This window comes from Mus musculus, chromosome 15 (genome assembly GCF_000001635.26).
Source record: "Mus musculus strain C57BL/6J chromosome 15, GRCm38.p6 C57BL/6J".
Taxonomy (NCBI): Eukaryota; Metazoa; Chordata; class Mammalia; order Rodentia; family Muridae; genus Mus; species Mus musculus.
The window spans coordinates 28820524-28892612 of NC_000081.6; the positions used below are offsets into that span (position 1 = coordinate 28820524).

Consider the following 72089-nt stretch of genomic DNA (forward strand, 5'->3'; position numbering starts at 1 on the left):
GTACTGCCTATTGCAAATAACAGGAAATCCAAATGAATATTCATTAATCAAGGAAGAGTTTGTTTCACTCACACTAAATTTGGATAGAGTTTTGCAGATGATTCGAATACGTAGTGGTTCAGCGAATCAATACAACTCTTGCTGTTGGTTTCAACAACTGTTCTTCACTCACTGACTTTTACCGATACCCTTGTCACCTTATATGTGTGTTATGTTTATGCATAGCTGAATATTGCAGGGCAATATGTGGGCAAAAAAATAGTGAACAAAGGCATCTTAGAAGAGTCTTTTTATGAAGGATGGGATGTTTTGAGAGACAATTCTCCATGAATGTTTCACGTTCACAACGTTGTGTTTTCTGAGGAAAAGTTAAACTTTCTTGGCTAAGATATTGCAAGAGACTCACAGAAACCATATCATTTTCTTGTTTGTCTGAGCATATTGGCTTATATTATAAATTCTGAGGAATTGGTCTAAAGAACATTTCTACCTATACAATACTGTGAGCTATATTCCATCACTAGCGTTAAGATAATATTCAATCTCTTCTCCTTCCCCATGAACAGCAGGTTACCAACTGTCCTATATAAATGTTAACTATCTTAATTATTCTTATAACTAATAGAAAGCATTCAGATAGCTTTCTAGATAGGTACAACTCTCTGTATTTTTAGTTACATGGTAACTGATCCACTGATGTTACACAATAAGTTCATCTACTGATTATCTCTATCTCTATCTCTATCTCTATCTATAGCTATGTCTATGTCTATGTCTATGTCTATGTCTATGTCTATGTCTATGTCTATGTCTATATCTACACACATACACACACGTATGTGTATATGTATACATATAAACATCAGTGTGTGTGTGCGCACACACGGGTGTGTATAAACATCTGGGCCTCACCACGCTGTACTGGGTCAACCTGAAGTTGGTATAAAGTTTTTATCTGGCTGCATCATTTGGACTTGGAGTACTGAATAGTGGAGTATTTGTTCAACCCAAAGGTCATATGTTTTCTTATCAGAATATATGGAAAATGTGGAAGGATATCTAGGTATCATGAAACTAAAGTTTCAATGTTTTCATGGCTTATGATTTAACAGGAGCAGTGGAACTTTAGCAGATTTTTCTCTTTCATTTTGTTAGTTAGAAAAGAAACATATCAACCTCCTCTGTGACAAAACTCAAAAGATGTCAACCAAGAATGATATCATACAACTAGATTTGACCAATGAATTTGTTTATTTGTCTTGAGACAGCAACTTCTCTCCTGATCAAGGTAACCCTCTTTCTTGAACTAATTCTCTTGAACTTCTTTTCTTTAAAGGAAGAAAATGTCAAGACCCAACAGCTTTTATCTAGTTCATTTTTGAATGTTTTTAAAAGTCTGAAATAGAGTCTTTCATGTAATTGGTGAATATAGATTATTTTGTTCAATGGATTTATATTAGCAATTAAATCTGATTTCTAAAAATAAAGCATTGCTAATTAGCTGAAATGAATCCACCATGTATGGAAGAGAAGCATACATGTGGATCTGAGTCCTTGGCTGACAATGAACTCAGTGTTCCGATATTGACTATGAGCATCTCCCACAGTACACACAGCTTTCCTGGAATTAGGAAAATGCAAACTTAGGCAACAAAATTATTTCTGTAGTTTCAAGGATTGTCTGGATGTTATGCTCCTTTTGCATACTGCACAAGTACTTTAATAATGTCACTCTGCCAACTTCCTATATGATTTATAACTTGATACTAAAGCATCAAGGATGTTGCCAAGGAAAATGTTCTATATTGTTTTTAAAAATGTATTTGTAGGCAGGAAAACTATGAGAGCATACATTTATTATTGGTGATGTCCTTGTCAAGATATATCGGGATTACTTGTCAGATGAGACATAATCATAGTCTCTGTTCTATAAAATCAGCTTGTCATTAGTAAAGCTGTGTTCTTATATTCATTATATAATTTGAGTAGTACATAATTTGAGATGTAAAATTATGGATCGTTTTCTTAATTAACTGAATAATTCAGTGTAAGGCAATTAAGCTACAATACCTCCTTCTGTAAGATGGATCTACTTAGATCGTGGAATAAATTAATACTAACAGCCATTGTAACGGAAACACAATGCAGAAAGAAGAACATTCTAATGAGTTATTTTCATTAATAATTACAAATATTTAGATGGTTTAAAGATAGAAACCGTCCTCTATATTAGTTTTTCACAAAGCATATTAAATACAATTTTGTTAAATAGTCCATTGAGGCCAAGTGTTAGGACAGTTCCACCTTTGGTCCTGGGAAGTAAGCAAGTATCTACATGTAGCCTGCCCTACCTGCTACATAAAGATGTTTCCATTTGTCCTTTTAGTTGTTGCTAAAGTGAGTGAAATGTATGTGCTTATTGTGCTTGTCATTCATTCCAATGAAAACACTGATAAACTGATTAAAAATAAAGAACTACTCCCACAGAGTTACAGTGTGTGTCTTATTCAACTTATATTTTGTGTTAAGAGAGGAGATGATTCTATTACTTTATGTGCTAATAGAATCTATCATGTAAAAACAAATGATATTTTACAAATATCATGTAAAAATCCCCAGGCCAAGTGATAATTAGTAACATATTTAATTGGATTAATGAATGATCAAGACTCAAGATAAACATTTAATTTTTATTTTAATCTACTAATGAAAGATTAGGAGATTTGCTTTTTGTTTTCTGAAAAAAAAAACTACACTTACCCTTTATACTTGAGATTTAAATAGTTATAAGGAGTGGATAGATGATCACATGGCTGGTGTATTAAAGCAAATCAACATCTTGCTCATCTCCTAAAGCTACTGATTCATGATGAGGGCAATCTTTTGTGGATATTATTTTATTTGCTGACAACAATCCTTTAAACTGACGTTTTCATGACGACATGTAAAAGAAAACAATTTGGAGAAGTTGTGGCAACTTACCTAAGTTTGGCCTTCTAGATAGCAGCTGCTAAGCAGACATTAAAACCGAAATATACCTGTCAGGTTTGCTCTGAAATTTAAAGTTACACTCCCTATTGCTGTGGCCAGACAACCAACAGAGCAGCTTAAGGTACGGCAGTTTTCTTTTGTCTCACCTCTTCAGATGGTAGAGTCCCTTATGATTTAGAAGTCCAGACAAAGCAAGAGGCTCTGTCCATGGTGCTGAGATCATGACATTTCATGTTTTTTCATATTACAGTGGGCAGAAACACAGAACAAGCATTCAGGAAAAGAGGCACAATCCTCAAAGCCAAATTTGTAGAGCATTTAGGACAGGGGAGGTAGCTCATCATGAGCCCCATTAGCTACCTCCCCTGTCCTGAATGCTCTACAAATTCCCAAAATACTGCCACCAACTGGTGATCAAGTATTCAAACACAGGAGTAGCCAGTTGAGGAACTTCAGATCCAACCTGTGACAATGCCTTGCCACCAAGATGTTTCCACGTGAAGGGGACCTCTATTTTACATTTTGTTGCTTAAGATACCTCTGTCTAGAAGTGATGGTTGCTCAAACACTAAAACAGCATGCATCTTATAAATATATGTGGAGGCCAACGTGAGAGAAACAAACCCCCACTGTTCTTCCCATAAAAAAAAAAAAAATGACTCAGGGAGGAAGAGTTACATCTGGTAGTGAGAGTGTTTAAAACTGAACACACTCCATACAGTATTTGAAAAATGTGGACAATGAGGGGTTTTGTTATGCAACTTAACATCTGGTATTATAAAAAAAATAAGAGATAGCATAAAATATTTAATAGCAATGCCATCGTTAAACAGACTGATTTATTTTACCTGTTTCTGGATTATAAACACTTGATCATTCTGCATGGTTCCACACTTCATTTGCAGCATAAAATTATATGTACTATGTTTACTGTGACCATGACTGCTGGCCTCTACTGATGAAGTGAAGCTTCTTCACTATATTGGCTGAATGTGGTTTCAGTTCTGAGGCTGTCCTTTGTGGAGATGCTTTTCTGACATAAACCTTCTGCTCAGCAGAAAAATGCAAAACAAACCTCTGAGAGGCTGAACACCTTTGAGCACTGCTGGCTTGATGTATCTTAGAACTAGTGACCTGGAGCTAAGAGATTTGGTCTTCCCTGACCAATTATTCTCCTAGCTATCTACTGTCCTATATACTCATGATTCCCAGCCTCCCTTTACCTGACAGGGGTCTCACTCTAAAGGAAGGTTAAAGAGTTTGTTCTCAAACTATACCCTGGGACTTAATGTCGCTCTATAAAATGCTTCATGCATGAAGGGCAACCAAGTTCCACTTACTTGTAAAATAAACAGACACTGTGTCCCTTGACAGACAGACCCAAAAACACACATAGACACATACAAACATAAACACTAACAAACACATACATACACACACATACACAACATTACATGCATATACATACTGACACGCACACAAACATGCACACACACACACACACACACACACACACACACACACACACACACAAACTGATTGTTGCATTTTGAGAGAAGAATTACACTCAGCCTCTACTGTCAGAGCTCCCACCACAAAACTTCAAGCATATTTACACACTATTGCATGTGTCTGTTAATTGGCTGGACAGTGAAAATTACACACACCCAGGAAAATGCCAACCTCAATCTTACCAGGACTGTTTCAGAAGAGAAATAAATAGAAAGCAATTTCTATGAGAATTAAGGTGATGGTATAGGCTTAAAATAGAGAAAACCAACAAACAAGTTGAGGTGACAGGAGAAGGAGGCAGACGAACCCAGTCACCACTGATGTGCCATGTTCTAAAGAATCATATTTAATTGTTATAGGAAATCTATTTACTTCATTGTTATTAAAAGCAATTTGAATCATCTATTGTTTTCACCTCACACATGAGGAAAATGAGTCTCAGAATAATCAAATGTGTTTCCATTCCACAAGTACATGGCCTAGCTTTTTATTTTTTAAAATTTGGAAGTCGATCGGCAGCAGACATCTTAGTTCCGGACCCAGCTGAGAGTATTCTGCATCAGGTCACTTTCCCGGCCAGAGAAAAGGCGTCTGCCCGGCCAGAGAGAGCATTGCCTGAGTATCTGCAGCAGACATCTTGGTTCCAGGACCCCACCAAGTGTATTCTGTACAGCTCCAGAGATTACCAGTTGGCAAAAGGCAAAGGTAAGAATCCTACTAACAGAAATCAAGACCACTCACCATCATCAGAGCACCCTAACACAACCAAAAAGCTAGACCAGGATTTAAAAGCATATCTCATGATCATGGTAGAGGACATCAAGAAGGACTTTAATAACTCACTTAAAGAAATACAGGAGAACACTGCTAAAGAGTTACAAATCCTTAAAGAAAGAGAGGAAAACACATCCAAACAGGTGATAGAAATGAACAAGACCATACTAGACCTAAAAAGGGAAGTAGACACAATAAAGAAAACCCAAAGTGAGGCAACGCTGGAGATAGAAACCCTAGGAAAGAAATCTGGAACCATAGATGCAAGCATCAGCAACAGAATACAAGAGATGGAAAAGAGAATCTCAGGTGCGGAAGATTCCATAGAGAACATCGGCACAACAATCAAAGAAAATACAAAACACAAAAGGATCCTAACTCAAAACATCCAGGAAATACAGGACACAATAAGAAGACCAAACCTACAGATAATAGGAGTGGATGAGAATGAAGATTTTAAACTTAAAGGGCCAGCAAACATCTTCAATGAAATTATAGAAGAAAACTTCCCAAACCTAAAGAAAGAGATACCCATGAACATACAAGAAGCCTACAGAACTCCAAATAGACTGGACTAGAAAAGAAATTCCTCCCGACACATAGTAATCAGAACAACAAATGCACTAAATAAAGATAGAATATTAAAAGCAGTAAGGGAGAAAGGTCAAGTAACATATAAAGGCAGGCCTATCAGAATTACACCAGACTTTTCACCAGAGACTATGAAAGCCAGAAGAGCCTGGACAGATATTATACAGACACTAAGAGAACACAAATGCCAGCCGAGGCTACTATACCCGGCCAAACTCTCAATTACCATAGATGGAGAAACCAAAGTATTCCACGACAAAACCAAATTCACACATTATCTCTCCATGAATCCAGCCCTTCAAAGGATAATAACAGAAAAAAAAAACCAATGCAAGGACGGAAATCATGCCCTAGAAAAAGCAAGAAAGTAATCCCTCAAAAAACCAAAAAGAAGACAGCCACAAGAACAGAATGCCAACTCTAACAACAAAAATAAAAGGAAGCAACAATTACTTTTCCTTAATATCTCTTAATATTAATGGACTCAATTCACCAATAAAAAGACATAGACTAACAGACAGGCTACACAAACAGAACCCAACATTCTGCTGCTTACAGGAAACCCATCTCTGGGAAAAAGACAGAAACTACCTCAGAGTGAAAGGCTGGAAAACAATTTTCCAAGCAAATGGTCTGAAGAAACAAGCTGGAGTAGCCATTCTAATATCGGATAAAATCGACTTCCAACCCAAAGTTATCAAAAAAGACAAGGAGGGACACTCCATACGCATCAAAGTTAAAATCCTCCAAGAGGAACTCTCAATTCTGAATATCTATGCTCCAAATGCAAGGGCAGCCACATTCATTAAAGACACTTTATTAAAGCTCAAAGCACACATTGCACCTCACACAATAATAGTGGGAGACTTCAACACACCACTTTCATCAATGGACAGATCGTGGAAACAGAAACTAAACAGGGACACAGTGAAACTAACAGAAGTGATGAAACAAATGGACCTGACAGATATCTACAGAACATTTTATCCTAAAACAAAAGGATATACCTTCTTCTCAGAACCTCATGGTACCTTCTCCAAAATTGACTATATAATTGGACACAAAACAGGCCTCAACAGATACAAAAATATTGAAATTGTCCCATGCATCCTATCAGACCACCATGGCCTAAGGCTGATCTTCAATAACAATATAAATAATGGAAAGCCAACATTCACGTGGAAACTGAACAACACTCTTCTCAATGATACCTTGGTCAAGGAAGGAATAAAGAAAGAAATTAAAGACTTTTTAGAGATTAATGAAAATGAAGCCACAACATACCCAAACCTATGGGACACAATGAAAGCATTTCTAAAAGGGAAACTCACAGCTCTGAGTGCCTCCAAGAAGAAACTGGAAAGAACACACACTAGCAGCTTCACAACACATCTAAAAGCTCTAGAAAAAAAGGAAGAAAATTCACCCAAGAGTAGTAGAAGGCAGGAAATAATCAAACTCAGGGGTGAAATCAACCAAGTGGAAACAAGAAGAACTATTCAAAGAATTAACCAAACGAGGAGTTGGTTCTTTTAGAAAATCAACAAGATAGACAAACCCTTAGCTAGACTCACTAGAGGGCACAGGGACAACATCCTAATTAACAAAATCAGAAATGAAAAGGGAGTCATAACAACAGATCCTGAAGAAATCCAAAACACCATCAGATCCTTCTACAAAAGTCTATACTCAACAAAACTGGAAAACCTGGACGAAATGGACAAATTTCTAGACAGATACCAGGTACCAAAGTTAAATCAGGATCAAGTTAATGATCTAAACAGTCCCATATTCCCTAAAGAAATAGAAGCAGTCATTAATAGTCTCCCAGCCAAAAAGAAGCCCAGGTCCAGGTGGGTTTAGTGAAGAGTTCTACCAGATCTTCAAAGAAGATCTAATTCCAGTTTTGCACAAACTATTCCACATAATAGAAGTAGAAGGAACTCTATCCAACTCATTCTATGAAGCCACAATTACTCTGATACCTAAACCACAGAAAGATCCAACAAAGATAGAGAACTTCAGACCAATTTCCCTTATGAATATAAATGCAAAAATACTCAATAAAATTCTCGCTAACCGAATCCAAGAACACATTAAAGAAATCATCCATCCTGTCCAAGTAGGTTTTATTCCAGGGATGCAGGGATGGTTTAATATATGGAAATCCATCAACATTATCCATTATATAAACAAACTCAAAGACAAAAACCACATGATCATCTCCTTAGATGCAGAAATAGCATTCGACAAGATCCAACACCCATTCATGATAAAAGTCTTGGAAAGATCAGGAATTCAAGGCCCATAGCTAACCATGATAAAAGCAATCTAGAGCAAACCAGTAGCCAACATCAAAGTAAATGGAGAGAAGCTGGAAGCAATCCCACTAAAATCAGGGACTAGAGAAGGCTGTCCACTCTCTCCATACCTATTCATCATTGTACTTGAAGTCCTAACCAGAGCAATTCGACAACAAAAGGAGATCAATGGGATATAATTTGGAAAAGATGAAGTCAAAATATCACTTTTTTGCAGATGATAATGATGGTATATATAAGTGACCCTAAAAATTCCACCTGAGAACCCCTAAACCTGATAAACAGCTTCAGTGAAGTAGCTGGATATAAAATTAACTCGAAGAAGTCAATGGCCTTTTTCTACACAAAGGATAAACAGGCTGAGAAAGAAATTAGGGAAACAACAACCTTCTCAATAGTCACAAATAATATAAAATATCTTGGCGTGACCCTAACTAAGGAAGTGAAATATCTGTATGATAAAAACTTCAAGTCTCTGAAGAAAGAAATTAAAGAAGATCTCAGAAGATGGAAAGATCTCCCATGCTCATGGATTGGCAGGATCAACATTGTAAAAATGGCTATCTTGCCAAAAGCAATCTACAGATTCAATGCAATCCCCATCAAAATTCCAACTCAATTCTTCAACGAATTAGAAAGAGCAATCTGCAAAATCATCTGGAATAATAAAAAACCTAGGATAGCAAAAACTCTTCTCAAGGATAAAAGAACCTCTGGTGGAATTACCATGCCTAACCTAAAGCTTTACTACAGAGCAATTGTGATAAAAACTGCATGGTACTGGTATACTGACAGACAAGTAGACCAATGGAATAGAATTGAAGACCCAGAAATGAACCCACACATCTATGGTCACTTGATCTTCGACAAGGGAGCTAAATCCATCCAGTGGAAGAAAGATGGCATTTTCAACAAATGGTGCTGGCACAACTGGTTGTTATCATGTAGAAGAATGCGAATCGATCCATTCCTATCTCCTTGTACTAAGATCAAACCTAAGTAGATCAAGGAACTTCACATAAAACCAGAGACACTGAAACTTATAGAGGAAAAAGGGGGGAAAAGCCTTGAAGATATGGGCACATGGGAAAAAATCCTGAATAGAACAGCAATGGCTAGTGCTGTAAGATCTAGAATTGACAAATAGGACCTCATGAAATTGAAAAGCTTCTGCAAGGCAAAAGACACTGTCAATATGACAAAAAGACCACCAACAGATTGGGAAAGGATCTTTACCTATCTTAAATCAGATAGGGGACTAATATCCAATATATATAAAGAACTCAAAAGGTGGACTCCAGAAAATCAAATAACCCCATTAAAAAATGGGGCTCAGAACTGAACAAAGAATTCTCACCTGAGGAATACCGAATGGCAGAGAAGCACTTGAAAAACTATTCAACATCCTTAATCATCAGGGAAATGCAAATCAAAACAACCCTAAGATTCCACCTCACACCAGTCAAAATGGCTAAGATCAAAAATTCAGGTGACAGCAGATGCTGGCGAGGATGTGGAGAAAGAGGAACACTCCTCCATTGTTGGTGTGATTGCAAGCTTGTACAACCACTCTGGAAATCAGTCTGGCGGTTCCTTAGAAAATTGGACATAATACTACCGGAGGATCCAGCAATACCTCTTCTGGGCATATATCCAGAAGATGTCCCAATCAGTAAGAAAGACACATGCTCCACTATGTTCATAGCAGCCTTATTTATAATAGCCAGAAGCTGGAAAGAACCCAGATGTCCCTCAACAGAGGAATGGATACAGAAAATGTGGTACATTTACACAATGGAGTAGCACTCAGCTATTAAAAAGAATGAATTTATGAAATTCCTAGGCAAGTGGATGGACCTGGAGGGTATCATCCTGAGTGAGGTAACACAAACACAGAGGAACTCACACAATATGTACTCACTGATAAGTGGATATTAGTCCAAAACTTAGGATACCCAAGATATAAGATACAATTTGCTAAATGCATAAAACTCAAGAAGAATGAAGACCAAAGTGTGGACAGTGTGCCACTTCTTAGAATTGGGAACAAAACACCCATGGAAGGAGTTACAGAGACAAAGTTTGGAGCTGTGACGAAAGGATGGACCATCTAGAGACTGCCATATCCAGGGATTCACACCAAAATCAGCTTCCAAACGCTGACACCATTGTATACACTAGCAAGATTTTGCTGAAAGGACCCAGATATAGTTGTCTCTTGTGAAACTTTGCCGGGGCTTAGGAAACACAGAAGTGGATGCTCACAGTCAGCTAGTGGATGGATCCAAGGGCTCCCAATGGAGGAGCTAGAGAAAGTATCCAAGGAGCTAAAGGGATTGGCAACCCTATAGGTGGAACAACATTATGAACTAACCAGTACCCCGGAGCTCTTGACTCTAGCTGCATATGTATCAAAGGATGGCCTAGTCGGCCATCACTGGAAAGAGAGGCCCATTGGACACACAAACTTTATATGCCCCAGTACAGGGGAAAGCCAGGGCCCAAAAAATGGGAATGGGTTGGTAGGGAAGTGGGGGGAAAGGTATGGGGGACTTTTGGGATAGCATTGGAAATGTAATTGAGGAAAATACGTAATAAAAATATTAAAAAGAAAAAAAAATTGAAAGTCTTTAAAAATATTTTAATTTTTTGCATTATAATATTATATCATTTACCCCTCTCCCTTTCCTGTCTTTAAACTGTCCCATATTCCCACTTTTCCATCTTTCAAATTCATGTCCTCCTTTTTCTGTTAATTGCTGTTACATGAAATCATGTATATACATATATATTTTTAGATATGAACTGTACAGTCTGTATAATGTTTGCTGCATATATGTTTTCAGGTATTTGTGTGTGTTTGTGTGTGTGATTTTATTTTTATGTACTCATTTATAGTTGAAAATAAATATCTTTCATACCACAAATAATTGTGATTTCTGTTTTCTCTCCTGAACTCATCACGGATTCTCCCCAATTCTCTTCATACAAAATCTCTACTCTTTCTTTCTCTCATTAGTAAACAGACAAGCATATGATGATGATGATGACGATGATGATGATACAATAATATAAAAACAAACCAGAATACACGAAATAAAGGAACAGGAAAAATGAACCAAAGAAAATTCACAAGAAACAGATGCAGAGACATACACATTCATACACACAAAATTCCCCCAAAAGCACCAAATCAGAAAAATAAATATGTAAGCAAAAGACATATAAGGGGAAAGAATTTCCCTACTGAGCACTATGAAACAAAAACCCTGCAAAAATCCCACTGAGTTCACTTTGTACTGTCTATGTAATGCATTCCATGGGGCCTGCCCTTCAGTTAGACTCCACTGAAGAAAAGTGATTTTTCCTTTGGAGCTTTGGCCAATTTGAGGTAGCTACTGGGTTAGGGTTGGGGATGTTGTGTCTTACAGTGCTGGGAGCCCAGGTAGCTTAGATATATTTTTAAAATACTTCTGCTGCTGTATATTTCCATAGTGGCCTTAACCATTCCCTTAGGTTTAGCTCATCATCCCTTCATTTTCCCCTTCCCTCCCTTTTCCCCTCCCCCTTCCTGTTTTATCTTTTGATTGTGGCCACCTTTCCCAGTCCATCAATGATAATCTATTCTGTTTCCCTTTTCTAGGGAGATCCTTCATTCATTCTTTGTGCCTTGCTCTATACCTAAACTCTGTAGCTATTTGCAACAAACCCTGTTTATAGAAGACTTAACAGTTAACATCCACATACTACCAAATACGTACCATATTTTTCTTTTTGAATATGCATTACCTCATTGAGAGTGATTGTTTTCTGGCTCCACTCATTTACTAGCCGATTTTATAATTTCATTTTTTTTAAATGAGTAATATTCCATGGTATAAATGTACCACATTTACTTTTTCCATTCATCTATTGATAGTCATTGAGGCTCCTTCTAGTGTCTAGCTATTATAAATAGAGCAGCAATTAACATGGCTGAGCAAATATCTCTGTAGTAAGAAAGAAAGAATGTGGATTCCCAAGTTCAATATGGAGTGTCTTTGTATTACTTTTCCTTTAGTGGAAAGAGACAGAGTTTCTCGGCCATATTGATTGGCTAGACAAGCTGAACAGCTTTCTCCACCTATTTTGATAGAACCACCTCCCAAGATTAAAGATTTACAGAACTCTGTTAGCTTTTATATAGGTCCTGGGGAGTCAAAATTAGCCATTATGTTGTGTAGGCATTTCTCATCGCCCATGCAATGTTTTAGGAATGGAAGGGATTGTTTTTCCCCACACTAATGAATATCAGAATACTTGACTCATAGCTCTTGCTTTCTAAGAATCCTGATTTCTAAGCCTTGAATTATGGTGATACCATTTGATTAGGACAATAGTTTGATTCATGGATTTAATTTTTGTAAAATAGAGTTTCTCAGTACCAGTTTAAAATGTATATTCCAGCACAGAAAACTTGCACAAAGAAAGAAAAACAATTTCATCAAGTTGGAATGGAGGACCACAAATTTTAAAGAAAGTTCTGTCACTGAGAACATTGTGGAGAATAAGTGTACACAGATGATGGTACCGATGCTGGAGTTACAGGTTACTTTTTCACAAGAATTTAAAGTAGGAATGAAGTATCCAAACTTTGGTCTTCCTTCTTCTAGATTTTCTTGTGTTTTGCAAATTGTATCTTGGGTATTCTAAGTTTCTGGGCAAATATCCACTTATCAGTGAGTGCATATCAAGTGAGTTCTTTTGTGATTGGGTTACCTCACTGGGGATGATATCCTCCAGATACATCCATTTGCCTAAGAATTTCATAAATTCATTGTTTTTAATAGCTGAGTAGTACTCCATTGTGTGAATGTACCACATTTTCTGTATCCATTCCTTTGTTGAGGGGCATCTGGGTTCTTTCCAGCTTCTGTCTATTATAAATAAGAATGCTATGAGCATAGTGGAACATGTGTCCTTATTACCATTTGGGACATCTTCTGGGTATAAGCCCAGGAGAGATATTGCTGGATCTTCCAATAGTACTATGTTGAATTATCTGAGGAACCGCCAGACTGATTTCCAGAGTGGTTGTAACCCACCTGGGGATACAACCCATAATAAGCCACCGAATACAGACATTATTGCATATGCCGGCAAGATTTTGCTGAAAGTACCCTGATATAGCTGTCTCTTGTGAGGCTATGCCAGTGCCTGGCAAACACAGAAGTGGATGCTCACAGTCATCTATTGGATGGAACACAGGGCCCCCAATGGAGGAGCTAGAGAAAGTATCTAAGGAGCTGAAGGGGTCTGCAACCCTATAGGTGGAACAACAATGTTAACTAACCAGTACCACCAGAGCCCGTGTCTCTAGCTGCATATGTAGCAGAAGATGGCCCAGCTGGTCATCATTGGGAAGAGAGCCCCCTTGGTCTTGCAAACTTTGTATGCCCAGTACAGAGGAATGCCAGGGCCAAGAAGTAGGAGTGGGTGGGTAGGGGAGCAGGGCAGAGGGAAGGTATAGGGGACTTTTGGGATAGCATTTGAAGAAAAACAAGAATAAATGTTGACGAAAAAGTGGTTTTGTGGAACAACTATGTATAATAAAAATATGCCTTCAATTATCAAAAAAATGAATTTAAAGTAATGATTGACCATTGTTTTCAGGAATTCCATTCATTCTCCCCAAACCATTATTATTTATTTTATGTAAGGAATATTATTGTTATTTGTCAAAATTAAGAAACAGTATGAAAGAGAAACATTTAATGCAACAACATTGGAAAAATAACTTTCATGGTATCTACTTTTTAACGCCAATGGCTTCTTCATATTCTTTGTCTTTAACAATTTTGCCTATTTTAGATGAAAGACCAAACTCACAGAAAATAGGCATATTTACCTGAATAGTGAGTGACCGAGCATGAGGGAGAAAAATAGAAGAGAAAATAAGAAGGAAAGATCACATAATAGTTTGAAATACTAATATAGTATATATTATAATTTATAATCACTCACCAGTAAGCATCTAGCTTTACACAATTCTTCATTGAGCTACCATTTTCAGTATGAAATACCCAGTTATGACACTCAAGTAGGATATGCTATGGAAGCATGGCTAATCTCAGAATACCATGCCAAAGTGAGCTTGCAGTAACTATATAATGGACTATGAATGAATGCAAAATTTCAAATTATATGATTGGACCAGGATCAATTAGCCAAATTTGCCCTGGACTTCTAACTAAAATGTCATATAGAAGTGTAAGATGACAGAAATTATACCCAATCAGCAAAATGACTTGTTTGCTGACTCTACAGGGAGCCAGGGCACCCTGGCATTCGTCCCAGATTCTCCGCCTGTATCGGTTTATTTCCTGAATGAGGGGAAAGACTGATAGAAAAGTACATTTCTTCGCTGTGAATTTTCATTTTTACCTACCTTATATAAGACAATTTGGTACAATGATCTTTTAAAAATAACTATGTATTTTAACATGTATAATTAAGACAATATTTTTTTTTTTTTTTGCCATGCATGTCTATTTCAAAGTTGGATATTCTGCAAGATGCTGGGGAAAAAAAAATGGTCGTCAGTACTCCTGCTGAGTTGTGGACCCAACAAATTACCATAGTCATCTCCCTAGCAAGGCATAGCCACTGGAGCAATAATACCATGACCATAATGGGGATAACCAATCATGTCAGGTTTGAGGATGCCTCACTGGAAAGAGTGAACACTTAGTCCACATCATCAAGAACTAGGGAAGGCCTCATGGGCCCTATCACCCACAAAGAAAATATGGACAGCAAATGAATGCTATGGAGGGGCATCCTTTTCTTCAGTGGTTTAGCCACTGGTAAACTGCCCATTCTGCAGTAAACAATCTTTCTATTTAATGTTATGTAAGCAGTCATAATTAAACTCTATGAGGGCCAAAAAGGAACATCAAAGTAGTGTGGTATTTCTTAGGAAGAAGAATGGGGGAAATGTTTATGGGGTAAAGATAAGCAAAATTCAGTATATATTATATACTGAAATTGTTGAAGAATAAAAATAAGTAAAAACTTCAAAATACACTTTTAAAATTGCATCCCCAATGTCCAAATGAATTTCAAGTTAGTAAGTGACTATTACTGAAAAGAATAATGCTTTGTATAGGAAATGAAAACCTATGTCTCTATGGCATTCAAGCTATGCAAAGTTAAATTCTAAATTAACACGAATAAATGAGATATTATATCCTAGAATCAGGAGCCCTCAAAGATGGAATGTGGAGACATTTTCTAAATCAAATATTTCTGGATGTCTATGGAGTTAGTGAAAATCTAGATTTATTTATGATCTAATCTTGCTAGCAATTTGGGGAAAAATAGAAAAGAAGTTTTAGGGGGTTGTTGAGCTGTGTATTCAGTGTTTTGATTTATATAAGAATGGAGACAGGAAGCTGTATAAAATTTAGGCAGAGGAAGTTTGGTTAAAACTGTTTGTAGTGATTTCTGCATTCCTAAAGTAGCAAAATTTTAGATGAGTGAAGATGGGGACCACCCACTTTTTGTTCAGAGGTCTATGATATTTTCATATTTCCATAAAATATTTCATATTTTATGAAACCGTTACACACTGGGCTTTCAAAACCCCCATGACTCAACTGCCTTGTCTGACTCAAAACTTCCTTTATAATTTGCTGAAATCCTAATAAATGAATACATGTACAGATTATATAGGAGATAGGTTGATTCTGAGGAACTCGCAATTAATAAAACTTTTATAATACTTAAGACATGCTTTGAATAGGAACGACACAATGAAATAGAAAATATTCTTCATCGAACACAATTCAGTGTAAGAGCTTCTAGTCAAAAGAGTTAAACTGCATTAAATTAAACAATGTTGAATATTCTATTTCTTTGTCATATGGAACTATTTTACGGGCTCAATAGCCTTACATGGTAAATGGCTGCATTGCTGTATAATATGAACGTAAGTTATATGAATTTGGATCCATAGTCCAAATAAATTTTGTTGGACAGTGCTACTCTAGGAAATACAGGAATGAAACACCTGTATTCCAAGACAACCATTACTTAGGGCTACTTTATTCTTTTGCTAGAAAAAAAAATTAAACATTCAAACTCCATGGAAAAAAAGCTATCATAAGTGCATGAAAAACATCAAAAACGTATCCATAAAAGAAAGAAAATAGTGAGAACTTCCCTTTTGAAAAATTTTTTGAAATATATCAACTCAGTAATGGTAGTTCAACCTGCATGAAGAATGAACACAGACTGATCATATTGGACCTGGATACTTCACTATAAATTCATCTTGTGGTATGCGCAATTGCACTTATTTTTAGATGGAAGTTTAGAAGTAAGCATCAATTAAATGATGGAATCAAGTGTTGAGAAAAGAAGGACATCAGTTGTAATGAAGTGCATTGAACCAAACAAAATAAAGAATTGAAACCAGTGACAGCTTCCAAGAATGTGGACATTTAAACAAATGAACAAGCAAACAAACAAAAACAATATCCTTGTTCTTTAAAAATTGCAGTTTCATAGAGAACTGTAGAGATGCATTAGTGAGTGTAATCATTTTTACTTGTTTCATTTCAATCTGGTGTAGATTCAGAAGAGAAGTAACTCTTTTTAGTAATTTTGATACTGATGTAAAGTTACTTAACACTCTCCTAATTTCTCCAGACTAAATTTTGTCAAAGAATAAAGTAGAAGGCCATAGCTCATTTGTGAATATGTGAAACCTGGGTAAGAAACATAGACATCAGGCAAGAGAAGTGCATTTCTAAATAAAATCTTTTCATTTTATGGCTATCTTAATATATGTAAAGAGGCTTATTTTTTTAAATGAGAGTTAGTTTTAAATTATTTTTCACTGATGGTCTTGTAGAATAAATCCTCTCCATGCCTGAATCAACGTCCAGCTAATCTGTGAGCTACTGTCTTCATTCTTCTCTGTTTATTGAGAAAAAAGGGAAGTTCACATTAGTGTATAATTACAGAACTGATTTTGAACTGAAAATTATAAGCTGGTTATAAAATATTCAGCTGTTTGGGATATGCAGAGAAATTTTCAAGCTTTCTTGAGTTTGAGGACTGCATTTCTCTTATCTATTTAGAGATGGATACGAAAACCTTTTGTGTGCATTGCTATTTACCTCTTTGGAAACTACAGCCCAATTTATACGCACCGTAAGTCAAAACAGTGCATAAATCTATTTCCTTATTAAAAGAACAGTTCTGTGGTTCTTGTGTGCACTGTAGGGGGATAATTCAAAATCCACACCTCTAGTAATTGATAGAACAGAGACATAGATTGTAATGGTGAGCCCTAATCTGCAGTCTGTGTTGCCTGTTTGCTTCATCATGATACTGAAGTGTCAGAGAAATGTGGCCAGCACATAGGTCCTTCTCTTTCCTTGTTTTTTTTGGACTTGTGCTTACTTGCTAGGAAAACCCAGATTCGTCATCTGCAGAGTTATGATGAGTGCAACTCCCACCTTACAGTGAGTTTTTTCCTTGAATTAATGAGATTAAAATACTGCTACCTCTGTGACTGCACACTGAAAAGATATCATAAATACCATCTGTTATTGTTCATATACATCTGGGAAAATCCAAATGGGAAGTAACACAGACACTACTCAATATTTTTCCTTTGAAAATGATTGCTTCTCTTGCCTATTTTACATAGTTTTATTATGGCACAGCATCACAGTTGGACACCTTGTTTCACTTCACAGGGAAGAAAGAATGATCCTGGGGTACTCATGTTCTTGCTCTGTAATAAAATAGCTCAGAAGAACAAATGTAGACCTTGGCTTTTTAGTTTCAGTACATGTTTGTTTCCATTGTTTTGAACATATTCTCAGTGTAGAAACACCATGGTAGATGTGCCTAAAAGAGGAAAGGAATCATTGCTAGTCAGATGGCAGAAATTGAGCAAGTGTGCTTTTCTCAGCACTAAATTTGACATACATATCACATCATATGCCCAAAAGACAATAGTGCATTGCAGAAAAGGAATTGGGAAGATTTTAAGAGACAAGTCAAGGAAGACTGCTATAAAACAGTGGCTACAGGTCAAGAGGGGATGTTGCATTTGTGAGCTTACAGCAGCTGTGGCTGCCTGCAAAAAACATTGCAAGACCAAATTTCTCAAAAGTTCAAATTTTTATTTTTAACATTTCTGTTTATACAACTTCACAGTTAAAATTGGTATCCTTGGTTTTTTTTACTAACTCCATACGCCTTAGTATTCATAAAGAATCTCTACCCATAAGGCTTTTTGTGAGTTCAAAGGTCTAAGTACAAAGTTTGGAGAGCAGAGGTAAATGAAAAACTAATAGTGATTTCCTACAGCTATCAGACACAGCTATTTCACTGTATCTGATGAGGTGTCTGATTTCACAACCCAGTTCCTACGAAATCCGTGTCAAAGTTTCCCAGAAGACAACAGAATAGAGAGACGAGAAGCAGGGATATCTGTTTCTTGCATGTGCAGTTTGGCAACAAATGAGTTCTGAATTTGTGCTCATGACTCATTCGCTGCTGCACATGTATTTTACAGTCAGTTGCTACCTTGTCTCAGTGAAAATGAGGCATGTATCAACCTCAGAGATTCAGAGGTATCAGAGCAGAAGCATCACATAAACCCAGTTTATGTTCAGTAATTTCAGGTTCGAGTGTTTCTAACTGCTGACCAAGGTTTCCTGTGGGAAACACAAGGGAAAGGAGATGAAGTGGTTGACCTGATGAAGAACCTATTATTTCTCTCCTAGGAGAAATTCTTAAATAGTGTGTATGTACCATTATGCTTGTCAGTTATTAAGTGGTCACTACATACCATGCACTGTGCATGCTGTACAAACTCTGTGATCTAGATACTTTGATGTTATTTTATAAGAGAAGAAAATAGTGGTTGACACAATTATGCAAACGCACATGATTAAAATCTCTACAACCAGAATGGATTGTTTCCATTATCATAACAATGTATCTGAGATAATTAACCCAAAGAGAAGGAAATTTTTCTTGGAGGAATTGCAGCAGACATTCCTATGCACCATTAACATCCTATGCCCGGGTTTCACCCAAAGAGGAAAAAGAAAAAAAAAAAAACACATTTTGACACATGGGACAGAAAGCCTGTTTTACTCACAGTGAATGGAAAAGCAAAAATAAGATCAGGACTCTGGTGTCCTTGGCAAGGACATGCCTCTAATGCTAATTTCCTTCCAACATACCTCACCTCTAAAGGATCCTTCCAGTATCAGAATAGGCTTGAAACCATTTCTTTAACCTATGGGACTTAAGGGATTTTTTTTTTTTTTTTAGATCCAAAATACAGCATCAGTATCAAACCTCTTTCCCTATGGCCTCAGGTAAGATTTAAGAAATAGTATTGAAAGTATAATTAAGAAGATTTGCTGCTAATATAGATTAGGGATGTGAGGGAACAAGAAACATGAAAGTGTAAAGAAGATACTTAAGTGAATGATCAAGGACTCCTTGAGATGGAGAAATTTTGGTGGCATGCCTGAAGGGAAATGGATAGTTTCTAAAATGTATTGTATTTCAGATTCCTGCTTAATGTTGAATTAAGATGATAGATATGAATATGGCTTTAGAACTTGTGTATCTCAGCAAGAGTTCAATGCTGGGGCCATAATTTTTACTACCAGCAATTAAATAATATGATTTACAAAAGAGAACTTTGTTCAGTGACCAAGGGAGTGAAAGATACTAGAAACAGGCCAGAGGTCTGAGTTTGCAACATTGCCTGTATTTTTGTATGTGTTCTATGTGCAGTGTTTGTAAAGGGTGTGTGTGTGTGTGTGTGTGTGTGTGTGTGTGTGTGTGTGTGTGTATGGTGTGTCTGGTCTTGAGCAATCATGTGAATATGCAAATGCATGAGCTAGTGTGTAGAGTGTACGCATGTTTAAACCAGAGGAGAGCATTAGGTATCTTCCTCTATTGCTTTCTGTCTTTATTGCCTTGAGACAAGGCTTCTCACTGAACCTGAAGGTGAACTGGTTGGCTGGCCAGAAAGTTTCTAGCAGTCATCTGTCTCTGCCTCTCCTAACCCTGACCCTAATGCTGGGGTTACAGGCATGTATAGCAATGTCTGGCTTCCTATATGTTTTCTGAGAATTTAAACTCAGGTCCTCATGGTTGCAGAACAAATGATCCATACACTGAGATAGCCTGCCTAACCCTTGCAGTGACTTTACAATATCATAGTTTTATGATCTAATTTATATCACCCTTTCTAAATTCATACTTTGGAAATCTTAGCCCTGTATGTGATTGAATTCAGAGACATGACCTCTAAAACATACTAAGTTTAAATGAAGTCATAAGATTTGGGTCCCAATCTAGTGAAATCTATGTTTTCATGAGAAAAGTATCAGAGATGATTCAATTCACAGAAGAAAGGTCCTTTGAGGATATGACATTATGGCATCAAATCCATCAAAGAGGCCTCATGGGAAACCAAACTGCAATGACCTGAATCTCTCTCTCTTCTCTCTCTCTCTCTCTCTCTCTCTCTCTCTCTCTCTCTCTCTCTCTCTCTCTCTCTCTCTGTAATGATGAGTACACTGTCACTGTCTTCAGTCACACCAGAAGAGGACATCAGATCCATTACAGATGGTTGTGAGCTACCAGGTGATTGCTGGGAATTGAACTCAGGACCTCTAGAATACAAGTCAGTGCTCTTAAATTCTGAGCCAACTCTTCAGCCCATGACCTGAATCTTATAGGTTCCATTTCTACATCTATGAATCAAATAATCTTTGACAGTTGATGCTTCTGTTTGTGAGGTGTTTTTGTTTTTTGTTTTTTTTTCCCACAGAAGCTGGAGAAGACTGATCTATAGAGAGCCCTCAATCAAGCAGGGCTTAGCTTCATTCCAGCCTTTATTGATGGGGAGCACAGGTCATACAAAGCAGTTCTCACAGACTAGTATGAGCAGCTGTGACCAATGCAGCTGAAGAATGGACCACAGGGCCTGAATTCAAGTCTCTTACAGACTAATGCTTGAACAGGCTTAATATTAATCAAGGCCTTGATCTTCCATTAGTAAATGTGGAAAACCTAAGGACAGATTTTTCTTTTATTAACACATTTTTTATTAGATATTTTCTTCATTTACATTTCAAATGTTATCCCCAAAGTCCCCTATATCCTCCCCCCTCCCTGCTACCCAACCCACCCACTCCCACTTCCTGGTCCTGGCATTCTTCTCTATTGGGGCATATGATCTTCGCAATACCAAGGGCCTCTCGTCTCATTGATGGCCGACTACTATGTATATGTATATGCATATATACATTCTCTGCTACATATGCAACTAGAGACACAGATCTGGGGGGGTGTACTAGTTAGTTCATATTGTTGTTCCTCCTATAGGGTTGCAGACCCCTTTTTAGCTCCTTGGGTACTTTCTCTAGCTCCTTCATTAGGGGCCCTGTGTTCCATCAAATGTAGTCACAAACTCATACATCACTCAGTTTGCTGAACTTTTCCTATTGACTTACCCTGATCAGCTGTCACTATTTATTCATAAGCTCAACCTAGTGTCCTAAGTTTCTCCTATTTTGGTTTTACAGAATATTATTTGTACTTTCATTTTGCTGTTTAATATATTAAAATATTTAAAAATAGAGACACTCCTGTCTATTTAAGTTCTCCTAGTGTGATTTATGTATTTATAGGACCAATAAGGCAAGATTATAATAGCGAACAGTGGGATTAGCTATATAGGGCATTGATAGCCAATGGCTAGGAGGTTACAAACCTCGTGCATAAAATGGTCTCAGAGTTCCAGTAAATTGGTTGATTTTAAAAGGGTAATTCACTAATTTCCATTCCAATACCTAGTCTAGTTTGAAATTAATGACTCATTCAACAGACAGTAACTTGTTCTTGATCCACTTATAGATACTAGGTATTTGAAAATTGCAATAATAATACTATTAGCTATTCAAATATGTTATTTCAATGCACTGCATATTTTGTCTACCTTTTTCTCCATTCATGTTGAATTTTATTTCTCAATGCAAAGTTAAAAAGACTTACACATAGGAAGCGGCTGAATCTCAAGATTATGCACCTTATTAACAAGCTTAACAGGAGACACATAATCCCTTCTTCTCTCCTCCTTCTTCCAGGTAAGAACACAATCTCCTCTTCAAGGACTCCTTGAGAAAGAGATCTAAAGTGCAACACTCACCATACACTGAGGCCATCCATATACTGCTGACAGATTTCTCAGCCTACAGAGCTATGAGCAATTTGTCTGTGCTATCCTACTAGAGTAGTATAAAATGAAAAAAAATTCTATCTTTTAGAATTTAAATGCCTTTAATACCAGCACTCAGGAGGCAGAGGCAGGCAGATTTCTAAGTTCAAGGCTAGCCTGGTCTACAGAGTGAGTTCCAGAATATCCAGGAATATACAGAGAAACTCTGCCTCGAAAAAAAAAAAAAGAACTTAAATCTGAATAACTGAGGAAAAATAAATAGAATTACCCACATTACAACTGGGAAATATTGTCTGAAACATCACTTTCTAAGCTTAAAGGGAGAGGCTGGAGAGATGACTAAGGAGGTATGGGCACCAGCCATCAAGGCTGAAGACCTGTGTTTTATACCTATAACCCATATGTGAAAGGAGATAAAGAACTCAAAAGAGTTGACTTCTGACTTCTACATATGTGCAGTGGGTCCTGGACTCCCATATACACACATACATTCATAGACACAGTACACACACACACACACACACACACACACACACACACACATTTATACTGTTGAAATAAATAATAAAATTGAAGTAGATCTATTTTCTTCTTTCTGTTCTTGTCAGAGCTTATTTTCTTATAAAGCTATTTTATGCACATTTTCCTAGCTGATGGAAAACTAAGGCAACTAAGGCAGAATCTACACATTGGTATCAAAGAAAGGATTTTTAAACCTAATGTTCAGCTCAGGGATTTACAAACAAAACATCAAGCAGTACCTAAAATTACCTCTGCATCCTGGAAAATGACTGTTAATTTATACTACACAGAGGAGTGACAGATACTAATAATATGGAAATATTTCAACTTAATGAAGTAAGAACAAGTTGGATTCCATATCTTAATATCTCACCTCCACTGACTTGATGATCTTGTCTGCAGAGAATGTTCACACTTCTTTCTAGACAGAAATAACCCAATGAATATGTATTAGAACTCTCTCCAGGATGTGTATAAATGAAACATCTACAACTTACTTTCCCTTGAGATTAAGACTTTAACTCACTCTATTTCCCCTTTTGACAGACGTATACTGTCAAGAAAAGTCTGGAAACACATAATAATGAGCAAAAGCAAACCAACTTTGGTTGCATGTGCTCGACAGTTTATCTCCCTGATCAAATATACAATGACGTCTTAGTTAGGGTTTTATTGCTGTGAAGAAACACCTTGATGTTATAGGATATTTGATCACATCACACTGTGAACCACAAGATTCTGTTCTTTACTGAATAAAATCTGTTTCAAGTTGTGTGGCTCAGCCCTTACATATTTTTTTTAATTTTTATTAGGTATTTAGCTCATTTACATTTCCAATGCTATACCAAAAGTCCCCCATACCCACCCACCCCCACTCCCCTACCCACCCACTCCCCCTTTTTGGCCCTGGCGTTCCCCTGTACTGGGGCATATAAATTTTGCATGTCCAATGGGCCTCTCTTTCCAGTGATGGCCGACTAGGCCATCTTTTGATACATATGCAGCTAGAGTCAAGAGCTCCGGGGTACTGGTTAGTTCATAATGTTGTTCCACCTATAGGGTTGCAGATCCCTTTAGCTCCTTGGCTACTTTCTCTAGCTCCTCCATTGGGAGCCCTGTGATCCATCCATTAGCTGACTGTGAGCATCCACTTCTGTGTTTGCTAGGCCCCGGCATAGTCTCACATGAGACAGCTACATCTGGGTCCTTTCGATAAAATCTTGCTAGTGTATGCAATGGTGTCAGCGTTTGGATGCTGATTATGGGGTGGATCCCTGGATATGGCAGTCTCTACATGGTCCATCCTTTCATCTCAGCTCCAAACTTTGTCTCTGTAACTCCTTCCAAGGGTGTTTTGTTCCCACTTCTAAGGAGGGGCATAGTGTCTACAATTCAGTCTTCATTTTTCTTGAGTTTCATGTGTTTATGAAATTGTATCTTATATCTTGGGTATCCTAGGTTTTGGGCTAATATCCACTTATCACTGAGTACATATGCAGACATGTCCTTAGTACACACCTTTAATTACAAACAATGAAGGTAAAGTTAGTTTGTAAAATGAAAACACCCATGTTTAAAAGTGATGTCTAATTGAGTGGTAGACAAAGTGAAAAATCAGAGAAAGATTTGACAGTAAAGGATATGCCCAACTCTCAGGAGAAAAGAGATGGGAAAGAGAAGCTACTTTAGCGAGCACAGAGAAAGAGGCACTTTTACTGGAACAGTTATACACAAACAGGCTGCAGAAAGAAAACAAGCTAGACAGGAGTGAGGGCAGAATGAGCCAGAGAGAATGAGGAAGACTCAGAAGATCAGAACATATTTCCAGAGTTAGTTGGAGGCCAAGCAGAACAAGTCATTGAGAATCTGAGAGAAGCCAGGTTGCATCAGTCATCATGAAGAGGAGTTTTGAGCTAGAACAGCTGAGTTAAATGAGCTAGTTAGAGAGGTCCGAAAGAACAAGAAAGTATGATCTTATTCAGCAGTAAGTTTCAGAGGGTTGAAAATTTTCTAGGCCTTACTTAGATTGTATGGAGGCCAAATTAGCATATTGAGGCAGTAAACCTTTTAGAGAACAATTAAAACAGGAGAATAAAGCTTAGTTTTACACCATGACCAAGACAACTCTTTTAAAGGGAAACATTTAATTGGCTTACGCTATCTCTTCAAAATCTGTGAATGGTGTATGATTTCATAAATGTAAATGTATACATATATCTGTATATATGCACACTTTTCTCCTAACAGATTCTTATTCACTTTTATAATAGATTTTTGCTCAGCTTAGAGTATATCAACTTAGCAAAATTTATATTAAATGGATATATTTTCCAACTGTAGTATTGTTTACTTACCTGTCTTACACTAACTTCTATGTAGAATAACTGAGGGTTTTGCCATTTGATATAACCAAGCACATAGTTTCACTACGTAGTCAGAGAGCAGTCTATATTAAATATGGGGTTTTCTGATGTAGTCTCTTTCACATACTATAGCCTTGGCATGCTTTTGTTTTGTAGCCCTAAGAGACTGACCTCCTGATCCAAAGAGATTCTTACTCTCTAGCTGTCAAGAAGGTGGCACTGGCTGCTGCTGACCTATTACATTTCTAATGCCCGTAGCATCTGAGCAGCATCTTTATATAGCTACTAGTACACAGAGATGCTCATGTTAACATTAAGGTCAAGATGTGTGTTAAAATATCCTCTTTTTATCTTTAACCATTGTAGTGGTTTGACCAGGAATGGTTCCCACTAACTCATGTGTTTGAAAGCTTAGTCCATAGAGAATGGCACTATTAGGAGAGGTGTTGTCTTATTGGAGCAAGGCTGTTACTGTAGGGGCAGGCTTTGAGGTCTCCTATGCTCAAGCTATTCCTATTGTGACACACAGTCTCCTTCTGCTGCCTGCAGATCAAGGTGTAGAACTCACATCTCTCTCTCAAGCACCATGTCTCCATGTCTGGCTGTATACTGCCATGTTTGCAGCCTGGACAATGAAGTATCAAACCATATATATGGAGAGGAGCCTGAGGAAAAGAAGGTCCAGTGACAGACAGCTCAAGGGCAGGTCCCAAGGCCTAACACTGAGGCTATGGAGTGCTCATAAAAAGGAACCTAGCATGACTGCCCTCTAAAAGACCCAACAAGCAGCTGAAAGAGTCAGATGTAGATATTTGCACCCAACCAATGGACAGAAGCAGCTGACCCCTGCTGTTGAATTAGGGAAGGCTAAACAAACTGAGGAGAAGGGAGATTCTGTAGGACCGCAGTCTCAATTAATCTGGACACCCAAGATCTCTCAAACACTGGACCACCAAACAGCATGCACCAGCTGATACAAGGCCCCCAACACACATACAGCAGAGGACATCTGGGTCTGTGTTCATTCAGAGATGATGCACCTAACCCTCAAGAGACTGGAGGCCCCAGGGAGTTTAGAGGTCAGGTGGAGTGGCAGGTGGAGACATCCTTGTGGAGACAGGGGTGGGGTAGGGAGGAGGTATAGGATGTGGAACAGTCAGAGGGTGGATCAGAGGGGGGGGGGGGCGGAATAAAATATGGAGTGTAAACACTAAATTAATTAAAAAAATAAAAATAAAATAAAAAGATTCTGCTAGGGAAAAAGTGTACATATATACACAGTTATGTATACATTTACGTCTATGAAAACATACACCATTCACAGATTTTGAAGAGTTATTATTATTATTGTTGTTGTTGTTGTTGTTGTTGTTGTTGGAAGAAATAGAAAGTTCTAAAAGTTTCAAAATTTTTTAAACTTTAGGGTAAATCATAGATAAGCATATACATATATATCCCTGAAAATAAATAGAATGATAAATTTGGAGCAGGGCCATGGCTCATTAATATAGTTACCTGGTAAATTTTTGCCCCTGAATGAGGGCCCGAGTCATGAATTCAAACTCTGGTATTAAAAACACAGGACAGGTAAAACGAAATTTTAAGAAAACCATTCACAATATCAAAATAAGTGTATTATGCAAAAAGACTAAGAGTTTCCTAGTTATAAGATTGTCAGCAAAATTTTCATCTCCAAAAATGTTAGAAGAAATTATCTCAATGTTTGCAACACTGAAATTCAGCGGGTTTCTGATACAACAGAAATGTCAGTCCCTATCCTCAGGACACTGGTTCTAGTACCTCTTCCATAATAAATGCCACCATCCACAAATGCTTAAGGTACCTTGCTGTGTTTAGATACACAGTGTCTCCCAAATGGTTGTGTGTTAGGACTAGTTGAAAGACGCTAGCGTTGAGGGAATGCATGGATCCACCTAGATTTATAATGTGGTGATACAATTGAAGCATAGAATCTTTCTGAGGTTGGGCATAGCTAAAGGAGTGCACATTTTGGATGTCCTTGAACAATATATTTTTTTCATGGGTCCTCTCTGCTCTCTGGCAGTGACAGGGGAACAACCTCAACGACCACTTCTCTCTCTGATATTCTACTTTTTTTTTATATATATACCCAAAGCCTACAACTGAAAGCATGAAACAAAACAGTTCCTTCTACCTTTTAAGTTGCTTTTCTGGGTATTTGTCACAGTGAAGAGAAGCTGACAAACATGCCCTATGTGATAAAAAAAAAATCACATAGCGTTTTCATCTGCCCATACACATCCTGCGTACTTTGTCCCATTTCTAAATGACCGAGAATACGTAATGGCACGTAAGTGCTATGAAAATGATTGCTACACTACATTATGTAGCACATGAAAGCATGGGATTATTACTAAAAGAGAATCCTAATCCATACCTCTACCTCAGCAGCACCGTACTCCAATACCACAGGACATGCTTATCATACTAGCACCCTGTGTCCCATCTTCATTTTATTTGTGAGTTATACATCCCTCCTGCTGTAAATTTACTCCCTATCCTTTTATGGCTCAATGCCAATAAACATGTTCTGACTTACTAAAAACAATTTCAGTTGACAGTTTGAGTATGACCAGCGTGAACTATCCAGGTCTGCCCATATGCAGAAGATTTTGTTTTTTTTTTTTTTTTTTTTTTTTTTTTTTCAGTTATGTTGCTCCACAGTCAAAATAAAGTTAGAAAGGTAATATATCATATATATCTATATGTATGTATATATATATATATATGCACAAACACACACATATATATAATAATATATTATACCATTAAGTATAAATGTTGTAAGATTCATGTTATAAATCATAAACTCATTTTATAATATAAATATTTAAAATAAATTTACCAAAATTTATAGACATAGACTAAAATGATACAATAAGCAAACATAAGGTTCTAACATTAAATAACATATTTATTGATAAACTATAGTACCCACTATACACACTATGTCTTTTCTTGCTGTTGTAGAAAGATCAAGTGTTGTAAGCATCTGCTGAGAACATGGGATGAAACCATCACCACTATGTGAGTAGCTTCTTTAGCCAACAAATTATAAACCTGTGAAAAAGTGCCCTAAACTGTTGTTTGGGTGTCTCATCTATCTTATATAATATATACAACATATGAATAGGTATTAATTGATTTATTTCACTGGTAAAGCTTGCAGTCCATACTTCACAAGTAGTAATTAAGTTTTTTAAGTCTCCAATGCTAATTTGAATTTCAATGGTACAAAGCAACTGAGGTCCCTAGTCCTGTGTTGTTCAAGTGTTAAGTGTAGTATACAAATAGCCACATTTGCATTAATTTCATTTTAAACATAGATTGAGATATGAAGACTACAGAAAATTTCTCTGCCTTACAAAAATTGCAGTAATAGGAAACATGGACAAACATGAATGCATAATACTAAAAACATGGAACCCAACATGGCAAAACTCTGTGAGGATCATAGAGTATGACATCCTGAGAAGGGGAAAACTAAGGCAGTGGATGGATCGTTGGCCATTAAGGTTAGTAGGAAAGAAGGATAAAGGAAAATCCTATAATTAATAAAAAATAAAATCTTATATTTGGATTATATGTCACTATAAATTTCTTGAAAGTCACAGGAAAATCTATCAGGTGTGAACTATAATGTAAACTACAAAAGGCATAACAGCTGTCCCAGTACAGGATCATGTATTATCATAGATGTACTCATTTTCCTTCTGGATATTGCTCATGCACAGGATCAGTGATAAATGGAAAATGTGCCTTCCTCTTAACTTTTCAGTAATCTAGACATTTTCCTTATTATTTAAGTCAAAAATATGAATGAGATTTCTGTTTGAATAGTTTTCCCTTTACTATTTGTACTCTTGTAATTTATCTTCTAGTTGCTTAATTAATAAACGACTCCAAATTAAATATACCTTGACTTTTGCAAATTAGTTTGACTGTAATTTGGATGATTATTCAAAATAAGTAATCTGTGTAACTATAAAAGTTCTGTGTGCATTATCTATTTGGTTATAATAAAGAGAGCTCAATTCTAAGTCTGAAATCCATATCTCAGAAATGAATAATGAACATTACAAGTTGAAAATTCAAAATTGTTAATGAATTTAGCAATGTAGATTATTGCTCCTAATTTTAGTGGAATCCAAGGAGAGTAGGGGCACCTCCATCTATTCTGAGAAGCCAAAAAGAACTCACAGATTGAAATTCAGGTCACACAGCCTCTAGAAAAGCTGGTGTCACCTAATCCCATGGGAAGCTGGAATGATTCTATTATCAATATAATTTTTCATCCATCTTAAAATAAGCCAGTTGTCCCAGTACTTAAGTCTTAAGCAATTTTTCAAAGATCAGATTTGAATGCTAATTTTGTCCCTTCTTGCAGAAAAAAATGTTTTTGATTTTCCTCAAACATATTTTAATATAATGCATCATGTGATGGCGATGTAGTAGTAGAAGTCATAGAAGAGAAGGCCTAAAGCCTTTATGTAACAGTAATCAGCAAAAGTACAAGGCAAGCATACAATGATCCTGACCTTGTTTGATAAGCAAATCCAAGGTCAAATGGGAAATATCATGGTGCCAGGTCATGTCAGTCAGGATTCACCAGAGAAACTGAACCAATGATATACGTTTCTTTGAGGCTGTTTGTGTCTATGTCTGTCTTTGTCTACATTTACTGAAAGGAGGCTTACATTTTGGCAAGTTGCCATGCATGATGTGACTATGGGGAACTAGCAAGTCTAAAGTTCACCAAACAGAAGGCTAGAGAGGAACCCTAGTGGAGCTATAGAGACACCAATGTAGCCACAAAACTTTCAGCTGAAAATTTATCCTGTCTACAAATAATGCAGGCATGGGGGAGGGAGAAGAGACTGAGGGAATGGCCAACCAATAACCAGCACAACTTGAGACTCATCCCATGGGCAAGCACCAATCACTGACGTTACTAATAACATGCAGAGAGGAGCATGCTATTCTCTGAGAGGCTCCACCCAGCAGCTGCCTCATACAGATACAGACACCCACAGACAAGCAGTGGATGGAATTTGGGGACTCTTGTGGAAGAATAGAAGGAAGGACTGAAGGCTCTGAAGGGGATAGTAACTCCACAGGAAAACCAACAGAGTCAACTAAAGTGGACCCTTGGGGTTCTCAGAGTCTGAATCAAAGATAATACACGGGTTGGACCTAGGCTTCCCAGCTCATATGTTGCAGATGTGAATGAGGCTATATAATCTGGGTACTACATACCTGTAGGTACAGAGAAAGGTCAGAAACTTCTATCTTAACATTCCACAGTGGGATGAAATTATTTTAGTACTTTCCTTCCTTATGTTTTAGGGTAGACTAGATACATTTGTGTTCTGCTTACAAAGTGGTAAATCAGCAAAGGATATGCTGGTGAATAAATGATCAACACAACATCTATTTACAGTGAGACAAAAACAGTGTTCTTCCATGTCCATCATGCCATGTCTTTACATGACAATTACATTAAGGAAGCAACTAAAGAAGACTCTGTGACCCTGCTCATATTCGCCTGGATGCAGGTATCAAAAATTTATCTCTTGGTGAGCATAATTTCTTGTCACTCCTGGTAGTCTTAGTGTTTTGTAGAAATCTGGTGTATTATGCTCAGAAAGTTAAATAGACTTCTTAATGATAGAGGGGACTCCAGTGGATAAAATGTGTAAGATTTAATGCATGCAATATTTATACCTCTATTATTCTTTACCACTGGAAGTAGTTCTGATATATTCTAAATGATTCTCATGCTGGTCCTCATCATGGTCATATCAGGAGTGACATTTCCATGCACTTGGTGATTGTTTAGAGCTTATAAATTCTGAACAACTCTAAACAACTGTCCAGGACCATTCTTAATTAACAATGGATTATTGTTTATTTGTAAACAAGAATTCTTTATGAACAGTTGCAACGTATTTGGTAGAACTGTGCCAGAATCAACATGCAGTTCACCTGAGTACAAAATGAACATGTGGCTCTAGTGGGAATGTTTGGGGAACAGAATGCTATTAGTTGTGTTTTCCACTCCATTTGAGAAGTCACTGAGAGCAAAAGAACAGAATTACCTGTTGTCTGTAATCAGGAATAAAGGAAAGAGATGCTGTAGTTAATCAGGTAGTGACAGATTTAGAAGAAATAACTCCTTTCTGTCCTTAACAGTAAACGAGCAAGTTACTTTAACAACAAAATCAGATTAAACTTCTGCTTAGAAGCAACAATAAAATTAACAGAAAAGCTTTCAAATCCAATGTTCTTTCTTCGAATAGTTTAGTTCAAATGTTTTTAATCCTTACAATTGGACAAGATAACAAAGGAGAAAGAGTTGAGTGTGAAATAATACAGACTCAGTTACTAGCAATTATGTTCAGGGAAGGAGAGTTAAAAGACTTTTGATTAAACAAACCAAAAAACCAAAGAAACAAAAAAATGGTTACATGAGGATCTGAGGACAGGCTACCAGTTGAATTAATACATGGAAATTAAGAAAGAAATATTCATAGTAAAAGTAAAACCCTAGTTTAAGTTTAAATGTTTGACACACTAAGAATTTGTTTTATATTTTTATATTAAAAGGAATAATGCCATCCCAAAATGACACCTTGAATATGTGGTATTATGTTGACAAGTACACAGCACACAGGATGAGCATCTCAGCTCAGCTGATGCTTGTGGAAGAAGGAACCCACATTCTCAGATGGATTTTCCCAGGTAGTGACTGGACATTTAGGATTACTAAGGCATAGCCTCCTGGTGAGCAATCCTGGCGGCAGGCAACTATGGCTGAAGTCATCACAGACTTCCTTTCCAGTATGTCCTTATAATTGCCTTGCCTCTTTTTTTTTTTTAATTAGGAATTTTCCTCGTTTACATTTTCAATGCTATCCCAAAGGTCCCCCATACCCACCCACCCCCCCAATCCCCTACCCACCCACTCCCCCTTTTTGGCCCTGGCGTTCCCCTGTACTGGGGCATATAAAGTTTGCAAGTCCAATGGGCCTCTCTTTGCAGTGATGGCCGACTAGGCCATCTTTTGATACATATGCAGCTAAAGACAAGAGCTCCCGGGGGTACTGGTTAGTTCATATTGTTGTTCCACCTATAGGGTTGCAGTTCCCTTTAGCTCCTTGGGTAATTGTGAGACTATGCTGGGGCCTAGCAAACACAGAAGTGGATGATCAGAGCTAGAGAAATTAGCCTTGCCTCTTAAGATGCTTCAATCCTTCTCTTTCTTCTCACCTCTTTCTCTATCTCTCTCTACTATGGCCTCAGATCTCATTTGTGTTTTAAAGCCTCTACAGTTCCCTATATAATAACTTTTCTCCTTTCTTCTCACAGGAACCGTTTTCAAAATATTGATTGCATATTTAATTCTCTCTAGGGATCCATTTCTCAAGAGTGTCAGACAAGCAGAAAAAGAGCATTCTAAATACAGTCTCCAAATACATGATCACATGGAGAATGGCTAATTAAGACTTTTGGACATCAGAAAGAGCATCAAAGCAAACAATGACCAGAGGATCACTCTAAAGGGATCAGGAACTCAGCTGCCTAGGTTACCATGTTCTTCCTTAATACTGACTAAATAGAAGCATTTATTGAAAGCAATCTATTCCTACTCCATAGATTTTTACAGGAGGGGTTGGGACTTACAACTGATTTCTTCCTTCTTCTTTCCCTACTTCCCCCTCTCTCTCCCTCCCTTCCTCCCTCCATCCCTCCCTTCTTCTTTTCCTACATCCTTCCCTCCTGTCTTCCGTTTCTTCCTTTCCTTGTTTCTTAATGTTTTATGTTTAGTGGGATTGAAATCAGGCCCTTGTGTATGTGAGACAAGCCCTTTATCACATAGTGGTATTGTCATCCACTTTGTGTCTTTGTGTTCATAAAACTTTGGTTAAGTGGTGCTGGTTATAACCAAAAGTATGATAAAAATATAAAACATGACCCAACCCACAACAGTGATTTTTAACAGATAATTTTATGGAAATACATTTAATGTGGTGTTATGGAATTGAGAAGGCAAAAGTAGCAGGTTAAATTGTACAAAGAGTATCTCTAGAAAAAAGAAATTTAAATCTTATTCTTTGGAAATTGGAAGAAATGTTAGAATCTCTACCCTGCTTGAGGTGTATGCCCTGTGGCCGGTGAATTTGGAGTTCTCTGGAAACTTCATGCAAACCTGGAGCTGATTGCAGGAGGCTGGAGTTGTGGCTCTAAAAGAATGGAATAAAGCTCTTTTGGGAATGTAGAAAAATTCTAAACTGAAAGCAGCTGCTCTTTCTAGAATAATTGAGACTGATATATTAAGGAGGAATTAAGGAACTGATTTTCATTGAATCAAAAACAAGTTGTAAGTATGTTTTTTCCTTCTAGTTTTCTATTATTCTCCTGGTAGCCCCCATGGAGCCTTGACAGCAAGTCAGCCGTTTAGATGGACAACATAGATGTCAGGATAGTGTATTAGTCAGAATACTGAAGATGAACATAAACAATAGAACCAAAGCACAAAATTTACTACGTGCTTTCTGACCAGTAAGTGATAATATTCCAAATATTTTTATAGGAACCCTTGTATTGTTTCAAGACACCACAAGACCAAGTCCTCAGGACAAAGGAGATTTACTTGCTCCAGAGGGACAAAGGACATGACATAGAAGACAAAGACAGGAGATAAAGGACAAGGGAGAAGGATGAAAGAAATGACAAGAGGAAGGTGTATTTGTCCTGGGAACAAACCTGCCCAGGACAAATACACCTTCCTCTTGTATTCTGCTCTTAGGAGCAGGGCTTTATTATTATTATTATTATTATTATTATTATTATTATTATTATTATTTTGGTTTTGGTTTTGGTTTCATTAAGAATTATTGGAGTTGTCCTCATGATAGGCCCAGAAGTTTATCTCTTTGTTGATTCTAGATCCAATCAAGGTGACAAGATTCAGTATTTCAAGAGGCAAGATCCAAGGTACAGCATGATAATTTAACACCAGGACACCTTTGATGTATATCTCTCTGTGTCTCCCCATACTGGCTCAAGCCTTAGGGATTCCTGTCATGACTGGATGAAGAATGTTTCCATTGTGTTCCTCAGGAAGGTTAAATATATTGTATTAATGTTGGTTAGAATGGAGAACATCGCAACTGTTCAGAGTTATTTATACTTAGTATTTTTTTCCATTGATTTTTTGAGTACAAAATTGGGTAAGTCTCTTCCTTTGATGCTGATAGAGCCACAAATTCATTTTCTGATCAGTGAATTGAGACTGGAAATATGGTGTTACATTTCTGAGCTGCGAATTTCTTGTTGATTCAAAGGTCAAAGAACATCTTTGTTTCCCTCTGCACTGAAGCATGCCTCTAAGAATTGAGATTGTGTCAACTTCATTAGCTTGAATTCTAGGGCATCATGATGAAGAGCTCTTCTTCAAGAGTTACAGGATCAGAAAGGGAAGAAAAGAACCTTTATTCACTTTACTGGAGCACTGAAACTTTCAGTATGTTTGTCATTTTAACACAATGTCCATCTGAGTGACAATGTCTCTTGTTTGCTTCATAACTATGTTGTACTGACAAAAATCTTCTGCTAGTAGTATAGAGTTTGTTATCTTTTATGTTTCTTTTGAGAAACAATAGTTCTAGTTGCTCTATTCCAAAATGTTGAAATGTCACAACAAGGTTACAATGAAAATTAGAGGAAGAAAGCAAAAGAGAATAAAGGAGAGGGGGAAGGGAGCAAAGAGGAGGAATAGCGAAGGAGGAGGAGGAGGAGAAGGAGGAAGAGAAGAAGGCAGAGAAAGTAGACAAGCAGAAGGAAGAAAAAGAATAGCAGCAGCAGCCTAATGAAACTTTATCACAGAAAACAATTTAACCTGAATTGCAGAACTGTGTGAATGTCAGAGAAAAATAAGATTTTATTAATATTATCACTATTATTATTATGATCATTATTATTATTAGCCAGAAACAGCTTTAAAATGGTTAAAGAAATACAAGTACATTTGATTCTCATATTAAGGATAATATGCAATGTGAGTTCTTAAAATCTTGTCATACTCCAAAAGAAGATTTAGCAGTGCTAAGCATAAACATCTGAATAATTCATCGCCAGATACAAACTAATTCTCTTTTGAAATGTAAAATATCCACATTCAAAGTGAAGACTATAGCTATGGTTTCAAATCTGTTTCTTCAAAATAGTTGAATAAAATATTGTGGTAAGTCATCCTGCAAGCCACTACATGCTCCTTGAAGGCCTGCCTTTCATAAAGCTATATTGAGTGTTTCTCAAGAAAATATCATTGTAAACTTTCAGGAAGGTAAACTTTTCATTATTAGGCTAAAATTGTAGAACTTGCTTTATTTATATTATTTCCCATTTCTGCACACTCTCAAGTGAATATGTGTAGAATGGGCTTTTGTGACAAGCCTGAGGTATGGGAAGAGGATTTCAGGCAAAAATGTCAATCAGAGTTATTTTTGATTTACGTTGAAATTTCTCTAAGTACCTATGCACTACATAGGAAACATAAGTTCAGCCTTGTTGAATGTTCATTTGTGAAGATTCAAACTCGATTCTATTTAAATCCACAGTCTGAGCACAGAGCAGGCCAAACATACTTCCTTAAACCAGTCTGTGGTGCAAAAGGGGTAGAAACCATCAAAGCCAAGAGATAAGCATGTATTGCTTAAAGGTTGATGTCTGCTTTCCAAGATAAGGTTTTTGTGAGTGTGGCCTTCTAGGGACCTAAGTAGAAAGCAACTCCACAGTTAAGTCCTGATATTTTTGAAGAACTTTACAATCAGACCTTTACAAAATGTGAGAGAGACAAAACTTTCCATCTCCTGTACCAGTAACCACCCCTCTCCTGACAACTGTAACAGGTTTGCTATTTTCAGTATCTCTTTGCTATTTTCAGTATCCAGTTCAAAAAACATTGAAGCAAAATTAATGTATGATACATTACTGATAGAGAAGGAGCAGAGAAAATTTTCTGCCAGTCATTCCTTTGTGGACGGTGAGGGTTAATTTTCTTTTGACACTGTATTTGTAGAAGTCCATGAGACTTGTAAAATAAAAACAGTTTGGATAGTTATTTTCTTTCTTAGAACACAAGAAAGGAAGCACCAGTACTTTGTATTATTTATTTTAATTATTTAAATTAATAAGATTTGAAAGCTGAAGGCCCCAAAAGAACCTTTGATCTTCTAACCCAGCAACCAGCCCTTCAATCCCATGCTTAAGAGGTTATGTATATTACACCTCCTTTAGGTAATGCACACTATGGGCATAGGGCTAAAATCCATTATGATCAGAATGGTGGAGCAATGGAACAGCAGCTGGGTCCTCCATGGTACTTTTGTAACTGTGAGCTTCATCTAGAGATCTGAGGCCCTCACAGTCTTTCACAGTGTAGCATGAGGACAGTGGTGTCAGATTCCAGCTGTGTAAGGCTGATATGCTGCTAAACTTGTCTCAACAAAACCCCTTTCTTATATGAAATGAAAATGAAACAACAATCAAGGTCTTCAACAGTGCCAGGACTTAAGTGTGGAGTCACCTCCAACTTCTAGGCTGTGCCCCTACCATCCTTCCTCGACCTACAATTCTCCCAACCATTCTCCCAAGGAAAGAGTCTGGAAATGCTAAAAAAAATTCATAGGTAGCACAGGACTAAGGAAAGCAGTATGGAAAGCTGTAGCTTTGTGTCAAAATGGAAGGAGATAAAGCAGATGAGTTGAAAAACAAGCAAGCCCCAAGTAAGGAGTAGCAGCCCCTATAGAGAAAGAATCTGATGACCATACCTAAACTTGATGCCACCATTCTTAATCAAGAATAGTTGTTATGGGTAATCACCTCCAGATATATAATACATGTAACAGTCAGCAAGCAACCCTTTAAGGAAATTGAGCTCAACTAAAATTAGAATAAAAGCTAGAGCTGTGAGCAATGATCTGAATGTCAGGTCTGTGAACATGGTGAATGGCTGTACACAAAGCCTACGGAGAACTGCAATGTAATGGAAGAAATAGCAGAGTTCAGTAACACATGGTATGCAAAGAAGCATGGTTTGGAATGCTTCACTTTAAGGCTTCAGAGAACTCCTACTGCGACCCCATTGGCATGATCTTCCTTCCCAAAGCTGCCTCGCCTTTGATTGCCAACTAGCTTTGACTTTGAGTCATATTAGTCTATGAAAGCATAAAGGTTGCCTTCCCACTGCAGTACTGCATAGAGGAAGTGCAGGGGCATGGCTGAGATCATAAAGGGAAGAGTGCCAATATGTCATGGGATTGCAGAAACTTAAAAGGTACAAAATTAATCAGCGCTTTCATCCCATCCTCCTAGAGGGCTGAAACAAGAGACACAGGAAGAAATGCCCTTCATTCCCTGACTGCTTGCCCTTTCTGAGAGCTGCAGTCAGAGTTCCTCAAATGCCACAGACAGAAGGTTAGGGAGGCCGCTAGTTAAAATGCAAACCAGCTTTTACCCTGAGGTGTTCTGTGTGAAATGATTGAAAGCAAGGCATGAAGAAGTTAATCTTAAAAAGAAAAAAAAAACTTTTCAGTACAAGGCAGGAAGGAACTGTTGATATTTTTTTCTTTCAGTTTCCAATGGAGTCAAATTCAGTTACAGAATTCTAACTTCCACCCTTCACTTTCAGGAGTTAAGCCTTGAACTCTAAGGGAGCTTCAGTGAGAGGTAGAGAACTGATGACCCCACTCCTACTCAGGAAAAGGATCAGAAGAGCCCAGTGAGGAGATCCATATGGCCTAGGGTTTAAAACATGGTCTTAATTCATTACATTAACACTGTAGGTTTTGTTAATTGTCCTCCTAAAACTAAGTCAGACAAACAAGCTTTTTAGAGAACATCAACATAGCTCTGTAATAATGGGCTTTGTGACTGTATAATAACAAAAAATCCTTCTGTTCATTTCATTTGCCATGTGTATACGCCTTGCTCTCCTGAAAACCCTTTATCCACCCTTCAAACTGCCCTTTGAAGTAAGAAACATTTTTACCTTTATATATAGATAAGAGATGAAAAAGAAGTTAGGTAAATGTCCCACATCCATACAGGGGGTTGGGGTCAGAAATGAATTTGAGTATGTGATTCCAGAGCTAACCTCAGGAACAACATCCTGGGGCAATTTTTATAACTCATGTAATATTTGGAAACTGAAAATCTCTGTTGTGGCCCAGAGAACAGACATCTCACTTCACCTATGAAGAACTCAAAGCCAGTCTTCTTAGTAAATCTGATAGTTTTGGATCCCTCTCAGTGTCTCTGGAGGGGAACCAAGAGCTGAAGAGTTTTATTATTTTCATAGTTAAATGTACATACAATCATTTATTTTTGCTGGATTCTATTAATTCCTTCACAAACATGAAACGTGAAACAAAATCTTGGTGTTTTAGTAAAGCACTAGGCAATCATTTTGCTTGGATGATTGGATGTGTTTGCGAAGGCCAGGTGACTGTCATACTGCTAACTGCATAGATACATACGCGGGAAATCTTCAGTAGCTACACAGACATGACTGGCACTTCAAACTGGATGGGAAATGGTTATCATGCTCACCAGGAACAGACACTTAGTATCTGATTTCCTGTTATCTAACCTTTGAATCTTGGGTGACCATGGGCCTCAGTGTTCATTTTTTTTTAAATTTTTTTATTAGGTATTTTCCTCGTTTACATTTTCAATGCTATCCCAAAGGTCCCCCATACCCACCCCCCAATCCCCTACCCACCCCCTCCCCCTTTTTGGCCCTGGCATTCCCCTGTACTGGGGCATCTAAAGTTGGCAAGTCCAATGGGCCTCTCTTTGCAGTGATGGCCGACTAGGCCATCTTTTGATGCATATGCAGCTAGAGACAAGAGCTCCGGGGTATTGGTTAGTTCATATTGTTGTTCCACCTATAGGGTTGCAGTTCCCTTTAGCTCCTTGGGTAATATCTCTAGCTCCTTCATTGGGGGCCATGTGACCCATCCAATAGCTGACTGTGATCATCCACTTCTAGGGCCCGGCATAGTCTCACAAGAGAGAGCTATATCTGGGTCCTTTCAGCAAAATTTTGCTAGTGTGTGCAATGGTGTCAGCGTTTGGAAACTGATTATGGGATGGATCCCTGCATATGGCAATCACTAGATGGTCCATCTTTTTGTCACAGCTCCAAATTTTGTCTCTGTAACTCCTTCCATGGGTGTTTTGTTCCTAATTCTAGGAAGGGGTAAAGTGTCCACACTTTGGTCTTCCTTCTTCTTAAATTTCATGCGTTTAGCAAGTTGTATCTTATATCTTGGGTAACCTAAGTTTCTGGGCTAATATCCACTTATCAGTGAGTACATATTGTAAGAGTTCCTTTGTGATTGGGTTACCTCACTCAGGATTATGCCCTCCAGGTCTATCCATTTGCCTAGGAATTTCATAAATTCATTTTTTTAATAGCTGAGTAGTATTCCATTGTGTAAATATACCACATTTTCTGTATCCATTCCTCTGTTGAGGGGCATCTGGGTTCTTTCCACCTTCTGGCTATTATAAACAAGGCTCCTATGAACATAGTGGAGCATGTGTCCTTCTTACCGGTTGGGACATCTTCTGGATATATGCCCAGGAGAGGTATTGCGGGATCCTCCGGTAGTACTATGTCCAATTTTCTGAGGAACCGCCAAACTGATTTCCAGAGTGGTTGTACAAGTTTGCAATCCCACCAACAATGGAGGAGTGTTCCCCTTTCTCCACATCCTCGCCAACATCTGCTGTCACCTGAGTTTTTGATCTTAGCCATTCTGACTGGAGTGAAGTGGAAGCTCAGGGTTGTTTTGATTTGCATTTCCCTGATGATTAAGGATGTTGAACATTTTTTCAGGTGCTTCTCAGCCATTCGGTATTCCTCGGGTGAGAATTCTTTGTTCAGCTCTGAGCCCCATTTTTTAATGGGGTTATTTGATTTTCTGGAGTCCACCTTCTTTAGTTCTTTATATATATTGGATATTAGTTCCCTATCCGATTTGGGATAGGTAAAGATCCTTTCCCAATCTGTTGGTGGCCTTTTTGTCTTATTGACAGTGTCTTTTGCTTTGCAGAAGCTTTGCAATTTTTTTAATTAGGTATTTTCCTCATTTACATTTTCAATGCTATCCCAAAGGTCCCCCATACCCACCCCCCAATCCCCTACCCACCCACTCCCCCTTTTTAGCCCTGGCATTCCCCTGTACTGGGGCATCTAAAGTTGGCAAGTCCAATGGGCCTCTCTTTGCAGTGATGGCCGACTAGGCCATCTTTTGATACATATGCAGCTAGAGACAAGAGCTCCGGGGTACTGGTTAGTTCATATTGTTGTTCCACCTATAGGGTTGCAGTTCCCTTTAGCTCCTTGGGTAATTTCTCTAGCTCCTTCATTGGGGGCCGTGTGACCCATCCAATAGCTGACTGTGATCATCCACTTCTGTATTTGCTAGGTCCCGGCATAGTCTCACAAGAGAGAGCTATATCTGGGTCCTTTCAGCAAAATCTTGCTAGTGTATGCAATGGTGTCAGCATTTGGAAGCTGATTATGGGATGGATCCCTGCATATGGCAATCACTAGATGGTCCATCCTTTTGTCACAGCTCCAAATTTTGTCTCTGTAACTCCTTCCATGGGTGTTTTGTTCCCATTTCTAAGAAAGGGTAAAGTGTCCACACTTTGGTCTTCGTTCTTCTTGAATTTCATGCGTTTGGCAAGTTGTATCTTATATCTTGGGTATCCTAAGCTTTGCAATTTTATGAGGTCCCATTTATTGATTCTCAATCTTACAGCACAAGCCATTGCTGTTCTATTCAGGAATTTTTCCCCTGTACCCATGTCTTCGAGGTTTTTCCCTACTTTCTCCTCTATAAGTTTCAGTGTGTTTGGTTTTATGTGGAGTTCCTTAATCCACTTAGATTTGACCTTAGTATAAGGAGATAGAAATGGATCAATTCGAATTCTTCTACATGATAACAGCCAGTTTTGCCAGCACCATTTGTTGAAAATGCTGTTTTTTTTCCACTGGATGGTTTTAGCTCCCTTGTCAAAGATCAAGTGACCATAGGTATGTGGGTTCATCTCTGGGTCTTCAATTCTGTAACATTGGTCTACTTGTCTGTCACTATACCAGTACCATGCAGTTTTGATCACAATTGCTCTGTAGTACAGTTTTAGTTCTGGCATGGTGATTCCACCAGAGGTTCTTTTATCCTTGAGAAGAGTTTTTGCTATCCTAGGTTTTTTGTTATTCCAGATGAATCTGCTGATTGCCCTTTCTAATTCGTTGAAGAATTGAGTTGGAATTTTGATGGGGATTGCATTGAATCTGTAGATTGCTTTTGGCAAGATAGCCAATTTTACAATGTTGATCCTGCCAATCCATGAGCATGGGAGATCTTTCCATCTTCTGAGATCTTCTTTAATTTCTTTCTTCAGAGACTTGAAGTTCTTATCATACAGATCTTTCACTTCCTTAGTTAGAGTCACGCCAAGGTATTTTATATTATTTGTGACTATTGAGAAGGGTGTTGTTTCCCTAATTTCTTTCTCAGCCTGCTTAATCCTTGTGTACATAAAGGCCATTGACTTGTTTGGGTTAATTTTATATCCAGCTACTTCATTGAAGTTGCTTATCAGGCTTAGGAGTTCTCTGGTGGAATTTTTAGGATCACTTATATATAGTATCATATCATCTGCAGAACGTGATATTTTGACTTCACGTTTCCAATTTGTATCCACTTGATCTCCTTTTGTTGTCGAATTGCTCTGGTTAGGACTTCAAGTACAATGTTGAATCGGTAGGGAGAAAGTGGCCAGCCTTTTCTAGTCCTTGATAGTAGGTGAACCTTTCTCTCTGTGTGATCATCTCCTTTAGCTGTGGAGACTACGTTTCATCTCTTTAATCTCAGCTAGCCCTATAAAACAGTTTGATGAGAATTGTTTTACTTGAGAGCAGTGTAATTTTATAGGTCCTGCCCCATGATAGTCAGCTTTACATTCCTGTGTCTAAATACTGGATCATATATTATAAAGGGGAAAGTCTTATTTTCTTAATGTTTTTGGGGGGAATTCAAAGACCACACTCAGACAGGTCACATTCCCCCACTCCCCGGTTAGTGTAGCAGATTGCGGAAATTCACAGTGTATGCATGTGTAGGAACAAAGAGTCATACTTCCAAGATGAGCAAAAAAAGAGGTACTCAGGGTCAGGCTTACTATAAGTCTCTTGTGCTGTGGTTCTGCACCCTATGCACAAAAACACCACTCAGGGGGGTGGGAAAACAGCCTACGATGGGGGCTGAGCCTGAGGCCGAAGATGGGGTTCCCTAACTCCTGGGGGTCAATTATCTGCTGGGAAATATGGGGAGTTGGAGTGGGGAATGAGCGGGACCCTCAGGCTGACAATGAGGCTGGGGCACAGGATGGAGTGAGGAACTCCAGCTTAGCTCAGGGAATGAGTGAGTGTCTGGGATCATAGAGGGAGCCTTCTGTGGGAGACTTAGGCAAATGCTCTGTACAATGAAGGCTTTCCCTCATGGTGATTCTTGATGAGAGACAGTCTTTTCTTGTCCATCCTATTTATTCACTGTACCTCCTGAAAAGTGGGTGCATACAACTTCCTCAGGGTGAACCAGAGGATAAACACATTTTGTAGGAAGGAATGCCTGGGAGGGGAAGCTCAGAGGCTAAACCCTCATGGTTCATCTAGATAACTCATTAGCATGGAGAACTCTGTGTTCTCTGCGATATGACCAGTGGTCACATTCTTTAAGTGGAGAGTTGTGCTCATGTGTTCCAGGCCACTAATCTGGTCAGGAGTGGGTGAAATACCTACTGGCCTCAGGTCTGAGGTGCTTGGGTTTCTGAACCCACTCAGCCTTACCAAGTTTCCTGGAATAGCCCACTGTCACACACTGTGGGAACTGAAGCAGGTTAGGAGAAAAATCAAGGGATGCAATGTGTATTACTACAGGTCTCCAGTAACTTAAGTTAGAGGAAACACTCAAGAGTCTCTTTGCCTCTTTACAGTTTCTCCTGGATTTAAGCAACCTCCAAGGGAACTTGTTGTAGGGTAGCTTTCTGGGACATGGGAGACAATGAAAGAGCAAAGCTGACTCACTAAATATCCTGCTGGTCACCATGGGTACAAAAGTGTCACTAGCTGAACAACTTGATCTCTTCACAGACTCACAGAAGGCTCTGTACACATGAACCATGAACCTTTATTATTTAAGCTGGCCATGTCTTACATTGTTATCATTGTCTCGGTGTAGGTACATGGCACAGCATGAGATTGATAGGGATTTTAATGAGGGCACAGGGGAAAATGATTTGCCTGCATGGAATGAGGTAGAGAGATAATTAATTGGATCATTCATTTGGCATGTGTGTACATACTTAGCTAGCTTAATACCATTGCTAAAAGCAGATTACATCCACATTTGATTTAGTCTTCCTGGAGGTTCCAATCTTAACACTCTTCTTGCAAGAGATTATGTATTATCAGTTAATTATATCTGTTGGGATTTATCCTTTGCCTGTATTCTCCCTTCAGTATCAACAAAACATTGTTTTCAAGACATTTTTATCTATTTTCTTAATCATCTAGAAAGAACCTTTTGATGTATATTTTCACTTTCATTAAAATTTACTGGCTCCCCACTCCTGTGCCCCTCCCAACACACACACACACACACACACACACACACACACACACACACACACACACCAGGCTATTTCAGTCAGGGTGCTTAAAGAAAACAGTTTAGATGTTTAAAAATAAAGTCTTTTAGAGAAGGTTTAAGTGAACCATCCACATAGACTCAGGTGAAGTAAACCACACTGGACCTAAGGTAAGAATAAGGGGGTAGATGCTGTATAAGGCTCGTGATTCCTCCTAAATCAGGAAGCCTTTTAGAGAAAGCCTTGCAGGTAGGGAACTTGTAGCATAAAGATCCAAGCTCATTCCTTTCTCCAAACTTCTTTCACAAATCTCTATTAACAAAAGTCAATATGCAGACAGAAAAGAGCAGCGATGTTATGGAAATAAAGAATCTTTAGAAAACAAAATATAGACAGCAAGGATTTCAGATAATGCTGAAGGTGACCCAGTGTTACTGAGAGAATCATGGGGTATCAGTGTTGACAGGAGGCCTCTTTGATGTTACCCAGTGCTACCATAGTGGCGTGCTGTTGGCACAGTCCTCACACTATCACTTCTGCAGTCACTTCTCTGTTCCTAATTCTTATGGATGTAACTATAAGGCATGGATGAAAGCTGAGATTCACATCAAAGAAGATACTGGCAATCTTACATGCTGAACCTCCATATTAGTTGAGTGATGGAAATGGAAATCTAGTGAGATTATACTATAAACAGTGAACTTATTTCTCTAACCAGCCACTCAGTAGTTTACAGACAATGATGACTGTAAAGCTTGAACTTATTTTTATCATTTTACCAGTGTATATTAATTTACAAAATGTCTCATAAAACATTTCTATACATGCGTGTGATTAATCATAATCAAATTTTAATTTCTTGATCATTCTGTCCTTTCTTCTTCCCAGTACATATCCATATTTGGTCCATTTTTGTCTCCATCTCTCTTTTTCCTTCTTGGTTCCGTGTATGTGTGGAAGTTTCTAGTCCTTGCTTTTGTGGGTCAGACCTGTCTCTGTTAACACAACGACCCCCCAGTTGCAACCATTACATGGTAAATTCAGGATTTTATTTTGTATAAAGGGCTGAACATAATTCAGTCATGTATCTGTTCCATATTTGCTTTATACATTCATACTTTGAGTTCTTGACACATTGCTTTGTAGTTAACTCACCTGGAAGAACACATCTGGAACTGAGGACTTCATGGTGGTGTTTCTCTTACCTGACTTTCAGAATAGAAAAACTATTGTGTTGTTTCTATTATTCCTGTTTCGGACACATGGAATATTCTGTCATTGCTACTTACTGTGTACACTCTACACACCAAAACATTTTTGAAGAATCTTGAAAAAAAATCAAGCAGGCTACATGATGGTTCTTTTTTATCGCAAAATTTAAATTACAATGGAAAAGACACAAATTCAAAAGAATGCCACATTTTTAAGATATTTTAGATAGCAGCAAATACTAAGGCAAAAATTTAAGTATGAATCAGAGGTGTCAAAGGTTAGCTACACACACACACACACACACACACACACACACACACACATGCAAACAAGTTGGGGGATAGAGAAAACTCCATTTGTTTCAAGCCTATTTTTCTTCCTAGTTCAATTTCCATGCTTTTAGCACATGAAAGAGCTTTACTTACTATTCTATGAGAAGTGGATATATTTTATTCTTCATTTTAAACTTATTATATCTTAGCAGGCATCATTATGTAGCTATCTTGAAGTATAGAGACAGTCTGGACTATCCTTTGTGGGTATCTTACTTGTGTACTCAGAAGTATTTTGGCAAAGGGAACCCAAAGAGACTTAGGAAAGAAATAGATGTGACACCAAATGAGCCAAGACTGAAGTGGTCACCTTGAAGATGGGGGGATGGAAGATGAGCTGAGGAATATATAAATCTCATAAAAGTAAAAAGCAAAGAAATAGATTTCCCGTGATGCTAGTGAGGTGAACCCTGTTTCAGGCTTCTCACTTCCCAACCTGTAAGAGAATGGAATAGTTTTGAAGCAAGTTTGTGCTGATTCATGCCAAAGTTAGAATGAAAATGATAGACAGTGAAGGTCACAAACTTGGTGCATAACATTAGAAATTATAAGGCATTTTATAGAACACTGCAACATTAAGATGTTTTGCTTTTATTTTGAGTAATATTGTAAATTCTTGCATGATTTTGAAAGAGGATGGAATGGGATTTGCATTTTGCTTTTGAAATACAGCACTTTTTAAAAACGGGAAATCAAATAGTGAAGTAGAGTGTATACATAAAAGTGTAAGGTAGTATATGTGCTATTAAGTAATATGTTTATATTATATATAGTTATATTCTCTATCTGTCTGTTATCTATGTATCTGTATATCTATGTATCTATGTAACTATGTATCTATGTATCTATGCATCTATGTATGTATGTATGTATGTATGTATGTATGTATGTATCTATCTATCTATCTATCTATCTATCTATCTATCTATCTATCTAGTTGTCTATTAAGAGAGGCAGTGCAGGTTGGAGTCTGGTGACTTAGACTGGATTGTCAAATAGCAGAAATGGTTAGTTGTAGTCAGCTATGCTTAGATTTTGAAGGTTAGGTGTATATGAGTTGCTGGCTGATATATGACTTATGAGGTAGAAAATATTACCTATAGCCTAGGTTTGGTTCTGAAAGTTACAAAATGAAGTTGTGGAGAGCAGAAACTCAGATTAGTGCCATCTAAGTAGAACTTCACAAGGAAACATATTATGATATTTATAGGACACATGATACTATGATTAAGGAAATAAAACTGTTATCCAACTAACATCTATTTCTTAAGAGATAAGAACTGTTGTAAACTCACGAATAGTGTACAATAGGTAATTAAATCAGTGCAATTTGACAACAGGGTTCATTTGGAGATTAATCTGAGTGTCTGTAGTTATTACTTTTAAATCAACCATTATTCTCCTGCTTTGGGACTCATGCTCACATGGTAGTTGTCCCTATCTTATTGCTCAGGAGAGCCAAATGCATCCCATTTATATTTTCTGTCATTTTGTCTGTGTCGCACTGTGACATAAGCCATGGAATAGTTTGACTTGTCACTACAGAGGGTCTTTTATAATGCTTGGATCCTGAAAATGTACACACAACATTAGACAGACATAGTAAACTGCATGTATCTATATAGGAATATAATTATGTCTACTGTCTGCCTGCCTGCCTGCCTGCCTGTCTGTCTGTCTCTCACTCACTCTCTCTCTTTCTCTGTGTGTGTGGGTGTGCACACACGCACGCATACATGTGATTGTGTATGTGTTTGTGTAACAATTATTAAAGAAAAAGCAGCTATAAATTATGCATTTGAATGAGAAAAAAAGATAGCACATAGGAGGGCCTACAAGAAAGAATGGGAAGGGTCAATGATGTAATAAAAATTTAAATTACCAAAAAATAAATTAAAGAGGGTACTTAAGATAAAAAAATTAGGCAACAGTAGATACTGGAAAGGATGTGGAGAAAGAGGAACACTCCTCCATTGTTGGTGGGATGGCAAGCTGGTACAAGCACTCTGGAAATCAGTCTGGAGGTTCCTCAGAAAATTAGAAATAGTTCTACCAGAAAATGTAGCAATACCACTCCTGGGCATATATCCAAAAGATGATACAACTTATAACAAGGATACATGCTCCACTATGTTCATAGTAGCCTTATTTATAATAGGCAGAAGCTAGAAATAACCTAGATGTCCTCCAACAGAAGAATGGATACTGGAACACAATGATATACGTACTTGGCTATTAAAAAGGACAACTTCATGAATTTAGCAGGCATGTGGATGGAACTAGAAAATATTGTCCTGAGTGAGGTAATCTAGGCCACAAAGGACATACACAGTATGTACTTACTGATAAGTTGATGTTAGCCCCAAAGCTCAGAATATCTGTGATACTCACAGACCATGTGAAGCACCACAAGAATAAAGGATGAGGATGCCTCAAACTGACTTAGAAGGGGGAACAATATAATCACAGGAGGCAGAAGAGGGAGGGAACTCAGTGAGAGAAGAGAGGGGAAGGAAAAAGGGGCAGGACCATGCATGGGATGAGAGAGGATAGAAATCCAGAGGGTCAGAAGAATGAATAGTAATAAGTAGCAGTGGGAGTTGGGGAGCTGGGGGAACCACTAGTAAGTCCTAGAATCCAGGGATGTGAGAGGCTCCCAGGACCCAATGTAGATGACATTAGCTAAAATACCCAATATCATGGAGATAGAACCTGAAGAGACCCCTCCTATATATAGACATGGCCCCCAGTGGAGGAATGGGGCAACCCACCCATTTCAAAATTTTTAACACAGAAAATTCTAAAGGAAATGCAGGGATAAAATTGGAGCAGAGGCTGAACGAAAGGTCACCCAGTGACTGCTCTACCATGGGACCCACTCCATAGGCAGACACCAAATAACATTGGACTAAGCCTAGGCACACCAGTGAGAGAGTTAGGGAAGGGCTGAAGGAGCTGAAGGGGACTGCAACCCAATAGGAAGAACAACAGTATTAACTAACTGGATCCTCCAGAGCTCCCAGGGTCTAAACAACCAACCAGATAGTATATACGTGGGCTAGTCTATGGCTCCAGCTAAATATGTAGCAGAGGATGGCCTCATCTGGCATCAGTGACAGGGGAGGCTATTGGTCCTGTGGAGACATTATGCCCCAGAGAAGGGGGATGCTAAAGGGGTAAGGCTAGAGTGGGTAGGTAGGTGGTGGAGCACCCTTTTACAAGCAAAGGGGAGAGGAATGGGGTGGGTGTTGTGGATGGGAGACCAGGAAGGGGTTAACATGTGAAATATAAACAAAATAATAAATTAAAACAAAAAAGTAAATGTATATGAAAAAAAAGAGTCTTCTTTAGCTGTGAAAAAAAAAGATTCTGTGTTCTTTTATTTTCACATTGTCTTTTAAAAAATCCGTTCAGTCTATGTAATACTACCTGTATTATAGTCCTGATGATTGTAAATTAGCAGTCAAGTTAGTGAGTCCCACCACGGCACTTTCCAAACCCATATGTTTTGGCAGATTACCTTTCTATTTACGCTCCCTTGCTTCATGCCTCTCTCTTCTCTGTAATTCCCTGAAGTCTCTTGTCCACTCTATGTTCCATTTGTCTGTCCTTTTGCACTGCAGACATCTCCTTAGAATCTTCATTTTAGTGCTCTAGAAAGGATATTAGCCTTTATGCATATTTATGGCTAGTTGTAAACATATATGTATTATATACATTACATCTGTTATATATAATTGCATTACTATAGCATATATAACATATATAGCACTTATATAGCATATACTGTATATGCATATATGTATGTATGATTTATGTATGTATGTATAAAATTCATGTACAAAAGAGGACATGAGTGTTTTTTGTTTTCCTCTTTTCTATTTTGTTTTTCCAAGTTTGGGCTGCCTCACCTAGTGTGTTACATTTCCTAGATTGGACCTTTTTCTTGCAAATTTCCTAATTTTTCTTTTCCTAACTGTTGTATAAAATTCCATCAGCTATATTCATATTTTCATTATACATTCACTAAATCATCTAAGCTAGCTGCACTTCTTTACAATTGAGGATTGGACATTGGTATGAAGTATCTCTGGGGTCAAAGATACTTTGGGCAGATGCCCAGGAATTGAGATGTATGATATGTTATTTCTATTTTTAATTTTTTGAGATTTTTTTTTCTGATTTTTATAAGGACTCTACTGTTTCCCAGTCCCAGCAGTGATGGATAAGGGCTCCTCTTTTGGCACAAACAACATTTGTCAGACTTCTTGATAAGAGCCGTTCTGATGAGTGAGGTGATATCTCAGAGTAGTTTAACTTTCAATGAGCTTTCTCTTTTGAACCAGTTGTTCCTTTCACTAGCTCACTCATTGGTTGGCAAGCAGGTGCTTTTTGCTTTGCTTGTTTGGTTGGTTGTTTTGGGTGTTTTAACTATAAAGAAATAAGCCAAGATAATGTAATAGATAACCTGAAAATTAACTGGCAAAACTATAACCATCTTTTTGACAATTGTGCCAAAATGTGTAGGGAGCAGGCCGACATCTCTGGCTGTAGCTCTCAGCAGTTAATGTCAATGGATACTTTTTCTGTGATCCAATAGATCTTTATAGCATATTATCTGTCATTACTTGAGGACATTCTTGTTTTTCTATTCAGTTGCATTATACTGTTATACTGGTATCCTCATGGTGATGAAATGGTAAAAGTTCCACTAGGTTATAAAACACTTTAGAGACATTAAGCAATACAATAAATTGGAAACTGAATAGCTTGATGAGGGAAGAGAGGAGACCTCTTCGACTTTTGTTTAGTTAACTTTTATACCTACTTTGCAACCTTTTGTAGATTATTTATAATAAAATGCAAAAAGAGATTATAGAATTCTAAAACAGACTTGTAAAATGATCTAAAAGAAAACTGGGTCATCTCTTCAACCTCAGAACATTAAATATAAAAGGTTATGGTGCTAAGTGGAAGATTTTTTTTGTATCTTTATCCTCACATGAGAAAGCACCCTAGTGTTTCTCTGTTCAGCTTCTTTCTGTTTTTTTTGAGCAACCTGTCACAGGGTGTTGGTCTAGCTGGGGCACAGTATGAGCAAGAAGAACAGATATCTGATTTTTCATCCTGAAATTACAACTTAGGATACCCTACTCTAAGGTTTCTCTGATACCTTGGAAGTTAACTTAGAGGTTTTGAGATGAGAACTCCAAACCCAAAGAATTGTCTAGAGCACAATTCTATCCTTTTGTTCTTTGTTTGTTTGTGTGTTTGTTTATTTGTTTTTTGTTTTTTTCCAAAGGTCGATGGGGCCTCCAGGTGGTATTTTCACTATATCTTTGAAGTAAATAGAATTAATGATTTAATTTTTTATTAACTGTATCAATAACAAGATAAATTATGCCAACAAAGAAAAGACCAGCCTTAAAACTGCTAGGTTACACAGAGAAAGTTGACAGTATATAGTCTTGAGCAGAATAGTGAAGAATAGAAATATATTTTAGAGTAAACAGTATGTAATTAAAAGTAAATAAATAGAAGTAAAATCTTTACCATTTTCCTGCTGTTGCTCTTAAAAAAAAAACATCTAAAACATTCAGGACAGCATATATTTTATTCTCTATTTTCCAATTTTGGAGGCCAAAAGTTCAATTCAGCTCCCACAGAACTGCCATTTAAGTGCTGGCAGGCCTGCAATCCTTTCCCATATTGTGGGGTAAAAAGTGACTCATTTCCATGTGCAGCTTCTAGGTGCTTTCTGTATTTCATGGGTTATGGTGTCTTCCTCTTTCACCAGGGAGTTTAGATTAATCTTCTATCTCAGGATACTTTGCAAGTTCTATTTGTCATAAAGAGCAACATGTTGACAATTTGAATATATTGACATATTGAAATTAGGATATGGCATGCTTTACTTAGCTTTAGCCTGAAACAGAGCTTATTAAAGAATTGGATTAATTTGTAACAGTAACAACATACGATATTGACTTTTTAAAGTTTCAGGTTAGAACCCTGTATTTACTTCTATTTAAAGGAATCTCCTGTCTTAATGATAGTGTTTTGGTTTAAGTTAATATATTTTTAGTGAAGGAACATAATCATGCCCTATTCTGCATCCATGTCCCACCTCTGCCAAATGGCAAAGGGTTGCATTCATTTTTTGACTCCTGAAAAGTTCAACTTTCCTGGCAAAACCCGGAACCTAGTTGGATGCTGAAGTCTGTGTAATATTTACTACAGAACCATGTCAGACCCAAGACTCCCAGACCATCCCCATGAAAGCCAGGGACCTGATCCTCAGGGCAACACTGAAGTTACTTTGTTACTGCTGTTTTGTTATCACTGAGAATTGAACCTAGGGCCTCTGTTGTATTTCTATCACTAATAGCCATTCCACCAGTCCAGGTTTTACTTTCTATTTTGAGATGACATTACTAAATTATCCAAACCGGCCATAAACATATTCCATAGCCAGGCTTATGCTTGCCATCATCCATCTCCTCAACCCAGCATCTCACCATTTATTTAGAAGGATCCAGACTTTTGATATTTGGTAATTACATGTTGCAGAACTTAGGATTCCTAATTTCCAGCCAGTGCATCACATTTCTTTATGTTAAGATGCGCGAGTTGATTATTATATATGCTTTTAGAGATTTATGAGCAGAATAAGCTAAATCATAAAATGATACATGCCTATTGTTCTTTTCTTTCCCCCCCCTCTCTCCGCCCCCTCTCAGTTTTTTTATTAATTTACATTTCAAATGTTGTCCTCCTTCCTGGTTTCCCCTCCACAATCCCCCCATCCCACCTATTCCCCTTTGCCTATATGAGGGTGCAAAGCATAGTCACCTTTCCTACTAATAATCCTTTTTACAAGCAGTAGATAAAAACTACACACACACACACACACACACACACACACACACACACACACACACATCTCCATCCACTTACATATGACTTCAGATGCAGGCATTTCCATCAAACACTATAATCACAGAGCTGAGAACCTGCTGAATGTGTAGGCAGAGCAAGCTTGCTGCCTTGACAACTCTTACGTGTTGAATTTCTGCTTCTCTAGGAACATTTATAGAAACAATTACTGGAATCCTGGATCAGAATGTCAAGCGCCCATAACCTCTTAGGTGTGCAAAAGCCTAGAAAAGGCTAAGACTAGGGGAAAAAAAGGTGGGAATATTTATATTATTTCAATGAACCTTGAGCTTTTATTGCTGGTAGACACTCAGGCCATAGATCCGAATGACAGTTTATTATCATTTTAGGTCTATTTGTTTGAGTCATTGAAGGGTGAGAGTAAATAGCAAGTTCTTTATAGATGTGTGAGGCTGTCATAAACAAAAACTGAAAAATAAGAAAGTTCAGTAAAGCTCAAACCAAAATAAGATGAAATATCCTAACGTAGTTTTCTGCCAAGAATCTAAAAGATTTTGGAAAGCAAATTATAAAATGTTTATTCAATTGTGAATGCATAAGGGAAAGTTATATTTATACTAACAACAGAAAAATACTAAATAAATTTAATTCATTACTCTTAATTACTAAATTGATGTCACAATTTAGGAACATAGAAGTGATATCTCTAATTACCATTTCTGTTCAACTCTCTAGGAAGGCTTATAAGTTAGGGAAATGAGGAGTAAATATTTTCTATATCACAATGTATTCAACATATTACCATCAACATAAATGTACATTTCTAATGACATAAATGCTACCTTTGTAGTTTATTACCAGTCTGATCTTCCCTACAAATTGAGCCAATGAAAATTTTTTTCCAATTGTAGAAAGAATCTCCTATATATGGATCATCTGTCAATGAAAAAGTCAATGGCCAATGAGCTGAGGGAAGAAGTAGGAGGTGGGACACTGGCAGGAAGATAGAGGTTTCTAGGATAAACAAGAGATTCAAGAGGATGCAGGAGAGAGACTCAAGAAGATAGGTGTATACCAGCAGGTAGAGGAACTCAGGGAGATGCTGAGAGAGTGGCTGAGGAGATTCTCAGAAAGAAGCAGCAGGGACTGAAAAAGAAGTAAGTAATGAATTGGTAGACATAGAATAGTTCAAATGGATTGATTAAATAAGTTATGAGCCAGTCAGGGAATGAGCCAAAGTTTATGGCCTCGGCATTTATTAATAAATACTTAGTCTTGGAGTCATCATTCTGGGTGCTGGGTCTGGGAATGGAAAGCAGATGTAGAAATTATACTAACATCTAGTCTTACTGTTTATATCTCTAGATGCTCACATATGAAACAGCAAAGGCAAAAGTCAAGATACGCGCGTCACAGATTTCACCAAGGCCCGTAGAAGTCTGTGGACATGAGCTAGTCAGTGCCTTTGCTTTACCATGAGCCTCACAGCATAGGCAGATGCCCTTCAGTGCTCTGGATTTGAAGACAGTCTGTCCCATAGACATGGTACATAATAATAAATAATGACTATGCCACCTCTGTATCTCCTTCTCCTTGTGGCTCTGCATGTTATCTGACTCTTGTCTCTCAACACGCCTACATCTGGTCTGAAGACTCAGAGGCTACATAGAGAACTATGATTTCCCTGCGAGGGGCATGTGTGAAGCTTTCCTCTAGAATGTCATCAATGATATACAGACACTCTTGTGCAACTACCCCATTTCTTACTCCTTACATAGGGAGCTGAAATTCTCAGAGAGATTAAGAACAACTGCCCCACAGTGAGAAATGGCTTTAAATTACACCCATCTCTTTTATCTTTCCTCCTCTAATTTTTCTTCACCAAAAGAGAATTTTTTTTTATTCCATCTCTATGGAAACTATTATGTTCTTAAACTCTATAACAGGGTTGCTCCTGGGTGATTAAAAACATCTATGAAGCTACTCTACTTTAAAAAAAGATCTCATGGTTTGGGTGGAACTTTGTGAACTGTTTTCATTTGTAATAATTGAAAATATATTTTCTTCATACAGTATATTATGATTCCAGTTTTCCCTTCCACAACTCTTCACAGATTCTCCCAACTTCCCTCACCAGTATCCCACACTGATACTTGTTGAAGGCCAACTTTGACACCACAGGGTAAACCAAGGAGGACTGAATGTGGAGTTGGTGGCATGTCACTCAGCACACTTCTGAGGGCACAAAACTTAGTTCTCCGGGGCCAGCAAAAATGGTGAAAATCACACACGTACACACACATGGTGGATGAAGCAAGTTCCAACAAGCTCTATCAGCTTCATGCATACACATACAAACATACATACATACAACATATAGACAGGCAGACACATAGTAAGACAGACAAACACATTGGATGGAGCACAGCTTCAGCAAACAGGCTTCAAACATTTTGTTTTTTCCCTTATCCCTTTTATACCATGTAAGCCAGAGTTCTCCACATTAGAAAAAATTTACCCCATAGGCACAAATTACATACTAGCTAAAAACAATCAACACCAATGCATATTCTTCAAAACACAGATTTAAGGCATTAAACACAACAGGATTATTGCTTATGTAGTCTTCTTTTGAAACTCAAACCTAACTAAAATTTTCCATCTATCTTCCTCTCCACAAGCTCATCCTAATCCCAAAGCAATAATTCTTTTGCCATTGATTACAAAAGTTTAAGCAAGTCACTCTATAGTAGCAAATTCTTTCCTATGCTTAGCTGATAGCAATTTGTATTTACTAAGAAACAGATCATCATATATCTTAAGTCTTATTTTGGAAGTCTTGTTCAACTAAATTGGCCAGTCATCTGTTCTCTGTTCTTATACTTACAATAGAATTATTTTCTCTATATTCATCATGCTGCCTTTTCATGTTACCCATTGAAACCTGTGGTCACATCCCTAGTGTAGAAGATCCAAGAACTCAGTCCCAACCTAGAATGAATGTCATCTTTGATAATTGGCTTGTCCCAAGACTAATTTTCTTGCTGCAACAGTAGCATACTTGTAACACATAAAAGCTCACTGGACAGCTCACCTGGACATCTTTTCTTACCTGTGCAGCTCTTGGTCTTCTGTGAGGGAGGGGAACATTCTATTCTATTCTAGTCTTGATACTAACTTTAAAATTTCTATTAACTGCATGAACTTCCCAAAATTACTTAAATAGATCAACTTCCTAAAACTCCTTAAATGAAATCAGAAATGCCATGAAATCATTAAATTATCTAAACAGCTTTATCTCAGAAAATTCATCTTCATCTCCATCTGCAGGAAACTTGCCCACCAGAGTGGGCTCTTAGCTAGTAAGCAATTCCAAACAAGGTATAGAAATCAAGGATCTTCCCATGCCTAATCACACCATGTGAGGACTATGAGGGATTTAGATAACATTGTCAAACACAAGAAGAAGGCACATCAGTAGTAACAAGCAATCCTGGGAGGAAGTCCCTGATGCCATGCCCCTACTGGTTACATCCATAGCAGCTATGCAAAATGGTAGGCTGTCCCCAGAAAGCTCAATTGCCCACTACAGCTCTTACTGCATGCCATATGACAGATAATATTCTCTTTCTCTCTCATTAGAAAACAAACAGACATATAAAATGAAAATAATGGTGATGATAGAAATAATGATTAAAAAACAAGACTAAATAAAAGCAAACAAACAAAAAGAGCCAAAGAAAAAGCATAGGAAACACATTCACAGAAAGCTAATAAAAACAATATCAGAAATAATATGTAATAGAAATAATAAAAAACAAAAATAATACATAAGTAAAAGATCTGTAAGTTTAAAAAATTCATGAGACAAAAAATATCCTTAAAATATCATTGAATTAATTTTCTGTTGACCTCTACTTCTAGACATGGGGCCAACCCTTCAGTGTGTTTTTAATACCAATGTAGACTCTGTTGCAAGCAAAGTAAGTTTTTCTTTGTGAGCAGATTTCAGCTGTAGATAGTTTTTGGTTTAGGAATGAATGTTTGTGTTCACTTCTCATCTAAGCACTAGGCCCCTATCTAGTCAGGGAAATGCACATCAAAAGGACTCTGAAATTCTATCTTAAACACATCAAAATGTCTAAGTTAAAAAAAAAAAACACTCAAGTGACAGCGCATTTTGGTGAGGATATGGAGCAAAGGGGAACACTTCTCTTTGTTAGTGGGAGTACAAACTTAAACAACCAGTTTGGAAATGAATTTGACCCTTTCACAGAAAATTGGGAATAGTTCTACTTTGAGATTCAGATATACTGCTCTTGAGCTTATAACCAAAAGATGTCTGACCATACCACAAGGACACTTGCTCCACTATGTTCATAGAAGCTTGGTTCATAATAGCCAGAAAAGAAGAAACAACCCAGATGTCCCTAACCACCAAATACTCAAGATACAATTAAAAGACCACACAAAGCTCAAGAAGAAGGAAGACCAATGTGTGGGAGCTTTGGTCCTTCTTCAAAGGAAAACAAAATAATCACAGGAGAAAATATGGAGATAAAGTGTAGAGCAGAGACTGAAGGAAAGACCATCCAGAGACTGTCCCACTTGGGGACTCATCTCATATGCAGATACCAAACCCTGACACTATTGTGGATGCCAGGAAATGCATGCTGAAAGGATCCTAATATGACTGTCTCTTGAGAGGCCCTGCCAGAGCCTTACAAATACAGAGACAGATGCTGCAGCCAACCATTGGACTAGCATGGGGTCCCCAACAGAGGAATTGGAGAAAGGACTGAAGGAGTTGAAGGGATTTGCAACCCCATAGAAGGAACAACAATATCAACCAACCAGAACCCCAGAGCTCTCTGGGACTAAGCCATCAACCAAGGAGTACCATGGCTCCAGCTGCATATGCAGCAGAGGATGGCCTTGTCATGCATCAATGGGAGGAGAGGTCCTTGGTCCTATGAAGACGCGATAGATGCCCTAGTGTAGAGGAGTCAAGGGTAGGGAGGTGGGTGTGGGAGGGTGAGTGAAGGAACATCCTCATAAAATCAGGGAGATGGAGGATGGGATATGGGTTTTCTGAGAGGGGGGAAACTTGGAAAGGGAATAACATTTGAAATGTAAATAAAGAAAATATCCAATTAAAAAAAAAGAAGGTGGAGGTTCATTTGTGAAATGAAGTACTTCTTAGCTATTAAATGGGCCATCTAGAGACTGCCATATCCGGGGATTCATCCCATAATCAGCTTCCAAACGCTGACACCATTGCATACACTAGCAAGATTTTGCTGAAAGGACCCAGATAGAGCTGTCTCTTGTGAGACTATGCCGGGGCCTAGCAAACACAGAAGTGGATGCTCACAGTCAGCTATTGGATGGATCACAGGAACCCCAATGGAGGAGCTAGAGAAAGTACCCAAGGAGCTGAAGGGATCTGCAACCCTATAGGTGGAACAACATTATGAACTAACCAGTACCCCGGAGCTCTTGATTCTAGCTGCATATGTATCAAAAGATGGCCTAGTCAGCCATCACTGGAAAGAGAGGCCCATTGGACTTGCAAACTTTATATGCCCTAGTACAGGGGAACGCCAGGGCCAAAAAGTGGGCGTGGGTGGGTAGAAGAGTTCGGGAGAGGGTATGGGGGACTTTTGGGATAGCATTGGAAATGTAAATGAGGAAAATACCTAATTAAAAACTATATTTAAAAAAACAGGGCCTTTTGAAGTTTCCAGGCAAATGGATAGATGGAACTAGAAAATATCATTGAGTGAGGTAACCCAGACCCAGAAAGACATGTATGCTATGTATTCACTTATAAATGGATAGTAGCCATAAAGTACAATATAACAATGCTACAAACCACAGACCCAAAGAAACTATGTAATCAGCAGGCCCCAAGGGAAGATAGTGAATCTCATTCAAAGTGGAAACAAAATAGTCACCAGAAGTGGTTAAAGAGAGGGAACTGGGTGGGAGAGGGGGTGAGGAGGTAAACAAATGAGGATCAACTGTGGAAGTGGGGCAGGAGAAGGCTGAAGGTGAGAATGGAAATTAGGGGACATCTCTTGGACTAGCTGGAGACCTGAGATAGGGGAAGATCCAGGGAGTCTATGAGGGTGACCTTAGCTTAGACTCCTACCAGTGAGTGAAATGGAAGCCTGCAGTGGCCAACTTCTGTAGCCAGGCAGGACTTCTAGTGGAGGGAGGGTGATCCACCCAAGAGTTCTTTATTTATTTTATATATCAGACATCTATCTGATATGTAGTTGGTAAATATCTTTCTCCATTCTGTAGTCTGCCATTTAATCTGAAATATCGCATTCTGTTTTTAGTTTCATGAGTTCCTACTTACTTTTTCTTTCATTAATTAATTTATTCATTTTCTTTAAATCCCAATTGGTCTTCCTGTGAAGCCTTTATCCCCTTTGGATCCCCCAATCCGTTCTTCCTTAAGACAACCTGAACTCCATATAAATGCGCTTGGAAGTGTCTGCACCTGTTTCCATTGACTGCTGGGTGACGCCTCTCAGATGACAGTTATGCTAGGATCCTGACCCTATTTATTAACTGTTGTTTTATTACCTTTGTTATCAGTGTTTTGGTTAGAAAGTCTTTTTCTGTGTTGATGAGTTCAATGCTGTTCTGCACTCTGTTTTCTATCAGGTTCAGAGTATCTGGTTTTATGTTAAGTTCACTGATCCATTTGGACTTGAGTTTTGTGCAGGTGATATGTATGGATTTATTTGAATTTTGCTACAAGAAGCTATTTAATTTGATTAGCACCATTTGTTAATGATGCTGTTTTATTTTTTCAATGTGTATACTTTGTTTCTTTACTGACAACCAGGTGTTCATATGTGTGTACATTCATGTCTGGGTCTTCAATTTTACTCCTTTGATCTGTGTGTCTCTTATTGTGCCAGTACTATACTATTATTATCACTATATCTCAAAAGTAGATGGTGAAACCTTCACCACTTCTTTTATTATTCAAGATTGTTTTATCTATTCTGGATTTTATGTGCTTCCATACAAAGTTGAAATTTGTCCTTTCAAGGTCTGTGAAGAATTGGGTTTAGATTTTGATGGGGATTGAAATGAAGCTCTATATTGCTTTTGTTAGGATAGCCCTTTTTACTATATTAATCCTACTAAGCCTTGAGCATAGGAGACCTTTCTATATTCTGATATCTTCTTCAATTTCAGTTTTTTTTCTTTTTAAGCTTTATTAAGGTCTAATCTACATATCACGTCATTCGTTTTATTCTCTCTCCAAATATTTTATTTATAATTCAGTGTTTTTTTAATTATTTATTTACATTCCAGCCATTGCCCCACTTCTGATTCCCCCTCCTACAGTTCATCATCCCATTCCTCCTCCCCTTTGTCACCAAGAGAGTGCTACGTATCCCCCTCATCTGGGGCCTCAAGTCTTTCTAGAATTAGGTGCATCTTCTGCCCCAGAGGATAGACTGGGAAGTCTTCTGCTAAGTATGTGCTGGGGGCCTCAGACCAGCCCGTATGTGCCACCTGGTTGGTAGCTCAGTCTCTGAGAGCTCCCTGGGGTCCAGGTTATTGAGACTGCTAGTCTTCCTATGGGGTTGTTTTCCCCTTCAGTTTCTTCAATTCTTCCCCTAATTCAACCATAAGAGTCCCCTATTTCAGTACAATGGTTGGGTATATGTATCTGTGTCTGACTCAGTCAGTTGCTGGTGTGGCCTCTCACAGGACAGACATGATAGCCTCCTGTCTGCAAGCACATCATAGCATCAGTAATAGAGTCAGGCCTTGGAGGCCACCTCCCCATGAGATGGATCCCAAGTTGGGCCAGTCGTTGGACTGCCTTTTTCCTTCAACCCATTAAAATTCCAACACAAGTGTTCATAGATATGGAAATAACAATTCTCAACCTCATATGGAAAAACAAAAATTCCAGGATATCCAAAACAATTCTCAACAACTAAAGATCATCAGGGGGAATCACCATCCCTGACTTCAAGTAGTACTACAAAGCAATAGTGTTAAAGGCCACATGTTCAGAGACAGGCCAATCAATAGAATAGAATTGAAGACCCAGAAATAAACTCACATACAAATGGACACTTGATCTTTGACAAAGAAATGAAAACCATACAGTGGAAAAAGAAAGCATCTTCAATAAATGATGCTGGTCTAACTGGTAATCTGTATGTTGAAGACTGAAAATCATTCCATATTTATCACCTTGCACAAAGCTCAAGTCCAAGTGGATCAAGAACCTCAGCATAAAACCAGACACACTGAATCTAATAGAAGAAAAAGTGGGAAAGAGTCTTGAAATTGTTGGCACAGGGGGAAATTCCGTGAACAGAACACCAATGGCTCAGGCTCTAAGATCAACAATTGACCAATGGGACCTCATGAAACTGAAAAGCTTCTGTAAGACAAAAGTGACTGTCAATAGGACAAATAGGCAACCTACAGATTGGGAACAAATCTTCAATAACCCTATGTCTAATAGAAAGCTAATATCCAAAATATATAAAGAATTCAAGAAATTAACCTCCAAAAAAAAACAACAAATACACCCATTTAAAAATGGGGTACAGAGCTAAACAGAGATTTCACAATAGAAGAAACTTGAATGGACAAGAAGCACTTAAAGAATTGTTCAAAGTCCTTAGTCATCAAGATGACCCTGAGACTAGACCAATCAATTTCATTTTCTTATCATAATATTTTCTCACTTGATTTATTAGAGTTACCCTGAGATATTTTATATATTTTTAATTTATTGTGTAAGGTAGTGTTTCCCTGATTTCTTTCTCATTTTTTTCGTCATTTGATATAGGAAGATGTTTGAATCTCTTTGTTAATTTATACCTTGTTACCTTATTGAAAATGTTTATCAGCTGTAGTAGGATTATGGTGGAGTTTTTAGGGCCATTTATGCATGCAATCCTATCATGTGCAAATAAAGATACATTGCTTCATTTTCTACTTTCGCTTGATATCCTTCAGTTGTCTCATTGTTCTTGCTAAGACTTCACGGACTGTATTGAATAGGAATGAAGAGAGTGGATATCATTTTTTATTCTTTATTTTTGTGTACATGTTTGAGTTTCTCTTCACCTAGGTTGAAGTTGGCTGTGGCTTGCTGCAAATCATCTCTTTTATGCTGAGCTATGTCCCTTGTAGTCTAAGTTTCTTCAGTATTTTTGTCATGAAGTAGTGTTGGATTTTATCAAAAGCCTTTTCTACACGTGGGATGATCATGTGTTTTTTTTTTTTTCTTTTCTTTCTTTCAGTTTGGTTATATGGTGATAATACTTACTGGTTTTTGTGTGTTGAAGCATTGTTGCACCTCTGGGAAGAAGTGTAATTGGTCATCGTGGAAGATATTTTTGATGTGTTCTTTCAGTTTGTAAGTATTTCATTGAGAATTCTTACATCTATATTCATAAGGGGAATTAGTCTGAAATATCTCATTTTTCTTTGTTAAGTCTTTATGTGGGTTAGATATCAGGGTAACTATGACCTTAGAAAGCAAATTGGGAATGTTCCTTCTGTTTCTATTTTGCACAATAGTCTAAGTAATATTGGCAATAATATTTCTTTGAAATTCTGGTAGAACCCTTCATTAAAATATCTGTCCTTGGGTTTTATTCTATTATTATTATTATTATTATTATTATTATTATTATTACTTGGTTTAGTAGACTTTTAATACCTGATTCTATTTCACTAAGTATGTTTTTTATTTCTTGCTTGATCTCATTTAATTTGGTAGTATGTATGTATCAAGATGCTTTACCATCTCTTTTAGGGTTTACAATTTGGTTTAATACATATTTTTAAAGTATATACTTATGATTTTGTAGATTTCATTGATGTCTGTTTTTCTATTTTCATCTCTACATTCATTAATTTTGATATTCTATATCTGTATTGAAGATCATTTGGCTACATATTTCAATCTTACTAATTTTCTCAAAGAATAATTTGTTTTATTGATTATTTGCATTGATATTTTTATATTTATTTTACTTACTTCAGGCCTGAGTTTGATTATTTCTTGTCATCTTCTTCAGGTATTTCTTCTTTTTTTGTTCTTGGGCTTTCAGGCATTCTGTTAAATTTTGAATTCATGTAAGTGGGATGTACTTTAGTCTTATAAAGTGATAGAGGTCACAGAATTTTCTAGTTAGATCCTAATGTCTAATATTTGAAATCATATCCAGAAATTAATATGGGAATTAGAAATTACGCCTACTACAGTGATAATGAAAAAAAAAATACATGTATATCCTTAAAAGATCACATTCACTTGATTCACTCAAGTTCCCTAAGATTTCAATGGTGTGTGTGTGTGTGTGTGTGTGTGTGTGTGTGTAAGTTCTTAGTATCTCAGAATTTAAATTTACAGGCTTTTTACTCATGATCTTTACTATTTTACTCTTATAAGCACTAGATACCCAAGTCTAGCAACTATTTTTGAAAGATGTTTAGGTAACTTGACATCTTCAACAGACTGATCTGATCTTGTGATCCTCATCTAACCCATTTAGTGTTTTCTGTTTAGTTGGTGACAGGAGCTGTCAGCACATTTTTGTTCAATATGCTAGCCAAGTCCTGATTCTCTCCATGCTCTTCACCCTCTCACATCTTCTCAATATTTGATTAGAAGGAAATTTTTGGTCAGGGTATTGTAAAATAGTCTGGTTACCCATAAATGGCTATAGAAATATTTTTGTTTATTTTTTTGAAGATACAGTGTAAAAAAAAAAACTTCATTAGAGAAAGCTTCCAACTAGTTGAGAAAGATGAGGTGGAGTATGACCCCTTCATAAAATGTTTCCTCAACCAGTGTGGGCTGTGGACCCTGCATTGGTGAGATCCTGAAGTATCCATGTTGGAATTGCTATTCTTACTCTTCTAATCCTGCTCTTACTGCTCCTGCCTCGGTAAGACAGCCAGCAAGCATCCAACAGGCTACCTCTCCCCTCTGAAAGATTCCGTGTATATCAGGATCCTTGTATAGGACATCATCAAACATCTTGATATCTAACATGATGCCCTTCTACTATTCACCTGCATTGTGATGTGACAGCAAACTGAGTATCAGAATCAAGGAGGCTTCTCACCTTCCTATCTTCATCGTTGATATCAAGGCACTATAAATTATGTGCAATGGATTGAATGATTTTAAGGAGAGGATGCATCAGAAAAAGAAAAGCCAGCCAGAAGTGGGGACACATCTGCAATCCAAGTTTTCTGGAAGTAGATCAGGAAAGCCTCAAGCTAAAAAAGGGGGGGACAAACTCTTACACTACCCAGAAAGTTCATGGAGCTCCGTGGAAGAATCACCCCAAAAGACTGAAGCAACTTCCTAAATTGCTAAATGAGGTCCTTAAGAAATCAAATCAACGAAGGCTGCAGAGACAAGTCCCAGCAAAGCTGTGGATAGTGGTATCTGTTCAGAGGAGTGATGGTAGCACGTTCAGATGAGGATACAGATGTATGATCAGAAGGTTAAGCTTGGTGGATCCTGCACCATAGGTAGGTCACTCCTGCTCAGCTCTGGAATTTTGCAACTGCTGCTCAAACTGTCTGCAAAAACATGTAGCCAAGCCTCCTGCTTCACTCATAGAGTCCCAAACATTTATTTTCTGCTCTCAGTTTTTCAGGCAACAATTTCAACCCTTGGCATGGATGTATCATTACCCTTACACACATCATGCACAAAGACTTCTGTCAAGCATAAAAGATTTGAACTTTGTGACTTCTCTATTGCTGATAAAGTGGGATTTCCATCCTATTTTACAGTGCATCCTTCTCACCGTTTTTTCATCCTTCATGTAGATAAAAGGAAGTATTGATAGTAAAATTGATACACCAGACAGTAACGGCGTGTACATATTTAGTGTAAGGGATGATCATGAATGCTTGTTAAAATACTCTCCATGGTAGAACAGGGAAGGAAGAACATTCCTAATAAAAAGTATCAATGGATTTTACTGTGCAACTCTATGTCTGATACATCCCAGGTTACATTGTTGATGCTTTGCCTATGTTTCAAGAGAAACTCATTTTATGAATTTTTACTGTAGCAGAATACACCTTGGGGAAAGAAGGGTCAGTTTCTTCTTGAATTATCTATTCCAGGACTAATTACGGGAAGTAATTGTTGTCTGGAAGCACAGCTGAGCTAATTCAGCTGTCCTAATATGGCCTTAGGACCTCAGATTATGTGTAACTACTTGGAGTGTGTTGGTTTTTAATTACAAGGCATAAAAGCAGGTATCAGGTGTTCCTGTGGTTTGCCAAGGACTGTAGTAGAAGGCTCTTTCCAGGTGCCAGGGCAAAGCAGCTGGAGGTTTTGTTCTTAGCAATGTCTATAAATCTATGATTCAGTGTGTGATTTGTTTCCCCTGTTGTAATCTGTGTTTAATATTCCCATTGGAGTTGTCAAGTAAGGGAGTTCCTGACGAGTTTTATGTGGTTGCTTTCTTATAAAAGAAAGTGCCATCGTTTCACGTTATTGTTTTTCTTCCTAATCTTCTATCTCCCTAAGTTTCACAAGAGTTTTTCATGACTTTCTGTCAAAGAACCTTTACCATATTCTATTTGGACTTTTGTTTGTTTCTTTGGTTTGATTTGGGCATTTTGAAAGAAGTTATTGCTATATTGCTGGATGGCCTGTATTTTGCTATGTAGACAAAGCTGGCTTTAAAAAATCCAGGGATTTACAAACTTCTGTTTCCTAAATGCAATTATTAAATTTGTAAACTGACATACCAAGTCTTTTTGTTTGTATGTTTGTTCTTTGAGATAGGTTTTTCTCTGTGTAGCCCTGGCTGTCCTGGAGCTCACTCTGTATTTCACCTGCCTCTTCCTCCCAGGTGCTGGGATTAAAGGCATGTGCCACTACTGCCTGGCTGACATACCAAGTCTTATTCCTGACTTTTTATGTGGATTTCTGCTGTTAGATTTCAAATTTGCCCCATATACTACATACTCATTTATTATCTCTTGCCACTGAGGATCACAAAGGTGCTTTGTACTACAATTCAGAGGAAAAAAACAAACTGTGACTATTATCCTACATTTACAATGAAAAGAAGTAACCTCTTATTTAGTAGTCTTCCCTTGGCATGTACCAGAGTCTAATGAGAAACATATATTAATTTTCTGTATGTATAGTGTGATGCATTAAAATGTCACTATTTCATACTTGGTGACAAATTAAGAATGTTCCCAAACTAAACTTCAGAATCTTACCAAAGGGCTATGGGAATGGGGTACAGTTAAGGGCTCTTGGAAATGGAGTACAGTAAACTCACAGTATGTGATAAATACAGGTTTTAAAGATAAAGACAGCAAAGCAGAAAAAGGAAATGTGGCTTTGATAGAAATTTAATAAAACAGCTACAGAATGGAGTTAGTTTCTTTGAGTTAACTTTTCCCCTCCATGACCAAGCCTTCTTTTGCTTAAGTATGTTTTTCTTCATAATGTATTTGGGTTGATCTAGGGACAGAATTCTCTGTGGGTCAAGTGTTTAAAAAACATATCTAACAGTGCCACAGATGGATTGCTGTGTAGCACTGTCCTCAGGGTGTCTCACGGTGAGTACTACACACTCATCTACTTTCCTGGGGTTTGTTTGCTTTCTTTTAGTCCTTTATGACCAGAAAACATAAAGTAGACAATTTTCAACTACATTTATAATGGGAATAAATAATTATTAATATGACATGGTAGACGTTTTTATGAAGTAAAATGAATCACATGAAATGAGATTAATTTTCATATAGGAATTCTCACATGAAGGATTAAGGTATGGACCAAACAGAACAACTTTATTTAGTGAAATAAAGAAAGAGAGAACATGCACAGCTTTCATTCATGTTAAGGAAAAATATTACCTTTGACCCAATTACTTAATGTTTCAGTAAATAGTATTTATGCTGACAGAATGTCCCACATAATTTGGGTAAAAACAGTTAGCTCTTTTAGGATATATTTGTTTAGGATAGGTCTTGTCTGACTGTTCAGTGTCTATAAAGCCACATTGGTAGATTTTATGATATAACTCAAACATCATTAGTTGCTCATGGCTGAGCATGGTGGTGGTGTTGAAAAGGGCAGTTTTGGGTGTAATTAGAAAGGAAAGGAGAAAAATGAAGAACCAACCACCAATCTGAATCTGTTCTTCTCACAGACTCAAAGTCCTCAGCCTGTTTGGAGAACTCAAAGATGATGGAGAACTCAAAGACCTGTCACTGCAGTTCCTCAGGACCAGTCATATATGTGGTGAAATACTCATAAAGTAAAAGAGTCCATAAAATAACTGGATAAACTTGAGTCAGAAAGAAGGACATTATATATTTCTACTAGAAAGAGAATTTGTCTCAAAGTAGGTTTATAGCTAAGTAAACATTTTAAAATTATAAGAAAGTGTCTTATTAAATTGTATTTGTTGAGAATTCAGTAACTTCTGGGAAAATAGTATCAATTTAATTTTTAAATGATTTGAATTTTCTTAAAAAAATAAAATTACAATCATATAATTTTCCCACTACCTTCACTTTCTCCAACCCCTGTCATGTACTATCTTGCTCTTTTCAAGATTCATAGCTTCTTTCTTTACATTTTAGTTACACACACACAAACATACAAACACACACGCCCACACATATATACACTTATTTGCACACTCCCGTGCTCACACTCATACTCATCCATAAATATCCTCATACTCACACACACACACACACACACACACACACACACACACACACACATTCACTCTTATACCCAGTATAAGATAAGAATGACAGAAGCCTACAAACTTTTTTGTTAGATATTTTCTTCATTTACATTTCAAATGTTATCCCCAAAGCCCAGAAAATTGATGATCTGTGAAATCTTGAAATTCTATTGGTGTTTGTCTACTATTAAAAATTTGAAGCCATTCTAGAAATGCATTGCATATTGGATTATATTAATTCTATAATATCTCATTGTTATTCCTCACGAGTTTTCACTAATATGTATACTGTGTATCAATCTTTCACTTTGTAAGATTAATAAATGGTCAGTCTTTTTATACATCTGTCTTTTCCTCAGGCTCTTCTTCAGTTTTGTCTCTACAGTTCTTTCAGACAGAAACAATTATGTGTCAGAGTTTTTGACTGTGGGATGGCAACCCCATCCCTCACTTGATGCCCTGTCATTCTGCTGGAGGTGTGGCAAAACTGTTAATTGTTAATCCATGCAAATCACCAAAGAGATGGATTTGCAAATAGGCTATCCTGAAGAGTAACTTAGAATGCTCATTGTTAATTTTAACTTTGAAGTTATCGTGAATGCCAAACACACATATTTTGAAACAGTAGGACATCAAAAGGTTTGTGTGCCCATTTATATTCAGTTGCTTATTCTATGCCCAAAGAACTCATAGTTTATTATTTACAGTTTATTTATTTAAAACTTAACCAGTAATATGCATTTTAGCACATAACATGAATATCTACACTTTACAAACTCATGCTTTAGGACAAATTTCAGGCTTGACAATTCCAATGTCTAGTGTCCTCGGTGTTTGCAGTTTTAAGTGTGCAAGTCCTGTGTGTGCTCAGGATGAGGGCAGAGCAAGACGGATGCTGGGTGACTTCCTTGATCTGTCTCCTGATTGCCTTGAGACAGCATCTCTCACTGAATGGGAAGCTCACTGATTTGGCTAGTCTGGCTGGCAAAGGAGTGATTACAGATTGCTTTATGAAGAAAATTTAGTGTAAAATACAGATCTAATGTATGCAGTTCTGTTATGCCTCAAATTATTATTGCCAATACGCTACTATCAAAAAATGATACTAACTCTCTACAAAGTATATGGCTTAACTTGTGACTTTGTCTATGTAGTGCTTCATATGAGAATATTATATTTTTTCATTTTTTATTAGATATTTTCTTCATTTACATTTCAAATGTTATCCCGAAAGTCCCCTATACCCTCCCCTTGCCCTGATCCAATACCCACCCACTCCCACTTCTTGGCCTTGGCATTCCCCTGTACTGGGGCATATAAAGTTTTTAAGACCAAGGGGCCTCTCTTCCCAATGATGGCTGCTTACAGGAAACCCACCACAGGGAAAAAGATAGACACTACCTCAGATTGAGAATATTATATTAACCACAACAGTGAGACCCAAGATTGTCAGAAGTCAGTGATCAGGTAGTTTCCTTTTCTTCTTCTTCTTCCTCTTCCTCCTCCTCCTTCTCCTCCTCCTCCTTCTTCTTCTTCTTTTTCTTCTCCTTCTTCTCTTCCCCTCTCTTCCCCTCTTTTTCCCCTGACCCATCTTCCCCTGACCCATCTTCCCCTCCCCTTCCTCCTTCTTCTTTCCTTTTTCTAAAGATTTATCATGTCTTCTAACATAAAGCTAAATCTCAAAACAGCTTTAAAATACAAAATGTTGTCCACTCTTAAGGAAGATAGTCTCATTTAGTGTTAAATGTAAAGACAAAAACATTATTTTGTTTGGTATTTGGAGGTTTAATAACTAGATGTAACTGTGTTCAAATATTTAAAGGAGGCAATTGTGTCACTGTGTGCTGCTATGCAGGTATGCTATTTCTGCAATAAATATGGCTACACTGTGATTGCATCTTCCTGTCTTAAACACACAGCTTAATGGATCATTATTCTAAATTATATTTGATATTATTTCTACATTAGGAAAACTGCCAGATTGTTCTATGCAACCTTATAGTAGTCTATTAAACATTGTTTTCACGTGTTTTACCATGTTTTCTAAAGCAGACTTAACCATCCAGCACCTTGTGAATGAACAACATAGACAGTAGAAGACAGAGGCATATCACATCGTAAGACATAGCACAAGCATGTAGTGTGATTGAGAAGTACAGTTCTTATGTGCCATTTCCCACCTAAGGAAGAACTGACTCACATAGCATTATTGCCGGCTCAAATTGCCACTTCTGAGCAGCTCTATAGTTTTAGAGCTGTCTTAGTCAGGGTTTCTATTCCTGCACTAACATCATGACCAAGAAGCAAGTTGGGGAGGAAAGGGTTTATTTGGCTTACGATACTACTGTTCATCACCAAGGAAGTTAGGACCAGAACTCAAGCAGGTCAAGAAGCAGGAGCTAATGCAGAGGCCATGGAGGGATGTTCTTTACTGGCTTGCCTCCCCTGGCTTGCTCAGCCTGCTCTCTTATAGAACCAAGACTACCAGCCCAGAGATGGTCCCACCCACAAGGGGCCCGTGTTCTCTAATTGAGGAAATGCCTTACAGTTGTATCTCATGGAGGCATTTCCTCAACTGAAGCTCCTTTCTCTGTGATAACTCCAGCTGTGTCAAGTTGACACAAAACTAGCCAGTACATACCCATAAGTCAACTTTGCAGGGTTCTTTGTTGGTTTTCTTGATTCTCCATAAATTTTCATGCAGCGCTTTATTACTAGTTTGTATGATCTCCAGCTTTTCTCATGATTTATCCAGTCATCCACTCATTTACTATGAACTAAGTCCACTGAAAGACTCATCAATACATAGATGCCATGTGTGTATGTATCCATGCCTAATTATCCTATATTCTCATTATTATAGCAAACCATTAATATTGATATTGAAAGTGAATGTGTTAATTTTAGCTCTTAATTCTACCAGCTTTATATAAATTTAAACAATTCCTATCTTATGCTCATATTCTTCAGTTTTGAAAGGGACACACTACCCACGTGCTCTTCATGGTTCTCTTATGTGAATTGATCAAATGATTGCGATTGCACTCATGGTTAATATATTACTATATATGTACCTTGAGGTAATTTATTTTCTGGTTTTAGATATGGTTATCCTTAATCATTTGATCTTAATCCTGCCAAGTAGTAGTAAGATTGCAATTTAAGATATTTTCTATTTGTGCAGAAAAGTAATATGTTTTTAGTTTTAAAATTATCTAATTATTTTTCAGAGAAATTTGATATACCCTCAGTTATTAACATAAACAAAAATCCACAGTGAGACTGAACCTTAATTGCTGTGGTATTGGTACCAGGAGAAATCATGAATATTTTCTTATCTGACATACACTCTAAGTTATCTTGTATGATCATTTGTATTAGCAACCATTATCAAATCACAGTTATTTTGGATGCTTTTTATAACTATATTGCTCCAAACTGCTTAATTCCTTATGATAAGAACTCTGAGACAAATTACTTTTAAATAAATGCTTAGGCCCTACTCTTCAGCTTGTTCTCCAATTTTGTTCTTAACTTGTTAGCCCTTTTATTCTAACCTGAGTTCAGCTATGTGGCTGGTTTCCTCTGCTAAGGTCCCATGCTTCTGTCCTCTCTCATGCCCTGATATGAATCTCTTACACTCCTATTTCCCAGTATTCCCTTTACTCTGGGTACTTTTACTCTTATTTGCTACATACAATTTAACTAACAAATCCTTACAATTTAACTAACAAATCCTTACAGTCCACGAAAGAAGTCAGCCCTTCTTCTAAAAGCAAGCTATGTATGCTTTAATAACAATGGCAAAAATATATCCTTCTGGTATACAAATCAAAACTGCCTAGCATATGACAAAAAGCAAGATCAGGAAATGAAATAAAAAAAAAAACAAGATCAGGAAAAAAGGAAAAATTGGAAGGCAGGGAAAGGGAAAAATGGCAGCCTTAGAATACAGGGTATACTCAGGTGGAAAGAGTGTCTGAAGAATCCCATCAGAATTGTGCAGGGGCTACGTATGAGTAAAAATACAATTCCTACAAGAACCATTTCCTTTAAAAAGCAATCCAAGACATTCCACTCTGGATCACACAAATGTTTGAGGTCTTCCTATCCAGGAAAATGATCTTATATAAAACCTACAGATATCAATGGTATAGCATACCTAGCTTGTACTCTTTGTGTTGTGTTTACTTTTCTTTTTTATTTTCATTAAATTATTTTATTTATTTACCTTCCAAAGTTTCCCCCTTTTTGTCATATGGTCTGTGAGTTGTATCATGGGTATTCTGAACATTTGGGTTAATATACACTTGTCAGGAAGTATATACTATGCATGGCCTTTTGGGTCTGGGTTACCTTATTCAGGATGATATTTTCTAGTTCCATCCATTTGTATGCTAAATTTGTGGAGTCATTGTTTTTAATAGCTGAATAGTATTCCAATGTGTAAGTGTACCATATTTCTGTATCCATTCCTCCATTGAGGGACATCTGTGTTGTGTCCAGCTTCTGGCTATTATAAATAAGGCTGCTATGAACATAGTGGAACATGTGTCCTTGTTATATGTTGGAGCAACATCTTTTGGATATATGCCCATTACTGGTCTTCAGATTCTAAGTATTTCCAATTTTCTAAGGAATTGCCATATTGATTACAAGAGTGGTTGAAATAGCAATGGAGGATTGTTTCTCTTTCTCTACATTCTGTCCAGCATGTACTGTGACTTGAGTTTTTGAACTTAGCCATTTTGATTGGAATTTCA

At 37.5% G+C, this 72089-nt stretch overlaps 1 long non-coding RNA gene across 1 annotated transcript; it reads left to right on the forward strand.

The window, feature by feature from the left end:
• The first annotated feature begins 38364 nt into the window (after window positions 1-38364).
• On the forward strand, window positions 38365-54141 carry Gm31687. The gene is made up of 3 exons (XR_383893.3): window positions 38365-38425; window positions 52749-52855; window positions 53927-54141. It is a non-coding gene; the product is annotated as a predicted gene, 31687 (long non-coding RNA).
• The last annotated feature ends 17948 nt before the right edge of the window (window positions 54142-72089 follow it).